General features: G+C 37.6%; 1 protein-coding gene, 1 long non-coding RNA gene and 1 pseudogene across 2 annotated transcripts; 2 read left to right on the forward strand and 1 right to left on the reverse strand.

Moving 5' to 3' along the window:
- Positions 1 to 5192: 5192 nt before the first annotated feature.
- LOC138943305 (uncharacterized) lies at positions 5193 to 7342 on the forward strand. The gene is made up of 3 exons (XR_011448451.1): positions 5193 to 5803; positions 5907 to 6038; positions 7015 to 7342. It is a non-coding gene; the product is annotated as an uncharacterized lncRNA (long non-coding RNA).
- A 1961-nt stretch (positions 7343 to 9303) lies between these two features.
- Positions 9304 to 11691, forward strand: LOC138943328 (uncharacterized). Its single transcript, XM_070314058.1, has 6 exons — positions 9304 to 9491; positions 9587 to 9874; positions 9993 to 10043; positions 10124 to 10347; positions 10433 to 10595; positions 10676 to 11691. The coding sequence occupies exons 1-6, from the start codon at positions 9410 to 9412 to the stop codon at positions 10807 to 10809; spliced, it is 942 nt and encodes a 313-aa protein (XP_070170159.1). The 5' UTR covers positions 9304 to 9409; the 3' UTR covers positions 10810 to 11691.
- Positions 11692 to 27753: 16062 nt separating this feature from the next.
- LOC138943372 (uncharacterized) lies at positions 27754 to 29395 on the reverse strand (annotated as a pseudogene).
- Positions 29396 to 72089: the final 42694 nt, after the last annotated feature.

The following is a 72089-nucleotide window of genomic DNA, read 5'->3' on the forward strand; positions in this document are numbered from 1 at the left end:
TGATGTTGCACAAGAATTTTAGACAAATCTCACTTAGTGACACGTAACTAAGACGTTCCGAACGAACAAAACTTGCGTACATAGCGATCTCAGCTTTGTGCGCAGAAAAACGTATATCCTCAATTTCCTTAATGTCGTGCAAGAATTTTCGACCAAACTCACTTACTGACACGTAACTAAGACGTTCCGAACGAACAAAACTTGCGTACATAGCGATCTCAACTTTGTGCGCAGAAAAACGTATATCCTCAATTTCCTTAATGTGGTGCAAGTATTTTCGACTAAACTCACTTACTGACACGTAACTAAGACGTTCCGAACGAACAAAACTTGCGTACATAGCGATTTTAACAATGTATGCCGTGCAGCGGTTCTTCTCAATTTCCTTGATGTTGCACAAGAATTTTAGACAAATCTCACTTAGTGACACGTAACTAAGACGTTCCGAACGAACAAAACTTGCGTACATAGCGATCTCAGCTTTGTGCGCAGAAAAACGTATATCCTCAATTTCCTTAATGTCGTGCAAGAATTTTCGACTAAACTCACTTACTGACACGTAACTAAGACGTTCCGAACGAACAAAACTTGCGTACATAGCGATCTCAACTTTGTGCGCAGAAAAACGTATATCCTCAATTTCCTTAATGTGGTGCAAGTATTTTCGACTAAACTCACTTACTGACACGTAACTAAGACGTTCCGAACGAACAAAACTTGCGTACATAGCGATTTTAACAATGTATGCCGTGCAGCGGTTCTTCTCAATTTCCTTGATGTTGCACAAGAATTTTAGACAAATCTCACTTAGTGACACGTAACTAAGACGTTCCGAACGAACAAAACTTGCGTACATAGCGATCTCAGCTTTGTGCGCAGAAAAACGTATATCCTCAATTTCCTTAATGTCGTGCAAGAATTTTCGACTAAACTCACTTACTGACACGTAACTAAGACGTTCCGAACGAACAAAACTTGCGTACATAGCGATCTCAGCTTTGTGCGCAGAAAAACGTATATCCTCAATTTCCTTAATGTGGTGCAAGTATTTTCGACTAAACTCACTTACTGACACGTAACTAAGACGTTCCGAACGAACAAAACTTGCGTACATAGCGATTTTAACAATGTATGCCGTGCAGCGGTTCTTCTCAATTTCCTTGATGTTGCACAAGAATTTTAGACAAATCTCACTTAGTGACACGTAACTAAGACGTTCCGAACGAACAAAACTTGCGTACATAGCGATATCAGCTTTGTGCGCAGAAAAACGTATATCCTCAATTTCCTTGATGTTGCACAAGAATTTTAGACAAATCTCACTTAGTGACACGTAACTAAGACGATCCGAACGAACAAAACTTGCGTACATAGCGATCTCAGCTTTGTGCGCAGAAAAACGTATATCCTCAATTTCCTTAATGTCGTGCAAGAATTTTCGACCAAACTCACTTACTGACACATAACTAAGACGTTCCGAACGAACAAAACTTGCGTACATAGCGATCTCAGCTTTGAGCGCAGAAAAACGTATATCCTCAATTTCCTTAATGTCGTGCAAGAATTTTCGACTAAACTCACTTACAGACACGTAACTAAGACGTTCCGAACGAACAAAACTTGCGTACATAGCGATCTCAGCTTTGTGCGCAGAAAAACGTATATCCTCAATTTCCTTAATGTCGTGCAAGAATTTTCGATTAAACTCACTTACTGACACGTAACTAAGACGTACCGAACGAACAAAACTTGCGTAAATAGCGATCTCAGCTTTGTGCGCAGAAAAACGTATATCCTCAATTTCCTTAATGTCGTGCAAGCATTTTCGACTAAACTCACTTACTGACACGTAACTAAGACGTTCCGAACGAACAAAACTTGCGTACATAGCGATCTCAGCTTTGTGCGCAGAAAAACGTATATCCTCAATTTCCTTAATGTCGTGCAAAAATTTTCGACTAAACTCACTTACTGACACGTAACTAAGACGTTCCGAACGAACAAAACTTGCGTACATAGCGATTTTAACAATGTATGCCGTGAAGCGGTTCTTCTCAATTTCCTTGATGTTGCACAAAAATTTTATACAAATCTCACTTAGTGACACGTAACTAAGACGTTCCGAACGAACAAAACTTGCGTACATAGCGATCTCAGCTTTGTGCGCGAAAAAACGTATATCCTCAATTTCCTTAATGTCGTGCAAGAATTTTCGACTAAACTCACTTACTGACACGTAACTAAGACGTTCCGAACGAACAAAACTTGCGTACATAGCGATTTTAACAGTGTATGCAGTGAAGCGGTTCTTCTCAATTTCCTTGATGTTGCACAAGAATTTTCGACTAAACTCACTTACTGACACGTAACTAAGACGTTCCGAACGAACAAAACTTGCGTACATAGCGAATTTAACAATGTATGCCGTGAAACGTATATCCTCAATTTCTTTAACGTTGTACAAGAATTTTCGACTAAACTCACTTATTGACACGTAACTAAGACGTTCCGAACGAACAAAACTTGCGTACATAGCGATTTCAGCTTTGTGCGCAGAAAAACGTATATCCTCAATTTCCTTAATGTCGTGCAAGAATTTTGGACTAAACTCACTTACTGACACGTAACTAAGACGTTCCGAACGAACAAAACTTGCGTACATAGCGATCTCAGCTTTGTGCGCAGAAAAACGTATATCCTCAATTTCCTTAATGTCGTGCAAGAATTTTCGACTAGACTCACTTACTGACACGTAACTAAGACGTTCCGAACGAACAAAACTTGCGTACATAGCGATCTCAGCTTTGTGCGCAGAAAGACGTATATCCTCAATTTCCTTAATGTCGTGCAAGAATTTTCGACTAGACTCACTTACTGACACGTAACTAAGACGTACCGAACGAACAAAACTTGCGTACATAGCGAATTTAACAATGTATGCCGTGAAACGTATATCCTCAATTTCTTTAACGTTGTACAAGAATTTTCGACTAAACTCACTTATTGACACGTAACTAAGACGTTCCGAACGAACAAAACTTGCGTACATAGCGATTTCAGCTTTGTGCGCAGAAAAACGTATATTCTCAATTTCCTTAATGTCGTGCAAGAATTTTCGACTAAACTCACTTACTGACACGTAACTAAGACGTTCCGAACGAACAAAACTTGCGTACATAGCGATTTTAACAGTGTATGCAGTGAAGCGGTTCTTCTCAATTTCCTTGATGTTGCACAAGAATTTTCGACTAAACTCACTTACTGACACGTAACTAAGACGTTCCGAACGAACAAAACTTGCGTACATAGCGAATTTAACAATGTATGCCGTGAAACGTATATCCTCAATTTCTTTAACGTTGTACAAGAATTTTCGACTAAACTCACTTATTGACACGTAACTAAGACGTTCCGAACGAACAAAACTTCCCAGTAAACACGCAGGGCTCATTTCCGTAACAATTATATAATATTCTATATGTATATATTACAGATCATTAAAATGAAACTATAACGTATCAGTTATATCAATAACATAATAAATCTATAATTGTTGCATAGAATTGTTATGTAATTTTGTCGTTACTTTGTTATGTAACATTTTTACAGTTTTGTGAACGTTAATGTGCATACTCTAAAAGTTTCGTAAATGCTACGTAACTCTAACGACGTAAATGTAACGTTATAATAAATACGTAACATTTATACAGTTTTGTGAACGTTAATGTGCATACTCTAAAAGTTTCGTAAATGCTACGTAACTCTAACGACGTAATTGTAACGTTATAATAAATACGTAACATTTATGTATTTTTGTGAACGTAAATGTGCATACTCTAAAAGTTTCGTAAATGCTACGTAACTCTAACGACGTAATTGTAACGTTATAATAAATACGTAACATTTATGTATTTTGGTGAAATGTAAATGTGTATACTCTAAAAGTTTTATAAATGCTACGTAACTCTAATGACATAATTGAAACGTTATGTTAAATACGTACCAATTATGTATTTTGGTGAATGTAAATGTGTACACTCTAAAAACTTCATAAATGCTACATAACTCTAACGACATAAGTGTATCGTTATGTTAAACATGTAACATTAACATTATTTTATTGATGTCAATGTATACATTTTTGTTAAAACCTTGTAAAAAGAATTCGTAAAAGGAAGAGAATTATGCAGAAACAAGAAAATGAAAGATTTTGAGAGAGGAAAGTTGCGATATATTTATTTATAATTTAAAAGCGGTAACAATATATCAATCATGCCTTTTTTAGAGAAGAACTACAACATCACAAACGCGTGCTCCGTGCACACCATATACATTTATTGTGTGTGTACCACATTTGATTTTTTTTTGTGTGTATACAGGGTGATTCAAAACAACTTTTAGTTCTTAAAATGTCGTATTCTTGAATTAATTCTAAGACGATTTTTCCTTTATCAAAATTTTATCCGAAGCTTAGTTGTTAAATTATAATATATGTACACACACACACACACACACACACACATATGTAATACACAGACACACACGCACACGATAAATGCGTGTGGCGCACGCAAAGCGCACACTTGTAATGTCTAGTAATAACAAAATTTCCATATCGTATTACACATAAAAAAATATATACCATTGTTGACATTTTTGAGTGTTCTGAAAAGATGATAAATGCATATAATATCATTGAGAAAAACGTATTTGAAACATATTTTCTTAATAGAGTTATAAATGTGGAAAATAAAATTATATATTAAAAAAAAAATTTTAAAATATGCACCAGATATCTTTTTTTGAATGATATATGTATACTATTTTTCTGTTATGTAACATTTATGAAATTTTTATAGTATACACATTTACATTTATCAAAATACATAATTGTTACGTATTTAACATAACATTTCAATTATATCATTAGAGTTACGTAACATGTATGAAACTTTTAGAGTATATACATTTACATTCACCAAAATACATAAATGTTATGTATATTTAACATAACGTGTCAATTATGTCGTTAAAATTACGTGGCATTCACGAAACTTTTAGAGTATACACATTTATGTTCACCAAATTGCATAAATGTTACATAATAGAGTAACGACAAAATGACATAACATTTCTATGTAACAATTATAGATTCATTACGTTATTGACATAACTGATACGTCATAGTTTTGTTTTGTTCATTTATAACATATAGAATATTATGTAATTATTAAGTAAATATACGTTTACTGAAATTTTTTACTTATGTTCTTTGTGCAAGACGCATAATTAGTAAATTTTTCTCTACATTATGCATCTGTGTAAGTTATGTGAACATGCCCTAGGGGGTAAGTCTGTGATTGGCTTATTGTTAGTCGTATTAAGTATACGTGCAAGCATAGACATAGTCGCTGCTACTTGCGAGCGAGAGAGAACGCAAGGAGCACGGAACAGAGTATGTCCTTTTCTACGTGTATCTTTACCCCCACTCCTTAAATAAAGGCAAACGCTCGGTCTAGATATACTATGTCTATGCGTGCAAGGCTGCGTTCGGAAACATCACTCGTGTGCACACGAGTGTCGTTCTATCTTTGTTATGTACCAAAAGTTAAACAAAGATAGAACGTCGCTCGTGTGCACACGGGTAATGTTTCCGAACGCAGCTCTAGTGCGCAATCATCGTACAAAGCATCCCAAGCTTCTGCGCGCTAGGCTTTACTTTTCAATATGGCCAAATCTACGAAAACAGTAGTTGTGCGTGTGAAAAAATTGTGTTGAAAGTGTGAACAGTATCGAGATATTGGTAAGTATGAAATAAATATTAACTTAATAATTAATGCCAACAAATGATAATTGTTGTCTTGTGGTAAAAAAGCTATGCTAAAGATTGAATTCCTCTTGTGCAGTGAACAAAAGATACATCGCGTACCACGTGAAAACTGAAAACCACGTGCGCCTAACAAAGGACAAAGGACCTCGTGCCGGCGAAAGATACACCTAGTTTTGCCTCATTATTTTTATATTTTGGCATTTTTATAGTAAGTACGATTTATTTTATGCAACATTATTTTTCCCATGTTTTTTTTACAATATTTGTTGCACGGTCATATAATGAGAAAAACAAGAAATCTCTTATTTGCACTACTTTTTGAATCAGAAGCTTGAATATTTCGAGTGTAAAGTTACATCATTTCTTAATTATAGATTTTTTATTTTTTATTGCATTGCGGCATACTAAATTCCGGTTTATAATTTTTTTATAATGATCGTAATGGTAATTCCAATGATAAATGATATCAATTATGAAATATAGCTTTTATATTGTTGAACAAGATATCTGCATTAGAAAAAACTGTAGATATATTTTTTCGAATACTTCATATATTTTGAAAGTTTATTATTGACTGTTTTCATAATAATTTTTTGCAAATGAAATAGAATCTTATAATTAATAAATATTTTCTATGCATGAGTCTTAATTTTTCAATTTGGTATTTGATCGTGAATTAATTTGATGTAAACTGATTTTTATTCAAGTATAAAATATTTAAACATGATAGCATTAATTATTACAAGTCATTACATAATGAAGTTATAGGTCTTAAAAAATTGTAAATATTATGCGTGCAATATGCTTATATAATTACTTTAATTTATAATTTATAGTTTATAATAACATGCAACGTAACAAAAAAAATTATTCGTGTTTAATTAATTACAACACTAAAATACATTACAAAAATATTTCCGTTAAAAGACATTAAAAAATTATGTAGGTTGTTTCACCATAATTGTGAGAAATCAAATTTTTTATATATAAATGAAATACTATTTAAGAAACATAGATTGCATTTTTTCTGAAATTTTCTATTAGCGTCCTTAAAATATTACATAAATTATATTTTAATTATTGAATTAGTTTGTTTCTATAAAAAACTGCAAATGTCTTAAAACATTTTTTATTTGTCAAAATATTTTTAATTCTCCATATAAGCTTCCTATATATTGTTTCAGTGAAAAAGGAAAATATAATATAAACAATAATATCAGGCAAACCCAAACCTATATTCGTATACATAATCGCAATTCATCTATTTCCTATTGCTTTATAAAATTATATTATGTCCAAATCAAAATTAAGACTAGACATTAATTCTTTAACGCCAAGGCAGCGGCGACGTATTTTCTTAAAAAAATTTCGTAATATCTGCCAAATGACTATTAATTCAAATTTGGAAATTCAAAATAATATCGTAAGTTTATCGAATGGGCCAGGTAACATCGAACAATTACCTCAGCAGCAAAATGTACTAAAAGAAATTGATATCGATTATTCCAATGTAATGAACACTCATAAGTGTATAGAAAATAATCATGATTTAGTTTCTGAACATTCGGAAATTAGTATTGATAAAAATAGTCTTCAGTTAAGTATTTCAAGTGATAAATTTTCTAAAACAGAATTTTGTAAAACAGAACTTATTAACGACATCCGATTATGGGCTATTGAAAATCGTGTCAGTCATTCTGCTATTAGTAGTTTACTGAAAATTCTAGTAAAATACGGCCATAATGTTCCGATTGATGCTCGAACTCTATTTCAAACGCCCAAACAAGTAGACATTATTGAAATGACACCAGGAAAATATTATCATGCAGGTTTAGATGATAGTTTGAAAAAATCTATTCGTAAGCATTATTGTCGAAATAATTTACCATCTCAGATAAATATTAATGTGAATATAGATGGTCTTCCTTTAACAAAATCTTCTGGGAGTCAATTTTGGCCTATTTTAGGTAGTATAGTTGCAGATATTTACACCGAACCGTTTATAATTGGTGTTTATCATGGTTTTGAAAAGCCAAAATGTTGCAATACTTTTTTGAAATATTTTAAGGATGATTGTTTAGAAATTTTCCGAACTGGCATTGTAGAATACGGCAAAAAAATAACTGTGAAATTGAACGTATTTATCTGCGATGCTCCTGCAAAATCGTTTATCAAGGGAACTAAAGGACATAATGCGTATTTTGGATGCGGTAATTGTATTCAAGAGGGAGATTACATAGAAAATCGAGTAACGTACCCAGAAATTAATGCAATGTTAAGATCAGATGAATCTTTTAAATTAAGAAAACAAGAAGAACACCATAAAATCACTTCAAATCTTGAAGATTTAAACATTGGAATGGTTACTCAATTTCCTTTAGACTACATGCATCTCGTACTATTAGGAGTAATGAAAAAATTGTTGCAGTTTTGGATTAAAGGTAAACATAATGTTCGTATGGTTGCAACTCAGATAACTCTTGCTTCAACTTCTTTATTATCTATGTCATTATTCCTACCTAAGGAATTTGCTAGAAAGCCAAGGAAATTAGATGAGGTTGATCGCTTTAAAGCCACCGAATTAAGACAATTATTATTATATACTGGGCCAATAATCTTTTTTAAAAAATTATCACGTGATAAATATGTTCATTTTTTGAGTCTGAGCATAGCAATTCGAATTTTATGTAGCAAAGAATATTGCGTACAACTGCTTGATTATGCACACAGTTTATTATTGTATTTTGTTGAAAATTATTGCACATTATATGGTCGTCAATATTTATCATATAACGTTCATAATTTAATTCATTTGTGTTATTATGTAAAATTATGGGGAGTGTTAAATAAATTTAGTGCGTTTAAGTTCGAAAATTACATGCAAAAAATTAAATCAAGAATTAGATCTTCGAGTCGGCCATTAGAACAATTAGTCAATCGTTGTAAAGAAGAAGATAATTTTAATATAACAAATGTAGAAAAGAATTATCCAATACCAAAAGTACGTATTATAAATGGCAAAAAGATAATAAAATCAATTCAATGTAAAGGTTTCTATCTAAGTACAAGAACTGCTGATAATTGTTGTCTTTTGTTAGATGGTACAACGATTTCACTTACGACAATTTATTTTAAAAATAAACAGATTTACATTATTGGCAAAAAGTATTTAAATATTAAATCATTTTTTCGCATTCCATGCAACTCTTTAAATATCGGAATTAAAAAAATTAACGAGTCACAGTATGAGTTAATTACTATTCCATTGTCTGATATTAAATTAAAATGTGTAAAACTGCCTTTATGTGACGAAGAAGCTGTGATCTTGCCTTTACTGCACCAACAAGATATATGTTTATGGCGAGTACTCATATTGATAGAATATATAATTGAAAACAATATTAAATTAATTAACAAGTTTTACTTTTTTACAGATTATTAATAATGGTAAAACATTTCGCTGTCGTAACTTTTCCAAGCGGTGGGAATAATGAAGAAGAGATCGTATCAGAAGTTCCATCTTTATGGCTTTCTTCCAATTTAACAGAATGCTGATGGCCATCGGTAAAAAATATAAACATGTTTATTGTGAAACAAACTCCACCTGTTACTAATAATCCTAAATGGACACTTTATCCTATCAAATTTCATGGATATTATGGTAATTTATATTTTACTTCAGAATTTATGTAATTATTTTTTTAATATTTTAAAAAAATAATGTAATTTGTAAATTACGGTTTTGTCCTAATCAAGATTCATTAGATGAGGCTAGACAAAGAGCAACGAATTATTCTTCAAGCGATGAAAATAATACAAATCAAATAAAGAAGTCATGCACAAAACGGTCACTAAATACAGTTTATGATAATGAATCTGAATCTGATTCTGATGACTCACGTTCAATTATACCAAATCCACCATCAATCCACAATGTCTCACAATCAGCCAAAAATATTCAATCAATCTCAAATATTTTGGATTCAACAATTATTAATAATATTGATATGGAAATTCTTGATGGAACTATAGTACCTCACAAAAGTAATTTTTATTTTAATTCTTTTATTCCATTTTTATTATCTCTATAATAAAACGGTTTTTTTTTAAATTATAGTTATTGTTTATTATGAGTAATCTAATACTTTTTTAATATTTCTAGATATGCAGGATGTATATACGTTAGTGTCAGAAATGTCAGATAAAATGGAAGGTTTTGTATTTACTTTTTATCTTATAATTTTATTAATATCTCTTTATGGCATTGTTTACTCAATATTATTAATTTTTTAGATAATTTTGAAAAAATATGTACAGCTATAACTACAATTTCATTAGACATACAAACTATAGATATTCGTTTAAAAAACATAGAAACACAACATAACCAACATAAGTCTAAAGACTCTGCCAGGGATACATCAAATATACAAAAATCTTTTCCGTTTAAGAGTATAAATGAAATAATAGCTTTTGAAAAGAATTTATCAGAAAATGCAGATGAGTACAACAAATTTGTAAGTTTAATTAAGTTATTTAAATGCAAATTTTATTTAAATAGAATAATGTAAATTATATTATTGGTATGTTTTATTTCTAAAGATGCTGTATATATCTCGCATAGGCGGAGGGTCCGCTAAAGAAAATTTAATTCGTATATATCGAACTTTATTTTCTAATGAAGTTGCCAAGGTATCATCCTGGAAAGGACTACGTAATCATTTTAAAATAAGTAGTTTAAAGTTTATATTGACGGGAATACAAGGTAAAATATATTTTTATATTTATAAATAAATTTATAAAATATGCAATTTAATTTAATGTAAAATTTTTTTAATAATTCAGCAACAATTTTGGCTCAACATCAATTCACAAACAAAGAGTTTGAAGACATCACGAAAGAATGGTTTCGCCAAGGTGGTCAAAGGCTTAGCAGACAACAAAAAGACTCTGAAGAAGCAAATCCGCAAGTTATTTAAATGTCTCAAAAGCTTATTATTTTTTCATTATAATCTTTTTTCTTATTAGTCTATGAGCTTTCGGCTTATGATCTTTTTTTTATTGGCCTAGAGTCTTAATTAACATAAGAAATATTTTTTTTAACTAATGTTTTTTTTATATTGAATGATTTTAACACTAAACCTACCACGACTGGTTAAACAATCGGTCAAAACGTTATCAAAGTTTAAAAATTTCTGCATTTGGTATAAATAAGTTGTCGGTAGATTTAGTGTTAAATACTTAAGTTTTTAAATTTTTATGTTCTAAAATCTAAAATCATAGTCTGCACTCTTTTCATTTTGAGTTCTCAACGTCATTATTTGAGTTAAATACTTCTTTTAGGAGAATTAGTAGAATTAAAGTATGCATTATGTTGATACATTTAATAGTTTATCTAACAATCTTTTTAATTACAAAAAGTATAATTGCTTTATTGTTTTTCTTTCAAATGAAAATCGAATTGCGTTTCCATTTTTGTTTAAATTAGATTTATTCTAACGGTACACACTTATATTATTAACAAATGTGTTATAATTAACGAATCATACATGAATCTCAAAGATTTTGACAAGTGTGTTTATGAAAAGTTTATGGATGTAAAAATTATAGTTTTCATGTGGGGAGAAGCCTAAAAAACTCATTTCTTATTGATGTATAGCGTTAAAACAAAAAATAATATCGCGAATACTCGAGTGTACCGTGAAGTTTAAATTTATCATATTAATTACTATTATAATAAATTTATAATTTATAATATTTCTAAATTTAATTAATTTATAATATTATTAATTGTTATTAGTGTACTATATTTTGCAACAAAATTAGGAAATTATTGTACTTCGGCGTAAAAAGGCGTAGAAAGGATGAAATTCAAATTGATATACTTTTCGAAAAAATTATCACAGAATGATATTTAAAACAAATTTTAAAGCTAGAAAACATAACTTTCCAATGCTCTAACGGAGATTTTTCTAACGATTTTTCTTATACAGATTTTATTACAAGTGGTGCTACTTTAAAATGAGCTTTGTAATTGTAGAAAAAAACTTCAACTTTAATAGGCGAGTACGTAGAGAACAATTTTTTCATCAATTGTATTAATTGTAATAAAACTTAACATTTTCTCTTTAAAATGCTTTTTTTAAACAGTTCTACGACCATATGACATTTTTTTTGCAAAAATACGTGAATTTGATTCTTTTTAATTTTGTGATTCTAATTGTTGTTTAAAAGTATATTAATTAATACAATATAAGTGCAATTTGTTATTTAAGTTTGAAATTATTATTAGCTATTAGTATATTTAAAGTTTTCTCTTAAAAAAAATATCTAAAGTTATGTAATATAATTTAAATTATCATTATAATTGTAATTTGAAACAAAAATTAATTTTATAAATATTAATAATATTTGTTAAAAGATTTATTCATAAATTTGTTACAAGATTCATTTATTTAACAATTTAGCATATGTGGAAATAAAGAGTTGTTCAAGAAATCAAGTTTTTATTGTTATATATATCCATATCTTTATATATACACGATTTTCTAAACATAAATAATATAAGTTAATTCTCTTAATTTTAATAAAAAAACAACCATTAGTAATTTTATCCAATCAATAATTTTGCGCTGTATATTCAACTATAGCAGAATAGTTTCTTCATTTTAATCATTGATAAATATATATGTATTATTAATATATATATTTATCAATGATTAGACTGAAAAAAGACTATTCTATTATAGTTACTTAATTTCATGTCTAAATTTTAGATATTTGTTATTTGTTATTATCATTTTGTTACATATTATATACAGCATAGTGTTGCTGTATATAATACGTGACATTTTGATCTAAATGTTACCTGTAAATTACATAATGGTTACTAGAACAGATAATATGTGTTCTGTAAATAATATATAAATATTACAGAACAGTGTGTACTAAATTCTATTATAATGACGTAATTTTATATCTAAATTTTATGTATCTATTACGTATTATATACAGGCATAATGTTGCTGATATTTTCATCTAAACATCATTTAAAAGTTGACATAATCGTTACCATATCTGTTCTCTCAATGTTACAGAACAGTGTTTACTATGTTCTGTTACAGTTACGTAATTTATATATATAAATTTTATGTATCTATTACGTTTTAAAAGTTGACATAATGGTTACCATATCTGTTCTGTCAATGTTATGTAAATGTTACAGAACAGTGTTTACTATGTTCTGTTATAGTTATGTAATTTCATATATAAATTTTATGTATCTATTACATTTTAATTTCATGTATCTATTATGTTTGATATACAAGAATAATGTTGCTGACATTTCCATCTAAACGTTACTTAATCGTGGACATAACGGTTACCACAACAGCGAACAGCTGTTTTGTAAATGTTCTGTAAAAGTTACAAAACAGTGTTTATTGGGTTGCGTACATAGCGATTTCAGCTTTGTGCGCAGAAAAACGTATATCCTCAATTTCCTTAATGTCGTGCAAGAATTTTCGACTAAACTCACTTACTGACACGTAACTAAGACGTTCCGAACGAACAAAACTTGCGTACATAGCGATCTCAGCTTTGTGCGCAGAAAAACGTATATCCTCAATTTCCTTAACGTCGTGCAAGAATTTTCGACTAAACTCACTTACTGACACGTAACTAAGACGTTCCGAACGAACAAAACTTGCGTACATAGCTATTTTAACAATATATGCCGTGAAGCGGTTCTTCTCAATTTCTTTGATGTTGCACAAGAATTTTAGACAAATCTCACTTAGTGACACGTAACTAAGACGTTCCGAACGAACAAAACTTGCGTACAAAGCGATCTCAGCTTTGTGCGCAGAAAAACGTATATCCTCAATTTCCTTAATGTCGTGCAAGAATTTTCGACTAAACTCACTTACTGACACGTAACTAAGACGTTCCGAACGAACAAAACTTGCGTACATAGCGATTTTAACAATGTATGCCGTGAAGCGGTTCTTCTCAATTTCCTTGATGTTGCACAACAATTTTAGACAAATCTCACTTACTGACACGTAACTAAGACGTTCCGAACGAACAAAACTTGCGTACATAGCGATCTCAACTTTGTGCGCAGAAAAACGTATATCCTCAATTTCCTTAATGTCGTGCAAGAATTTTCGACTAAACTCACTTACTGACACGTAACTAAGACGTTCCGAACGAACAAAACTTGCGTGCATAGCGATTTTAACAATGTATGCCGTGAAGCGGTTCTTCTCAATTTCCTTGATGTTGCACAAGATTTTTAGACAAATCTCACTTACTGACACGTAACTAAGACGTTCCGAACGAACAAAACTTGCGTACATAGCGATCTCAACTTTGTGCGCAGAAAAACGTATATCCTCAATTTCCTTAATGTCGTGCAAGAATTTTCGACTAAACTCACTTACTGACACGTAACTAAGACGTTCCGAACGAACAAAACTTGCGTACATAGCGATCTCAGCTTTGTGCGCAGAAAAACGTATATCCTCAATTTCCTTAATGTCGTGCAAGAATTTTCGACTAAACTCACTTACTGACACGTAACCAAGACGTTCCGAACGAACAAAACTTGCGTACATAGCGATCTCAGCTTTGTGCGCAGAAAAACGTATATCCTCAATTTCCTTAATGTCGTGCAAGAATTTTCGACTAAACTCACTTACTGACACGTAACTAAGTCGTTCCGAACGAACAAAACTTGCGTACATAGCGATCTCAGCTTTGTGCGCAGAAAAACGTATATCCTCAATTTCCTTAATGTCGTGGAAGAATTATCGACTAAACTCACTTACTGACACGTAACTAAGACGTTCCGAACGAACAAAACTTGCGTACAGAGCGATCTCAGCTTTGTGCGCAGAAAAACGTATATCCTCAATTTCCTTAATGTCGTGCAAGAGTTTTCGACTAAACTCACTTACTGACACGTAACTACGACGTTCCGAAAGAACAAAACTTGCGTACATAGCGATTTTAACAATGTATGCCGTGAAGCGGTTCTTCTCAATTTCCTTGATGTTGCAGAAGAATTTTAGACAAATCTCACTTACTGACACGTAACTAAGACGTTCCGAACGAACAAAACTTGCGTACATAGCGATTTTAACAATGTATGCCGTGAAGCGGTTCTTCTCAATTTCCTTGATGTTGCACAAAAATTTTATACAAATCTCACTTAGTGACACGTAACTAAGACGTTCCGAACGAACAAAACTTGCGTACATAGCGATCTCAGCTTTGTGCGCGAAAAAACGTATATCCTCAATTTCCTTAATGTCGTGCAAGAATTTTCGACTAAACTCACTTACTGACACGTAACTAAGACGTTCCGAACGAACAAAACTTGCGTACATAGCGATTTTAACAGTGTATGCAGTGAAGCGGTTCTTCTCAATTTCCTTGATGTTGCACAAGAATTTTCGACTAAACTCACTTACTGACACGTAACTAAGACGTTCCGAACGAACAAAACTTGCGTACATAGCGAATTTAACAATGTATGCCGTGAAACGTATATCCTCAATTTCTTTAACGTTGTACAAGAATTTTCGACTAAACTCACTTATTGACACGTAACTAAGACGTTCCGAACGAACAAAACTTGCGTACATAGCGATTTCAGCTTTGTGCGCAGAAAAACGTATATCCTCAATTTCCTTAATGTCGTGCAAGAATTTTGGACTAAACTCACTTACTGACACGTAACTAAGACGTTCCGAACGAACAAAACTTGCGTACATAGCGATCTCAGCTTTGTGCGCAGAAAAACGTATATCCTCAATTTCCTTAATGTCGTGCAAGAATTTTCGACTAGACTCACTTACTGACACGTAACTAAGACGTTCCGAACGAACAAAACTTGCGTACATAGCGATCTCAGCTTTGTGCGCAGAAAGACGTATATCCTCAATTTCCTTAATGTCGTGCAAGAATTTTCGACTAGACTCACTTACTGACACGTAACTAAGACGTACCGAACGAACAAAACTTGCGTACATAGCGAATTTAACAATGTATGCCGTGAAACGTATATCCTCAATTTCTTTAACGTTGTACAAGAATTTTCGACTAAACTCACTTATTGACACGTAACTAAGACGTTCCGAACGAACAAAACTTGCGTACATAGCGATTTCAGCTTTGTGCGCAGAAAAACGTATATCCTCAATTTCCTTAATGTCGTGCAAGAATTTTCGACTAAACTCACTTACTGACACGTAACTAAGACGTTCCGAACGAACAAAACTTGCGTACATAGCGATCTCAGCTTTGTGCGCAGAAAAACGTATATCCTCAATTTCCTTAACGTCGTGCAAGAATTTTCGACTAAACTCACTTACTGACACGTAACTAAGACGTTCCGAACGAACAAAACTTGCGTACATAGCGATTTTAACAATGTATGCCGTGAAGCGGTTCTGCTCAATTTCCTTGATGTTGCACAACAATTTTAGACAAATCTCACTTACTGACACGTAACTAAGACGTTCCGAACGAACAAAACTTGCGTACATAGCGATCTCAACTTTGTGCGCAGAAAAACGTATATCCTCAATTTCCTTAATGTCGTGCAAGAATTTTCGACTAAACTCACTTACTGACACGTAACTAAGACGTTCCGAACGAACAAAACTTGCGTGCATAGCGATTTTAACAATGTATGCCGTGAAGCGGTTCTTCTCAATTTCCTTGATGTTGCACAAGATTTTTAGACAAATCTCACTTACTGACACGTAACTAAGACGTTCCGAACGAACAAAACTTGCGTACATAGCGATCTCAACTTTGTGCGCAGAAAAACGTATATCCTCAATTTCCTTAATGTCGTGCAAGAATTTTCGACTAAACTCACTTACTGACACGTAACTAAGACGTTCCGAACGAACAAAACTTGCGTACATAGCGATCTCAGCTTTGTGCGCAGAAAAACGTATATCCTCAATTTCCTTAATGTCGTGCAAGAATTTTCGACTAAACTCACTTACTGACACGTAACCAAGACGTTCCGAACGAACAAAACTTGCGTACATAGCGATCTCAGCTTTGTGCGCAGAAAAACGTATATCCTCAATTTCCTTAATGTCGTGCAAGAATTTTCGACTAAACTCACTTACTGACACGTAACTAAGTCGTTCCGAACGAACAAAACTTGCGTACATAGCGATCTCAGCTTTGTGCGCAGAAAAACGTATATCCTCAATTTCCTTAATGTCGTGGAAGAATTATCGACTAAACTCACTTACTGACACGTAACTAAGACGTTCCGAACGAACAAAACTTGCGTACATAGCGATCTCAGCTTTGTGCGCAGAAAAACGTATATCCTCAATTTCCTTAATGTCGTGCAAGAATTTTCGACTAAACTCACTTACTGACACGTAACTAAGACGTTCCGAACGAACAAAACTTGCGTACATAGCGATCTCAGCTTTGTGCGCAGCAAAACGTATATCCTCAATTTCCTTAATGTCGTGCAAGAATTTTCGACTAAACTCACTTACTGACACGTAACTAAGACGTTCCGAACGAACAAAACTTGCGTACATAGCGATTTTAACAATGTATGCCGTGAAGCGGTACTTCTCAATTTCCTTGACGTTGCAGAAGAATTTTAGACAAATCTCACTTAGTGACACGTAACTAAGACGTTCCGAACGAACAAAACTTGCGTACAGAGCGATCTCAGCTTTGTGCACAGAAAAACGTATATCCTCAATTTCCTTAATGTCGTGCAAGAATTTTCGACTAAACTCACTTACTGACACGTAACTATGACGTTCCGAAAGAACAAAACTTGCGTACATAGCGATTTTAACAATGTATGCCGTGAAGCGGTTCTTCTCAATTTCCTTGATGTTGCACAAGAATTTTAGACAAATCTCACTTACTGACACGTAACTAAGACGTTCCGATCGAACAAAACTTGCGTACATAGCGATTTTAACAATGTATGCCGTGAAGCGGTTTTTCTCAATTTCCTTGATGTTGCACAAGAATTTTAGACAAATCTCACTTAGTGACACGTAACTAAGACGTTCCGAACGAACAAAACTTGCGTACATAGCGATCTCAGCTTTGTGCGCAGGAAAACGTATATCCTCAATTTCCTTAATGTCGTGCAAGAATTTTCGACTAAACTCACTTACTGACACGTAACTAAGACGTTCCGAACGAACAAAACTTGCGTACATAGCGATTTTAACAATGTATGCCGTGAAGCGGTTCTTCTCAATTTCCTTGATGTTGCACAAGAATTTTAGACAAATCTCACTTACTGACACGTAACTAAGACGTTCCGAACGAACAAAACTTGCGTACATAGCGATTTTAACAATGTATGCCGTGAAGCGGTTCTTCTCAATTTCCTTGATGTTGCACAAAAATTTTAGACAAATCTCACTTAGTGACACGTAACTAAGACGTTCCGAACGAACAAAACTTGCGTACATAGCGATCTCAGCTTTGTGCGCAGAAAAACGTATATCCTCAATTTCCTTAACGTCGTGCAAGAATTTTCGACTAAACTCACTTACTGACACGTAACTAAGACGTTCCGAACGAACAAAACTTGCGTACATAGCGATTTTAACAATGTATGCCGTGAAGCGGTTCTTCTCAATTTCCTTGATGTTGCACAAGAATTTTCGACTAAACTCACTTACTGACACGTAACTAAGACGTTCCGAACGAACAAAACTTGCGTACATAGCGATCTCAGCTTTGTGCGCAGAAAGACGTATATCCTCAATTTCCTTAATGTCGTGCAAGAATTTTCGACTAGACTCACTTACTGACACGTAACTAAGACGTACCGAACGAACAAAACTTGCGTACATAGCGAATTTAACAATGTATGCCGTGAAACGTATATCCTCAATTTCTTTAACGTTGTACAAGAATTTTCGACTAAACTCACTTATTGACACGTAACTAAGACGTTCCGAACGAACAAAACTTGCGTACATAGCGATTTCAGCTTTGTGCGCAGAAAAACGTATATCCTCAATTTCCTTAATGTCGTGCAAGAATTTTCGACTAAACTCACTTACTGACACGTAACTAAGACGTTCCGAACGAACAAAACTTGCGTACATAGCGATCTCAGCTTTGTGCGCAGAAAAACGTATATCCTCAATTTCCTTAATGTCGTGCAAGAATTTTCGACTAAACTCACTTACTGACACGTAACTAAGACGTTCCGAACGAACAAAACTTGCGTACATAGCGATTTTAACAATGTATGCCGTGAAGCGGTTCTTCTCAATTTCCTTGATGTTGCACAACAATTTTAGACAAATCTCACTTACTGACACGTAACCAAGACGTTCCGAACGAACAAAACTTGCGTACATAGCGATCTCAACTTTGTGCGCAGAAAAACGTATATCCTCAATTTCCTTAATGTCGTGCAAGAATTTTCGACTAAACTCACTTACTGACACGTAACTAAGACGTTCCGAATGAACAAAACTTGCGTGCATAGCGATTTTAACAATGTATGCCGCGAAGCGGTTCTTCTCAATTTCCTTGATGTTGCACAAGAATTTTAGACAAATCTCACATACTGACACGTAACTAAGACGTTCCGAACGAACACTACTTGCGTACATAGCGATCTCAGCTTTGTGCGCAGAAAAACGTATATCCTCAATTTCCTTAATGTCGTGCAAGAATTTTCGACTAAACTCACCTACTGACACGTAACTAAGACGTTCCGAACGAACAAAACTTGCGTACATAGCGATCTCAGCTTTGTGCGCAGAAAAACGTATATCCTCAATTTCCTTAATGTCGTGCAAGAATTTTCGACTAAACTCACTTACTGACACGTAACTAAGACGTTCCGAACAAACAAAACTTGCGTACATAGCGATCTCAGCTTTGTGCGCAGCAAAACGTATATCCTCAATTTCCTTAATGTCGTGCAAGAATTTTCGACTAAACTCACTTACTGACACGTAACTATGACGTTCCGAAAGAACAAAACTTGCGTACATAGCGATTTTAACAATGTATGCCGTGAAGCGGTTCTTCTCAATTTCCTTGATGTTGCACAAGAATTTTAGACAAATCTCACTTACTGACACGTAACTAAGACGTTCCGATCGAACAAAACTTGCGTACATAGCGATTTTAACAATGTATGCCGTGAAGCGGTTTTTCTCAATTTCCTTGATGTTGCACAAGAATTTTAGACAAATCTCACTTAGTGACACGTAACTAAGACGTTCCGAACGAACAAAACTTGCGTACATAGCGATCTCAGCTTTGTGCGCAGAAAAACGTATATCCTCAATTTCCTTAATGTCGTGCAAGAATTTTCGACTAAACTCACTTACTGACACGTAACTAAGACGTTCCGAACGAACAAAACTTGCGTACATAGCGATTTTAACAATGTATGCCGTGAAGCGGTTCTTCTCAATTTCCTTGATGTTGCACAAGAATTTTAGACAAATCTCACTTACTGACACGTAACTAAGACGTTCCGAACGAACAAAACTTGCGTACATAGCGATTTTAACAATGTATGCCGTGAAGCGGTTCTTCTCAATTTCCTTGATGTTGCACAAAAATTTTAGACAAATCTCACTTAGTGACACGTAACTAAGACGTTCCGAACGAACAAAACTTGCGTACATAGCGATCTCAGCTTTGTGCGCAGAAAAACGTATATCCTCAATTTCCTTAATGTCGTGCAAGAATTTTCGACTAAACTCACTTACTGACACGTAACTAAGACGTTCCGAACGAACAAAACTTGCGTACATAGCGATTTTAACAATGTATGCCGTGAAGCGGTTCTTCTCAATTTCCTTGATGTTGCACAAGAATTTTCGACTAAACTCACTTACTGACACGTAACTAAGACGTTCCGAACGAACAAAACTTGCGTACATAGCGATCTCAGCTTTGTGCGCAGAAAGACGTATATCCTCAATTTCCTTAATGTTGTGCAAGAATTTTCGACTAGACTCACTTACTGACACGTAACTAAGACGTACCGAACGAACAAAACTTGCGTACATAGCGAATTTAACAATGTATGCCGTGAAACGTATATCCTCAATTTCTTTAACGTTGTACAAGAATTTTCGACTAAACTCACTTATTGACACGTAACTAAGACGTTCCGAACGAACAAAACTTGCGTACATAGCGATTTCAGCTTTGTGCGCAGAAAAACGTATATCCTCAATTTCCTTAATGTCGTGCAAGAATTTTCGACTAAACTCACTTACTGACACGTAACTAAGACGTTCCGAACGAACAAAACTTGCGTACATAGCGATCTCAGCTTTGTGCGCAGAAAAACGTATATCCTCAATTTCCTTAATGTCGTGCAAGAATTTTTGACTAAACTCACTTACTGACACGTAACCAAGACGTTCCGAACGAACAAAACTTGCGTACATAGCGATCTCAGCTTTGTGCGCAGAAAAACGTATATCCTCAATTTCCTTAATGTCGTGGAAGAATTTTCGACTAAACTCACTTACTGACACGTAACTAAGACGTTCCGAACGAACAAAACTTGCGTACATAGCGATCTCAGCTTTGTGCGCAGAAAAACGTATATCCTCAATTTCCTTAATGTCGTGCAAGAATTTTAGACAAATCTCACTTACTGACACGTAACTAAGACGTTCCGAACGAACAAAACTTGCGTACATAGCGATCTCAGCTTTGTGCGCAGAAAACGTATATCCTCAATTTCCCTAATGTCGTGCAAGAATTTTCGACTAAACTCACTTACTGACACGTAACTAAGACGTTCCGAACGAACAAAACTTGCGTACATAGCGATTTTAACAATGTATGCCGTGAAGCGGTTTTTCTCAATTTCCTTGATGTTGCACAAGAATTTTAGACAAATCTCACTTAGTGACACGTAACTTAGACGTTCCGAACGAACAAAACTTGCGTACAAAGCGATCTCAGCTTTGTGCGCAGAAAAACGTATATCCTCAATTTCCTTAATATCGTGCAAGAATTTTCGACTAAACTCACTTACTGACACGTAACTAAGACGTTCCGAACGAACAAAACTTGCGTACATAGCGATTTTAACAATGTATGCCGTGAAGCGGTTCTTCTCAATTTCCTTGATGTTGCACAACAATTTTAGACAAATCTCACTTACTGACACGTAACCAAGACGTTCCGAACGAACAAAACTTGCGTACATAGCGATCTCAACTTTGTGCGCAGAAAAACGTATATCCTCAATTTCCTTAATGTCGTGCAAGAATTTTCGACTAAACTCACTTACTGACACGTAACTAAGACGTTCCGAATGAACAAAACTTGCGTGCATAGCGATTTTAACAATGTATGCCGTGAAGCGGTTCTTCTCAATTTCCTTGATGTTGCACAAGAATTTTAGACAAATCTCACATACTGACACGTAACTAAGACGTTCCGAACGAACACTACTTGCGTACATAGCGATCTCAGCTTTGTGCGCAGAAAAACGTATATCCTCAATTTCCTTAATGTCGTGCAAGAATTTTCGACTAAACTCACTTAGTGACACGTAACTAAGACGTTCCGAACGAACAAAACTTGCGTACATAGCGATCTCAGCTTTGTGCGCAGAAAAACGTATATCCTCAATTTCCTTAATGTCGTGCAAGAATTTTCGACTAAACTCACTTACTGACACGTAACTAAGACGTTCCGAACGAACAAAACTTGCGTACATAGCGATTTTAACAATGTATGCCGTGAAGCGGTTCTTCTCAATTTCCTTGATGTTGCACAAGAATTTTAGACAAATCTCACTTACTGACACGTAACTAAGACGTTCCGAACGAACAAAACTTGCGTACATAGCGATTTTAACAATGTATGCCGTGAAGCGGTTCTTCTCAATTTCCTTGATGTTGCACAAAACTTTTAGACAAATCTCACTTAGTGACACGTAACTAAGACGTTCCGAACGAACAAAACTTGCGTACATAGCGATCTCAGCTTTGTGCGCAGAAAAACGTATATCCTCAATTTCCTTAATGTCGTGCAAGAATTTTCGACTAAACTCACTTACTGACACGTAACTAAGACGTTCCGAACGAACAAAACTTGCGTACATAGCGATTTTAACAATGTATGCCGTGAAGCGGTTCTTCTCAATTTCCTTGATGTTGCACAAGAATTTTCGACTAAACTCACTTACTGACACGTAACTAAGACGTTCCGAACGAACAAAACTTGCGTACATAGCGATCTCAGCTTTGTGCGCAGAAAGACGTATATCCTCAATTTCCTTAATGTCGTGCAAGAATTTTCGACTAGACTCACTTACTGACACGTAACTAAGACGTACCGAACGAACAAAACTTGCGTACATAGCGAATTTAACAATGTATGCCGTGAAACGTATATCCTCAATTTCTTTAACGTTGTACAAGAATTTTCGACTAAACTCACTTATTGACACGTAACTAAGACGTTCCGAACGAAAAAAACTTGCGTACATAGCGATTTCAGCTTTGTGCGCAGAAAAACGTATATCCTCAATTTCCTTAATGTCGTGCAAGAATTTTCGACTAAACTCACTTACTGACGCGTAACTAAGTCGTTCCGAACGAACAAAACTTGCGTACATAGCGATCTCAGCTTTGTGCGCAGAAAAACGTATATCCTCAATTTCCTTAATGTCGTGCAAGAATTTTCGACTAAACTCACTTACTGACACGTAACCAAGACGTTCCGAACGAACAAAACTTGCGTACATAGCGATCTCAGCTTTGTGCGCAGAAAAACGTATATCCTCAATTTCCTTAATGTCGTGGAAGAATTTTCGACTAAACTCACTTACTGACACGTAACTAAGACGTTCCGAACGAACAAAACTTGCGTACATATCGATCTCAGCTTTGTGCGCAGAAAAACGTATATCCTCAATTTCCTTAATGTCGTGCAAGAATTTTAGACAAATCTCACTTACTGACACGTAACTAAGACGTTCCGAACGAACAAAACTTGCGTACATAGCGATCTCAGCTTTGTGCGCAGAAAACGTATATCCTCAATTTCCTTAATGTCGTGCAAGAATTTTCGACTAAACTCACTTACTGACACGTAACTAAGACGTTCCGAACGAACAAAACTTGCGTACATAGCGATTTTAACAATGTATGCCGTGAAGCGGTTTTTCTCAATTTCCTTGATGTTGCACAAGAATTTTAGACAAATCTCACTTAGTGACACGTAACTAAGACGTTCCGAACGAACAAAACTTGCGTACAAAGCGATCTCAGCTTTGTGCGCAGAAAAACGTATATCCTCAATTTCCTTAATGTCGTGCAAGAATTTTCGACTAAACTCACTTACTGACACGTAACTAAGACGTTCCGAACGAACAAAACTTGCGTACATAGCGATTTTAACAATGTATGCCGTGAAGCGGTTCTTCTCAATTTCCTTGATGTTGCACAACAATTTTAGACAAATCTCACTTACTGACACGTAACCAAGACGTTCCGAACGAACAAAACTTGCGTACATAGCGATCTCAACTTTGTGCGCAGAAAAACGTATATCCTCAATTTCCTTAATGTCGTGCAAGAATTTTCGACTAAACTCACTTACTGACACGTAACTAAGACGTTCCGAATGAACAAAACTTGCGTGCATAGCGATTTTAACAATGTATGCCGTGAAGCGGTTCTTCTCAATTTCCTTGATGTTGCACAAGAATTTTAGACAAATCTCACATACTGACACGTAACTAAGACGTTCCGAACGAACACTACTTGCGTACATAGCGATCTCAGCTTTGTGCGCAGAAAAACGTATATCCTCAATTTCCTTAATGTCGTGCAAGAATTTTCGACTAAACTCACTTAGTGACACGTAACTAAGACGTTCCGAACGAACAAAACTTGCGTACATAGCGATCTCAGCTTTGTGCGCAGAAAAACGTATATCCTCAATTTCCTTAATGTCGTGCAAGAATTTTCGACGAATCTCACTTACTGACACGTAACTAAGAGACGTTCCGAACGAACAAAACTTGCGTACATAGCGATCTCAGCTTTGTGCGCAGAAAAACGTATATCCTCAATTTCCTTAATGTCGTGCAAGAATTTTCGACTAAACTCACTTACTGACACGTAACTAAGACGTTCCGAATGAACAAAACTTGCGTACATAGCGATTTTAACAATGTATGCCGTGAAGCGGTTCTTCTCAATTTCCTTGATATTGCACAAGAATTTTAGACAAATCTCACTTAGTGACATGTAACTAAGACGTTCCGAACGAACAAAACTTGCGTACATAGCGATCTCAGCATTGTGCGCAGAAAAACGTATATCCTCAATTTCCTTAATGTCGTGCAAGAATTTTCGACTAAACTCACTTACTGACACGTAACTAAGACGTTCCGAACGAACAAAACTTGCGTACATAGCGATTTTAACAATGTATGCCGTGAAGCGGTTCTTCTCAATTTCCTTGATGTTGCACAAGATTTTTAGACAAATCTCACTTACTGACACGTAACTAAGACGTTCCGAACGAACAAAACTTGCGTACGTAGCGATCTCTACTTTGTGCGCAGAAAAACGTATATCCTCAATTTCCTTAATGTCGTGCAAGAATTTTCGACTAAACTCACTTACTGACACGTAACTATGACGTTCCGAACGAACAAAACTTGCGTAAATAGCGATCTCAGCTTTGTGCGCAGAAAAACGTATATCCTCAATTTCCTTAATGTCGTGCAAGAATTTTCGACTAAACTCACTTACTGACACGTAACTAAGACGTTCCGAACGAACAAAACTTGCGTACATAGCGATCTCAGCTTTGTGCGCAGAAAAACGTATATCCTCAATTTCCTTAATGTCGTGCAAGAATTTTCGACTAAACTCACTTACTGACACGTAACTAAGACGTTCCGAACGAACAAAACTTGCGTACATAGCGATCTCAGCTTTGTGCGCAGAAAAACGTATATCCTCAATTTCCTTAATGTCGTGCAAGAATTTTCGACTAAACTCACTTACTGACACGTAACTAAGACGTTCCGAACGAACAAAACTTGCGTACATAGCGATCTCAGCTTTGTGCGCAGAAAAACGTATATCCTCAATTTCCTTAATGTCGTGCAAGAATTTTCGACTAATCTCACTTACTGACACGTAACTAAGACGTTCCGAACGAACAAAACTTGCGTACATAGCGATCTCAGCTTTGTGCGCAGAAAAACGTATATCCTCAATTTCCTTAATGTCGTGCAAGAATTTTCGACTAAACTCACTTACTGACACGTAACTAAGACGTTCCGAACGAACAAAACTTGCGTACATAGCGATTTTAACAATGTATTGTCACGTCCCAGCGTTCGAAGTTAATAAAAAAAATTATTCTTTATTCTAAGAACATGAACATATAATACTAATTGTAGTAATAAATCTGAGTAGTATTTATTAATTATTTTTAGTGTAATTTTCCTTTATAAATGAGATATTTTATTTTCTTTTTCGGTCACCCTGCAGTTCACCGGGTCTACCGGGGACCATAAGACTAATAACCCGTCAATGGTTGTGTAGGATCTATAAGTAATGTTTCTCTTACCCTTTATGACTATATGTGTCTGAATAATAATTAATATGCTGGATTCTCTGTGTAGCTGGTCCTCCAGATTGATCACTGATAAGCGCTCTTAATTATGGTAATGACGGCTAATTCAGGATAAATTGGTAGCCGGATGTTGAAATAATTCGTAGAGTTATGTAGAGTAAAATAGCACTTTATTTTATATTTAAGTTAAGTTAAGCAATTAATATTACTAGCGTCTGCTAACGCTAGAGAAACTCGAAGTACAAGAATGGAAGTCTTATAACTGTGAATTCGGAGCTTGTCGATGCGTACACCGGATTACTATATTGAAGAGCTAGTCGTGTTAGCTGTTCGAAGTTTGGAATAGTAATGCTGGATGTCTGGCTTGCACTGAGCTCCTCCGGTCTTCGGGTGTTGGTGGGAGAGATGCTGCAGTGGGATCGCCTTTGGTAGATGGTGGGATATTCTTCCTATGCTTCGCCTAAGACTTCCCGATGTTGGAGGGAGTCCCATGGGCGGGAGCAATGGCAAGTGGAAGCGCCGCTGGTAGGGATCTCTGTGCGAGAAGGACAGCTATATCGTTCCCTCGCAACATTCCAACTTGTTTGTCCCGTTTAATCTTATCGAGCGGGCGGATAAGAATATCGATCGACGGGCCTGTCCGCATACCATGTACAGTATAAGGCTCTTATAAAACTCTTATAATATTGTAGCGAATAAAATATTTTATACTGAATATTCTTATATGCCTAATTCCTTATTGCTACTTATATGGTTAATAATAAAGTCTTATGCTACGTAGAATATGTGTATGCGCATATGCGAATATAAAGTTTTTAGAAGCTATATGAATATAAAGTTAAAACGACTATATATATATATACTTAAAATTATTGGGTTAAAACGTAATAACGTTACATTTGCATCGTTCACTTTTCGCTTGTATCTTCTAATTGAATTTAACGCTTTATTAAAAGATCTTTTGTATGCTCATATATATATATATATATATATATATATATATATATATAATATTTATTACAATTTTTAAAGCGTTTGAATCGTCTGTCTGATTGTACAATGCAAATATAAGGCTTTAGTTATTTCTATAGTTTATTCGTATGATAGTTATTTTTGCGTCACCCGCTGGCGCGTTCGAGCGTTGGCTATATACGGGGTGACTCTCGAGTATGAATACTATTTTACAAGTTAGAAGTTTGTCTTGAACGAATAATTTTCTCCGGATTTCTACTTCTTTCGCCCCTTATGGGTGAATTAACAATAAATATATTGTTTAAATAAATTTTGACGTGCGGCTGAGACGTCACACCACCCCCCTTAGTTTAAATTTCGGAGTAACGAGTTATGATGAAATTTATTCGTCCAATCTGGTACGTAGATCTCTGAACGTATATACTATAGGTATAGTAGGCGGTTCCGCGTTTTCTGCTGGCGCGTTGGGTACTGTGTTTGTGTCTGTGTGTTCCGGTGGGTTTTCGGGATTTACATTTGGTTGTGGCTGTGGCCTATTGGCCAAATACAATAATAAATGTGTGAAAGAGCTCCAAATGGCTCCGAGTAAGTGTAAGCTACAGCCATAAGCTGCATGTAGCGCATAGCCATGTATCAATGTGTCAAATACAATTTTTATTATTCTTATAATTATAAATATTTCGAATACACCAGCGGTCGCTGCGCCGAATGTGGTGAAACCGTCCCATATTTTTGTTAATGTATTATTATAAATTTTATTTAACGTCTTCATCCAATAAGTTTTGTAATGAAACCGCGTCTGATTGTATCGATTGTCCGGTAAAGCCTCGGGCGATGGTGTGTAAAACCGCGTTCTTTTCCGCGGGGAACATAATATGATCCCTTAGTTCGTCAAGGTCTTGTTGAGAGTAAATGCCACTGGTGGCTAAGGATTTTGGTGCAAGGTATTTCCAAGATAATTTTGTAAGGGGTTTAATTTCGTGTGGGGAGGTTGCCATGGATGGGGTAGGATTAAATTGGAGCCATGTCCCTTCAATGTTATATAGGATTGGGAGTAATGGATTGCAGTCCCTTATAGTACTGTGTCTAATTACTATATGGGATTTTGGTGTCATGAACAAAGAAGCATTTCTAAAGGTCACGGGTAGTTCCGTATGACAAGTGTTGGTCTTTCGCAAAGTAACTTCTATTGCTATGCATTTGATAATGTGGATCCCTTCGCCTGAAGTCACTGCCATATAGCCAGGTGACTTCATCATTCGATAGGCGAATTCGTCCGGCTGTATTGCTGCCAGAGACAAAGTATTCTGAATTACTTGTTTTTCTAACTCACATTTCTGTACAATGATGTCTCTGTATAATGACGTGATTTGGCTTCTTATATATTTTTCAACATACACAAATTTCGAATTTGCGTATGTGAACAGATCCAAATTAGTTACTGCGATTTTAGACCTTGCTTTAAAAATGTTTCCTTTTTGGGTTTCAAAGATAAATAATTTTGGATGCTCTGTTCCGTATAGAGTATAGCCGCAAATAGTGTGTCTTCGCGTCAACGTTAACGCAAAAGTAGTGTCTTGGGATTCTAAGGTAAACATAGTGGTGTTTTGGGAATTAAGGAGGCCTTGGATTTTAGTAGAGGTACCTTCATATAAGACGTCATATGCTTCAAACCCGCAAGCGGTATTGGGTATTCCTTCCCAAAAGGTGTAACCATCGTCCGAGTCTATACAGGATTCGTCAGCTAGGTCGCAAACTGTGCCCGATTTTAGCATTATTTTTCCTGCATTTAATCTAACCGGTACGTATGAATCTCTGAGGGAGATTTTTAAGGTTGCTTGTACTATTACGTCATCCCATGTGCCGTAATAATCCGAATATTGAATTCCCTTACAAGTTCCATCTACGTTCACCTTGCCGGCAAGCGTGACGCTTCTATAATACGTATGATTTGATTTTAATCCGTCGATAATTTCAGCGGTTCCTACCTTTAAAAGACCTTCTTTATGCATTTGAATGCACCTAGCGCGAGATGTTTCTTGCAAGTAACTTGCGTAACCGTTATGAACGGCTGAAATATGCGAGTGCATTCCGCAGTGAGATATGGTTCTTAAGATTTCTATCTTACATTGAGTTATGTGAGTTTGCGCGTAGTTTGACAGTTGTAGCAGCTGTATGTATGTGTTGATTGTCGCAGGTGTCGCAATGTCGATGTCGCATTCGCCTGAACGTAGTAAAGATACAGTGGTCACATTAAGGTAGGCTCCCCCGCAATCGTAGGCTATTATGGCCTTTGTGCCAGAGAACATTGCGGTAATTAGAAGCATCGGAATGTAGTAAACCTTAAAATAGAAATATTATATTTAAATATAAAATACGAGAGTAATATGGGTTGTTTGTGTTGTTTTATGTTACAAGATGTGTGTATGTGTTGTTAGAACAAAATTTCTAATATTAATACGAGACTAATATGAAAATATCTTAAAATTACTGGATCCGGGGGTCCAGGCCGCGCTTACAAAATTTCTCTTTCTTTGCATTTTCTTTCATCCCGGATCTATAAAATATGTGCCTTTACACAACTTCAACTTGTTTATATGGACTACGCGTGATTTACCACGGAAGTCTATTTTCGCGTTATTCATTGGTAGCATTTCTAAAATCTTATATGGCCCAGTATATTGATCGTCTAATTTCCCTTTCATGGGCTCTTTTAATAGATAAACTCTATCATTAACCTTGAAATTTTGAACGTTAATCCTTTTATCATAATATACTTTACTCTTTTCTTTTGACTGTACCAAGTTTTGTTTTGCTAGGCCTTCCGAATTTCTTAAAATTTTGAAAAGGTTAGTGAGATAGTCCTGATAAGGTTGTTCAGTGGCGTCTTCTGGAATTATTGTGGAAGATGGAGTTCTAGGAAGATGTCCAAAGACTAGGGAATAGGGGGTATAGTTTGTTCCTTCATGGACTGAGGTGTTATAGGCGAACATGGCAGGTTTTATGTGCTCGTCCCATTCGCTATTTTGATTGGTGTACATTTTTAAATATTCAGTTAGTACGTGATGCGAACGTTCAATTGATCCATTTGATTGCGGATGATAAGCGGTTGTACGGCATTGTTTTATTTTAAAATAATTAGCAATTGCTTTCATTAAGGAGGTAAAGAAGGTTGGAGCTTGGTCGGTTAATAGAGCTCTTGGTGCTCCGTATATGCAAACGAAATCTTTTATAAAGGCATCAGCTATTGAGAAGGAATCTGCCGTTTCCATGGGCGTGGCTATTGAATATTTCGTTAAAAGATCCTGTATTGTTAAAATATAGGAGTTATTTCGGCTTGTCATCGGCAATGGCCCTACTACGTCCATTGATACTTTATCAAAAGCAACTCCTGGAGTGTCAGTTATCATCATAGGCTGCTTTGTCTTTACCCTTGTCAATTTTTTTACTTGGCAGTCCTTGCAATTTCTTATATATTCCTGGATATCCTTTTTCATTGTAGGCCAGTGGTAATTTTGTCTAATTCGATGATAGGTTTTATTTATACCTTTGTGTCCTCCTATCTTTGTGGCATGCTTTTCATAAATAATATTCGTTCTTTCCGTTATGCCGGGGCATCTTACCAAAGATTTGCAGATTGTTATGGTTATTGATAAGTCGGAAAGAAATCTTTTTAGGCTCTTATAAATAAAAATCCATGGGATCATAAAATACAGGTCATTTTGTGCTATACTAACAGTTTTCAAATTTAGCTCGATTATGGCATCTCTCAATGATCTTAATCCTTCTATTATGTCGTTTCGTTCCGTCTGTATTTTTTCGTTATGCTTAATGGGAATATTTATTAAATGTTTTCCGTTATTTAGATTAGTTACTCTTATTCTTGCGAAAGTTAAATCTTTATATGTGGGAAGTTTATTCTCGGCCAAATAATCTTTCGCGCCTTTGTCATAAGGATGTCCTTCTAGCGTAGTGAAAATAATATGATTGTCTTTTCGGGATAGTAGTGAATCTCGCGTTTCGTTGATTCTAAAGTCGTTTTCCTCGCCTGAAGAGCGGGGTTGTGGAGAGGCAGGTATGTTATCCTCACTTTCGTCTTCAGTGTTGTCTACTGACATTTCTGAATCGCTTTGATTAAGTTCCTGCACTTGTTCATTTATGTTCTCAATGCTGGGGAATTGGAATTGAGATGGGATTCTTGTTGTTGCTGGGGGAGTTAGTAAAGCGTTTTCTTCTAATGCGTTAGAAGGGAAGGTGATGGAGGGTCTAGACTGCTGGGTAGCCGTCTGATATGAAAAAAGAGATTCATTTGAATCGTCGTCGGATTTCGTCAAAGGAAGTATAGATGCGTCAGGAATAGGTGGATTTCGAGAGAGTGCGTCCGCTACTACGTTAGTCTTTCCTGTTTTATATTGTATCTCATATTCATACTCTGATAATTTTAGTCTCCATTTCCATAAGCGGGAGCTGGGATCCTTGACTGAATGTAGCCAGACTAGCGGCTTATGGTCAGTGAGTATTGTAAATTTTCTGCCGTACAGGTAGTGCCTAAAGTATGTCACACAGTAGACCACGGCTAAACACTCTTTCTCTATGGTGGAGTATCTTCCTTCTGCCTCATTTAGAGTCCTGGAAATATATGAAATCGGTAAATCTTTTCCTATTTGTCCTTGGCTTAATACACCTCCTATTGCGTATCCGCTAGCATCGGTAGTTAGCAAAAATGGTTCTTTAAAATTTGGATATTGCAAGACAGGCTCTTTTAATAGTTCGTGTTTTAAGGAATTAAATGCGTTCTCTTGGGATGGGGTCCAAACGAAAGATTTATTCTTCTTTAGAAGATCTGTTAATGGTTTTGCTATCTTTGAGAAATTTTTAATAAATCGTCGATAATATCCTGTTAACCCAAGGAATTGTTTTATATTCTTATAGTTTCGGGGAATCGGAAAATGTTCGACAGCTTCAATTTTGCCGGGATCTGGTCGGACGCCGTCGTTTCCTATAACATGCCCTAGGTAGGCAACTTCGTGCCTTAAAAATTGGCATTTTTCAGGTTGCAACTGCAGATTTGCTTTCCTTAATCTCTGCATTAATTCTCTGACTTTTGTATAATGTTCTTCTATAGATCTGGCGTAGATAACTATGTCGTCAAGGTAGACGAATAGTTCGTTTCCTTGTAGTCCGGTAAGGACGTTATCCATCAACCGTTGAAACGTTGCGGGTGCATTTTTGAGACCGAAAGGCATCCGCTGATATTCGTAATGCCCGTATGGCGTTGAGAAGGCTGTCTTCCCCTGATCTTCGGGAGCCATTAGAATTTGATGGAATCCTTGAGCGAGATCAAATATGGAGAAATATTTTGCACTACCCAACTGGTCCAAGATTTCTACTATATTGGGCAGTGGGTATGCGTCTCCTACTGTTTTTTCGTTTAATTTACGAAAGTCTATTACCATTCTCCATTTTTTCTTTCCGTCAGCCGCAGGCTTTTTGGGTACTATCCATAGAGGAGCGTTATACGGTGATGCTGAAGGCGTTATTATTTCGTCTGCTAATAATTTAATCACTTGCCTGTCTATCTCCTCCTTGTGGACTAGCGGGTATCTATATTGCTTTACGTGGATAGAAATATTATCAGTGGTTGGGATGGTGTGTTTGACTGAGGTGGTGAAGCTTAAATTTTCCCCTGGGAGATGGAAACAGTCTCCGTATTCTTTGAGTAAGGCGTTCACATGATCTGTCTCTTCTTCGTTTAAATGCTCTGTGTTGATTAAAGATTTAAGTTGTTCGGTGCGATTAGAAGATGCTGAAAGCGCATCTTTTGTATATATGTGACTCTCGAGGTTTGAAGACATTGGAATTACGTCCGTGTTGTTCGAATAGCCTCTGAGGTTATAGACCTCATGTTCTGGTAAAGCGTCTTGAGTAGTTGCAAGATTTTTATAATTGTTTGAAACGAAAGATTTCCCCAGTTGGGAGAGCTCTTCATGGCTCCTGGATTTAGTAGAAGAAGATTTCCCATTATTGGCGAGCTCTTCGTTGCTCATAGTAGACTCCGTCAGGTCCCTGGAAGCGGGAGGCTGAGCAGAGGTAGTAGGATGTGAAAACTCCTCGGAGTTCAATAAGTTTGTAGGTGAGGATTTCCCGTTTTCGGAGAGCTCCTTTTGGCTCATAGAGTTAGAAGATGAAGATTTCCCATTATTGGCGAGCTCTTCATTGCTCTTGGAATTTGTATTTTCAAAATATAGAAGATCCTCAAATCCTATTGACCCTGGAAGCGTGTCAATAGAGTATTTGAGGCACGAAGATGCAGGCGTTGCATCTTGTGTACTAGCAAGACCTTCGTGGTCTTCAGGAACGAAAGATTTCCCATCTCTGGAGAGCTCTTCTGGGCTCATAGGATTTACAAAAATAAAAGAATTCAGCGGACCTAGGTGCTCCTCGGAGTCACCTGGTATTGAATATTCAAAGAGCGGCAAAGGGCAAACTTCTACAGTGTAATCGCGCTCAGTCAAATTATAAGCTTTCATGTGCCCCTTCCCTCGGGAATTTTTGACTAAGGCTCTGCCAAGAATCAACCCTTTTACTGGCTCATTTCGAGGAACGTAACCCTCTTTTCTTTCCGGGTTAGTAATATTAAAAGATACCGTCACGACGGTTCGTGAAGGTACTAGCACTTTTTCCTTTTTAAAGAAAGGTACTTGAATGTCTTCAAATGCCAAACAGCTTTGATTATAGTCGATGATGGCATTATTTTGATTTAGAAATTCGGCACCTATTATGCCGTCGGCAGGTATGCCGAAGTCGTCTCGAACGACGTAGAATTTCGTTCTTTTCCCCATAATTTCAAAAGTGGCTGACCCTAATGTCTGAATTGGTTTCTTTGTAATGCCTTTTAATTTTAATTTATCTTTAGTATTTATAGGGGTGCTCTTTAAAATTCCTATTTTTACGAGGTTTACGGAGGATCCCGAGTCTACCATAAAGAAACAGTAGGCTTTGAAATTTTTACAGGTTATGACGACCTTTGGTTGGTGCGCTTCTGGACCCATCGGACCTAAGTTTGCAACTCCGATAGTGGCATTGGAATCATCTGATATTACTTTAGTTGGTTGGGTAACCAGCGCCGGGTCGTTATAATTTTTTAATAAAATTTTTGAATAACTTGAGCCTTCTTCCTTTGCGTTAGAATCTTTCAAGTTTCTGTAGTGGTCGGCTCGGTCTGTACTGTAATGGGGTGCGCGGTTGCTTGGGCCGGTTCCTTGGTCGCGCTCACCGTCGGGCGGCCTTCCGCGTTTCCCGACGCCTGCATAGCATTTCTGTATGCCAGTTTCCGGCACTCTGCTACTCTATGTCCTGGAAGTTTGCAATAATTGCAAATGCCAGGGGAATTCGGTCCTGGTTGGCCCGGTATTAAGGGTCTAATCCATGGTCGCGGAGCAAAATTATTGTTAGGATTCTTCAGTATTGATTTAGGTTGTTCTGGCTCGGCGGGTCTTGGATTATTTATATCTGCACGCGTAACGGGGAATTGCCGAGGCACAAATTGCCTCTCGCGCTGTTTTTCTATTTCTAAATTTCTCGTAATTTTTACGGCCCACTCAATGGCTTCGTCTAGGGTGCCTATATTTCGGTGTTCCATTCGCGTAATTACATTGGATGGTAACCCGTTTACAAATGCTTCTAAAACTTCTCCTTCAACTTCATTATTGAATAATCGGGGGTTATGAATGCCCTGTCGCCTGTTTCCATCTAGTATTGCTGTTCTCAAATCCTTAATTCTCCCGGCGTATTTTAAAACTGACTCGTTTGGCGATTTATATGCATTAGCTAGTTCTCCGCGATACTGTGCTACGGATTTATTAGGGGCGAAAATGTTTTTCAGTTTGTCTAACAAATCTACAACGCGTGTGTACACGTTACCCTCTATAACCTGATATGCGTCCCCTTCGATTTTATTTATAATGAACTGTACTAGCTGTGGTTCTTGCACTGACGGTAGTAAATCTCGAGCACGTTCACATGCTCGGGCGAATTGGAAAATAGAAATCTTGTAACCGTTAAAAGGGGGAATGTTCGCTACTACATCTTTTATTTTTAGGGTTGGCATGATTACGGGAGGTTCTTCCTGTTCCGGCGGGTCGGCGTATTCGTCGTACGCGGACGCGGCGCGGGAAGCTTCATTCACGCGTTGTTCGAGATTGCTTACTTGTTCTGGTAATCTACGTAATTGCGATAATTCTGTTTGGATTTTCGAGAGCACTTCGAATAACGAATTCGCGTCTATTGCCTCGTTAGGGCGTTTAGCTGTTTCTTCTCGCTCTTTAAGCGACATTTTGGAATTTGATGATTTTTCGCGGTCCTCTACGTATTTTTGCCTTTTGTCGACTTCCGGGTCGACGCTTACTGTACCGTGCGATCGCGTAAATTGAGCCATAACTCGGTAAACGTAGTTTTGAAATAATTATTGGCTCTAATCGTTTTTAGCACAACAATTGCAAAAGTAGTAGTTTTAATAATGTGAAAATTTATGGTAATACGTACGGTTAACTAGCATGTAATGCTATAGTTCCTTAATCCTGTAAGAATGTAGGTTAGTATACAATAAAATAAAGACAGTGTAATAATTTAGTATAACAACAAAATTATATAGTGGTTAAGCAAAATTGTAAAAATATAATAGCAGTATAATAAAAGAAATATGTATATGTGCATGTAATACTATGATAATAAAACAAGAATGTTTTTATGGTTTTTCTCTTTTTTTCAGTTACTTTATAATTCTCGTAGCAAATTGTAAATAGAAAGCTCAAGCAAATGATAAATATAATGTCAAAGCTAATAATTGTAGTATATATATTTTGCAATAATAGAATATAAGAATATCCTGAAAATAAGACAATGCGATTATAGGGTAGAGTATAATAAAATACACAAAATAGTTTAATATGAAATCGACAATGGTATATATGTTTCTTTATTCGTTGCTGGCGCTAACGTTTGGAATTTGAGTCTGTGCGTAAAATTCGCGACGCGGGTCGTTCTCCGGAATTTCTGGATATGGCAACGGAGACTGTTCGACCGTGATCGGAATTAATTTGTAAACGAAGGTTCTTTTCTCAGTTAGCCGTTCGCGACATGGGGCACTCGAATTGTCTGTAATATTTAACTCGTCGGAACAATTCACTGCTTCTCTAAATTGAGCTCTTAGTAGGCGTCGGAGCTGGTATTTCTTTCCTGCGCGACGCGTTTTTGGCATGTCTTTTAGAAACACGAAATTAGGATAAAAAATTCAACTTTAGTTTCGTGCAGCGACTCTCTGAGTCACTTATTTTGCCCACATAACGATATCCGTCATCCTATTCCAATCTCAGTGTGCGGAATCCTGCCTCACCAAAGAGAAGGAACAAGAAAGAGCGTGCGGAATCCTGCCTCACCACTCTCCGTTTATCGTATGTACACAAAAAGCTTAAAGCAACGACGAGCGGCTTATCCGCCCAGAGCCGTCGCTCCAAGTTTGCGGCACTTCGAAGAGTCAACTTCCACTTTCACTAAAATCAATCGCTTCTCTACTGCGTGGCGTGTCTTATTGGCTTTACAAAAATATTTAAACACTGATGTCTGTGTTACATTCGCGTTCTCAACGTGCGGAATCCTGCCTCACCGGAGAGAACGCTCCTGTTACAAGTGACGAGCGGCGTATATACCAGCTACCAGGACACTGTCACAGAACCAGGTATTGTTCAAAATTCTTTCGCAGCAAGGAGCGAACTATATTTCGCTCTATACTCGCGGCGTCAGAATGTCACTATGCCTTTTTAATGCATTCAAAACACACGCAGTCGAGAACAATCACTGTTAATAAAATTGAACACGAATCGTTATGTAGTACTTGAATAAAATAATAGCGACACTGCAACTCACGAAAGATTTAAGAAAAATCTGAAAAGTATTAACCGAGACTCAAATTGAACGTTATTTCGCGCACAATTCACTTCTGAAAGAAAATGGTTAGACACAATCAATTGACAGGTAGGCTTATGCTATCCCACCGCTGCCACCAAAAATATGTCACGTCCCAGCGTTCGAAGTTAATAAAAAAAAAATTATTCTTTATTCTAAGAACGTGAACATATAATACTAATAGTAGTAATAAATCTGAGTAGTGTATGTTAATTATTTTTAGTGTAATTTTCCTTTATAAATGAGATATTTTATTTTCTTTTTCGGTCACCCTGCAGTTCACCGGGTCTACCGGGGACCATAAGACTAATAACCCGTCAATGGTTGTGTAGGATCTATAAGTAATGTTTCTCTTACCCTTTATGACTATATGTGTCTGAATAATAATTAATATGCTGGATTCTCTGTGTATCTGGTCCTCCAGATTGATCACTGATAAGCGCTCTTAATTATGGTAATGACGGCTAATTCAGGATAAATTGGTAGCCGGATGTTGAAATAATTCGTAGAGTTATGTAGACTAAAATAGCACTTTATTTTATATTTAAGTTAAGTTAAGCAATTAATATTACTAGCGTCTGCTAACGCTAGAGAAACTCGAAGTACAAGAATGGAAGTCTTATAACTGTGAATTCGGAGCTTGTCGATGCGTACACCGGATTACTATATTGAAGAGCTAGTCGTGTTAGCTGTTCGAAGTTTGGAATAGTAATGCTGGATGTCTGACTTGCACTGAGCTCCTCCGGTCTTCGGGTGTTGGTGGGAGAGATGCTGCAGTGGGATCGCCTTTGGTAGATGGTGGGATATTCTTCCTATGCTTCGCCTAAGACTTCCCGATGTTGGAGGGAGTCCCATGGGCGGGAGCAATGGCAAGTGGAAGCGCCGCTGGTAGGGATCTCTGTGCGAGAAGGACAGCTATATCGTTCCCTCGCAACATTCCAACTTGTTTGTCCCGTTTAATCTTATCGAGCGGGCGGATAAGAATATCGATCGACGGGCCTGTCCGCATACCATGTACAGTATAAGGCTCTTATAAAACTCTTATAATATTGTAGCGAATAAAATATTTTATACTGAATATTCTTATATGCCTAATTTCTTATTGCTACTTATATGGTTAATAATAAAGTCTTATGCTACGTAGAATATGTGTATGCGCATATGCGAATATAAAGTTTTTAGAAGCTATATGAATATAAAGTTAAAACGACTATATATATATATATACTTAAAATTATTGGGTTAAAACGTAATAACGTTACATTTGCATCGTTCACTTTTCGCTTGTATCTTCTAATTGAATTTAACGCTTTATTAAAAGATCTTTTGTATGCTCATATATATATATATATATATATATATATATATAATATTTATTACAATTTTTAAAGCGTTTGAATCGTCTGTCTGATTGTACAATGCAAATATAAGGCTTTAGTTATTTCTATAGTTTATTCGTATGATAGTTATTTTTGCGTCACCCGCTGGCGCGTTCGAGCGTTGGCTATATACGGGGTGACTCTCGAGTATGAATACTATTTTACAAGTTAGAAGTTTGTCTTGAACGAATAATTTTCTCCGGATTTCTACTTCTTTCGCCCCTTATGGGTGAATTAACAATAAATATATTGTTTAAATAAATTTTGACGTGCGGTTGAGACGTCACAGTATGCCGTGAAGCGGTTCTTCTCAATTTCCTTGATGTTGCACAAGAATTTTAGACAAATCTCACTTACTGACACGTAACTAAGACGTTCCGATGAACAAAACTTGCGTACATAGCGATTTTAACAATGTATGCCGTGAAGCGGTTCTTCTCAATTTCCTTGATGTTGCACAAGAATTTTAGACAAATCTCACTTACTGACACGTAACTAAGACGTTCCGAACGAACAAAACTTGCGTAAATAGCGATCTCAACTTTGTGCGCAGAAAAACGTATATCCTCAATTTCCTTAATGTCGTGCAAGAATTTTCGACTAAACTCACTTACTGACACGTAACTAAGACGTTCCGGAAGAACAAAACTAGCGTACATAGCGATTTTAACAATGTATGCCGTGAAGCGGTTCTTCTCAATTTCCTTGATGTTGCACAAGAATTTTAGACAAATCTCACTTACTGACACGTAACTAAGACGTTCCGAACGAACAAAACTTGCGTACATAGCGATTTTAACAATGTATGCCGTGAAGCGGTTCTTCTGAATTTCCTTGATGTTGCACAAGAATTTTAGACAAATCTCACTTACCGACACGTAACTAAGACGTTTCGAACGAACAAAACTTGCGTACATAGCGATCTCAGCTTTGTGCGCAGAAAAACGTATATCCTCGATTTCCTTAATGTCGTGCAAGAATTTTCGACTAAACTCACTTACTGACACGTAACTAAGACGTTCCGAACGAACAAAACTTGCGTACATAGCGATTTTAACAATGTATGCCGTGAAGCGGTTCTTCTCAATTTCCTTGATGTTGCACAAGATTTTTAGACAAATCTCACTTACTGACACGTAACTAAGACGTTCCGAACGAACAAAACTTGCGTGCATAGCGATTTTAACAATGTATGCCGTGAAGCGGTTCTTCTCAATTTCCTTGATGTTGCACAAGAATTTTAGACAAATCTCACTTACTGACACGTAACTAAGACGTTCCGAACGAACAAAACTTGCGTACATAGCGATCTCAGCTTTGTGCGCAGAAAAACGTATATCCTCAATTACCTTAATGTCGTGCAAGAATTTTCGACTAAACTCACTTACTGACACGTAACTAAGACGTTCCGAACGAACAAAACTTGCGTACATAGCCATTTTAACAATGTATGCCGTGAAGCGGTTCTTCTCAATTTCCTTGATGTTGCACAAGAATTTTAGACAAATCTCACTTACTGACACGTAACTAAGACATTCCGAACGACCAAAACTTGCGTACATAGCGATTTTAACAATGTATGCCGTGAAGCGGTTCTTCTCAATTTTCTTGATGTTGCACAAGATTTTTAGACAAATCTCACTTACTGACACGTAACTAAGACGTTCCGAACGAACAAAACTTGCGTACATAGCGATTTTAACAATGTATGCCGTGATGCGCTTCTTCTCAATTTCCTTGATGTTGCACAAGAATTTTAGACAAATCTCACTTACTGACACGTAACTAAGACGTTTCGAACGAACAAAACTTGCGTACATAGCGATCTCAGCTTTGTGCGCAGAAAAACGTATATCCTCAATTTCCTTAATGTCATGCAAGAATTTTCGACTAAACTCACTTACTGACACGTAACTAAGACGTTCCGAACGAACAAAACTTGCGTACATAGCGATCTCAGCTTTGTGCGCAGAAAAACGTATATCCTCAATTTCCTTAACGTCGTGCAAGAATTTTCGACTAAACTCACTTACTGACACGTAACTAAGACGTTCCGAACGAACAAAACTTGCGTACATAGCTATTTTAACAATATATGCCGTGAAGCGGTTCTTCTCAATTTCTTTGATGTTGCACAAGAATTTTAGACAAATCTCACTTACTGACACGTAACTAAGACGTTCCGAACGAACAAAACTTGTACATAGCGATCTCAGCTTTGTGCGCAGAAAAACGTATATCCTCAATTTCCTTAATGTCGTGCAAGAATTTACGACTAAACTCACTTACTGACACGTAACTAAGTCGTTCCGAACGAACAAAACTTGCGTACATAGCGATCTCAGCTTTGTGCGCAGAAAAACGTATATCCTCAATTTCCTTAATGTCGTGCAAGAATTTACGACTAAACTCACTTACTGACACGTAACTAAGACGTTCCGAACGAACAAAACTTGCGTACATAGCGATCTCAGCTTTGTGCGCAGAAAAACGTATATCCTCAATTTCCTTAATGTCGTGCAAGAATTTACGACTAAACTCACTTACTGACACGTAACTAAGTCGTTCCGAACGAACAAAACTTGCGTACATAGCGATCTCAGCTTTGTGCGCAGAAAAACGTATATCCTCAATTTCCTTAATGTCGTGCAAGAATTTACGACTAAACTCACTTACTGACACGTAACTAAGACGTTCCGAACGAACAAAACTTGCGTACATAGCGATCTCAGCTTTGTGCGCAGAAAAACGTATATCCTCAATTTCCTTAATGTCGTGCAAGAATTTACGATTAAACTCACTTACTGACACGTAACTAAGACGTTTCGAACGAACAAAACTTGCGTACATAGCGATCTCAGCTTTGTGCGCAGAAAAACGTATATCCTCAATTTCCTTAATGTCGTGCAAGAATTTTCGACTAAACTCACTTACTGACACGTAACTAAGACGTTCCGAACGAACAAAACTTGCGTACATAGCGATCTCAGCTTTGTGCGCAGAAAAACGTATATCCTCAATTTCCTTAATGTCGTGCAAGAATTTTCGACTAAACTCACTTACTGACACGTAACTAAGACGTTCCGAACGAACAAAACTTGCGTACATAGCGATTTTAACAATGTATGCCGTGAAGCGGTTCTTCTCAATTTCCTTGATGTTGCACAAGAATTTTAGACAAATCTCACTTACTGACACGTAACTAAGACGTTCCGAACGAACAAAATTTGCGTACAGAGCGATTTTAACAATGTATGCCGTGAAGCGGTTCTTCTCAATTTCCTTGATGTTGCACAAGAATTTTAGACAAATCTCACTTAGTGACACGTAACTAAGACGTTCCGAACGAACAAAACTTGCGTACATAGCGATTTTAACAATGTATGACGTGAAGCGGTTCTTCTCAATTTCCTTGATGTTGCACAAGAATTTTAGACAAATCTCACTTAGTGACACGTAACTAAGACGTACCGAACGAACAAAATTTGCGTACATAGCGATCTCAGCTTGGTGCCCAGAAAAACGTTTATCCTCAATTTCCTTAATGTCGTGCAAGTATTTTCGACTAAACTCACTTACTGACACGTAACTAAGACGTTCCGAACGAACAAAACTTGCGTACATAGCGATCTCAGCTTTGTGCGCAGAAAAACGTATATCCTCAATTTCCTTAATGTCGTGCAAGAATTTTCGACTAAACTCACTTACTGACACGTAACTAAGTCGTTCCGAACGAACAAAACTTGCGTACATAGCGATCTCAGCTTTGTGCGCAGAAAAACGTATATCCTCAATTTCCTTAATGTCGTGCAAGAATTTTCGACTAAACTCACTTACTGACACGTAACTAAGTCGTTCCGAACGAACAAAACTTGCGTACATAGCGATCTCAGCTTTGTGCGCAGAAAAACGTATATCCTCAATTTCCTTAATGTCGTGCAAGAATTTTCGACTAAACTCACTTACTGACACGAAACTAAGACGTTCCGAACGAACAAAACTTGCGTACATAGCGATCTCAGCTTTGTGCGCAGAAAAACGTATATCCTCAATTTCCTTAATGTCGTGCAAGAATTTTCGACTAAACTCACTTACTGACACGTAACTAAGACGTTCCGAACGAACAAAACTTGCGTACATAGCGATCTCAGCTTTGTGCGCAGAAAAACGTATATCCTCAATTTCCTTAATGTCGTGCATGAATTTTCGACTAAACTCACTTACTGACACGTAACTAAGACGTTCCGAACGAACAAAACTTGCGTACATAGCGATCTCAGCTTTGTGCGCAGAAAAACGTATATCCTCAATTTCCTTAATGTCGTGCATGAATTTTCGACTAAACTCACTTACTGACACGTAACTAAGACGTTCCGAACAAACAAAACTTGCGTACATAGCGATTTTAACAATGTATGCCGTGAAGCGGTTCTTCTCAATTTCCTTGATGTTGCACAAGAATTTTAGACAAATGTCACTTACTGACACGTAACTAAAACATTCCGAACGAACAAAACTTGCGTACATAGCGATTTTAACAATGTATGCCGTGAAGCGGTTCTTCTCAATTTCCTTGATGTTGCACAAGAATTTTCGACTAAACTCACTTACTGACACGTAACTAAGACGTTCCGAACGAACAAAACTTGCGTACATAGCGATCTCAGCTTTGTGCGCAGAAAAACGTATATCCTCTATTTCCTTAATGTCGTGCAAGAATTTTCGACTAAACTCACTTACTGACACGTAACCAAGACGTTCCGAACGAACAAAACTTGCGTACATAGCGATCTCAGCTTTGTGCGCAGAAAAACGTATATCCTCAATTTCCTTAATGTCGTGCAAGAATTTTTGACTAAACTCACTTACTGACACGTAACTAAGACGTTCCGAACGAACAAAACTTGCGTACATAGCGATTTTAACAATGTATGCCGTGAAGCGGTTCTTCTCAATTTCCTTGATGTTGCACAAGAATTTTAGACAAATCTCACTTACTGACACGTAACTAAGACGTTTCCATCGAACAAAACTTGCGTACATAGCGATCTCAGCTTTGTGCGCAGAAAAACGTATATCCTCAATTTCCTTAATGTCGTGCAAGAATTTTCGACTAAACTCACTTACTGACACGTAACTAAGACGTTCCGAACGAACAAAACTTGCGTACATAGCGATCTCAGCTTTGTGCGCAGAAAAACGTATATCCTCAATTTCCTTATTGTCGTGTAAGAATTTTCGACTAAACTCACTTACTGACACGTAACTAAGACGTTCCGAACGAACAAAATTTGCGTACATAGCGATTTTAACAATGTATGCCGTGAAGCGGTTCTTCTCAATTTCCATGATGTTGCACAAGAATTTTCGAATAAACTCACTTACTGACACGTAACTAAGACGTTTCGAACGAACAAAACTTGCGTACATAGCGATCTCAGCTTTGTGCGCAGAAAAACGTATATCCTCAATTTCCTTAATGTCGTGCAAGAATTTTCGACTAAACTCACTTACTGACACGTAACTAAGTCGTTCCGAACGAACAAAACTTGCGTACATAGCGATCTCAGCTTTGTGCGCAGAAAAACGTATATCCTCAATTTCCTTAATGTCGTGCAAGAATTTACGACTAAACTCACTTACTGACACGTAACTAAGACGTTCCGAACGAACAAAACTTGCGTACATAGCGATCTCAGCTTTGTGCGCAGAAAAACGTATATCCTCAATTTCCTTAATGTCGTGCAAGAATTTTCGACTAAACTCACTTACTGACACGTAACTAAGACGTTCCGAACGAACAAAACTTGCGTACATAGCGATTTTAACAATGTATGCCGTGAAGCGGTTCTTCTCAATTTCCTTGATGTTGCACAAGAATTTTAGACAAATCTCACTTACTGACACGTAACTAAAACATTCCGAACGAACAAAACTTGCGTACATAGCGATTTTAACAATGTATGCCGTGAAGCGGTTCTTCTCAATTTCCTTGATGTTGCACAAGAATTTTAGACAAATCTCACTTACTGACACGTAACTAAGACGTTTCCATCGAACAAAACTTGCGTACATAGCGATCTCAGCTTTGTGCGCAGAAAAACGTATATCCTCAATTTCCTTAATGTCGTGCAAGAATTTTCGACTAAACTCACTTACTGACACGTAACTAAGTCGTTCCGAACGAACAAAACTTGCGTACATAGCGATCTCAGCTTTGTGCGCAGAAAAACGTATATCCTCAATTTCCTTAATGTCGTGCAAGAATTTACGACTAAACTCACTTACTGACACGTAACTAAGACGTTTCGAACGATCAAAACTTGCGTACATAGCGATCTCAGCTTTGTGCGCAGAAAAACGTATATCCTCAATTTCCTTAATGTCGTGCACGAATTTTCGACTAAACTCACTTACTGACACGTAACTAAGAAGTTCCGAACGAACAAAATTTGCGTACATAGCGATTTTAACAATGTATGCCGTGAAGCGGTTCTTCTCAATTTCCTTGATGTTGCACAAGAATTTTCGACTAAACTCACTTACTGACACGTAACTAAGACGTTTCGAACGAACAAAACTTGCGTACATAGCGATCTCAGCTTTGTGCGCAGAAAAACGTATATCCTCAATTTCCTTAATGTCGTGCAAGAATTTACGACTAAACTCACTTACTGACACGTAACTAAGACGTTCCGAACGAACAAAATTTGCGTACATAGCGATCTCAGCATTGTGCGCAGAAAAACGTATATCCTCAATTTCCTTAATGTCGTGCAAGAATTGTCGACTAAACTCACTTACTGACACGTAACTAAGACGTTCCGAACGAACAAAACTTGCGTACATAGCGATTTTAACAATGTATGCCGTGAAGCGGTTCTTCTCAATTTCCTTGATGTTGCACAAGAATTTTAGACAAATCTCACTTACTGACACGTAACTAAGACGTTTCCATCGAACAAAACTTGCGTACATAGCAATCTCAGCTTTGTGCGCAGAAAAACGTATATCCTCAATTTCCTTAATGTCGTGCAAGAATTTTCGACTAAACTCACTTACTGACACGTAACTAAGACGTTCCGACCGAACAAAACTTGCGTACATAGCGATCTCAGCTTTGTGCGCAGAAAAACGTATATCCTCAATTTCCTTAATGTCGTGCAAGAATTTTCGACTAAACTCACTTACTGACACGTAACTAAGACGTTCCGAACGAACAAAATTTGCGTACATAGCGATTTTAACAATGTATGCCGTGAAGCGGTTCTTCTCAATTTTCATGATGTTGCACAAGAATTTTCGACTAAACTCACTTACTGACACGTAACTAAGACGTTTCGAACGAACAAAACTTGCGTACATAGCGATCTCAGCTTTGTGCGCAGAAAAACGTATATCCTCAATTTCCTTAATGTCGTGCAAGAATTTTCGACTAAACTCACTTACTGACACGTAACTAAGACGTTCCGAACGAACAAAATTTGCGTACATAGCGATTTTAACAATGTATGCCGTGAAGCGGTTCTTCTCAATTTCCTTGATGTTGCACAAGAATTTTCGACTAAACTCACTTACTGGCACGTAACTAAGACGTTTCGAACGAACAAAACTTGCGTACATAGCGATCTCAGCTTTGTGCGCTGCAAAACGTATATCCTCAATTTCCTTAATGTCGTGCAAGAATTTTCGACTAAACTCACTTACTGACACGTAACTACGACGTTCCGAACGACCAAAACTTGCGTACATAGCGACTTTAACAATGTATGCCGTGAAGCGGTTCTTCTCAATTTCCTTGATGTTGCACAAGAATTTTAGACAAATCTCACATACTGACACGTAACTAAAACGTTTCGATCGAACAAAACTTGCGTACATAGCGATCTCAGCTTTGTGCGCAGAAAAACGTAAATCCTCAATTTCCTTAATGTCATGCAAGAATTTTCGACTAAACTCACTTACTGACACGTAACTAAGACGTTCCGAACGAACAAAACTTGCGTACATAGCGATCTCAGCTTTGTGCGCAGAAAAACGTATATCCTCAATTTCCTTAATGTCGTGCAAGAATTTACGACTAAACTCACTTACTGACACGTAACTAAGACGTTTCCATCGAACAAAACTTGCGTACATAGCGATCTCAGCTTTGTGCGCAGTAAAACGTATATCCTCAATTTCCTTAATGTCGTGCAAGAATTTTCGACTAAACTCACTTACTGACACGTAACTAAGACGTTCCGAACGAACAAAACTTGCGTACATAGCGATCTCAGCTTTGTGCGCAGAAAAACGTATATCCTCAATTTCCTTGATGTTGCACAAGAATTTTCGACTAAACTCACTTACTGGCACGTAACTAAGACGTTTCGAACGAACAAAACTTGCGTACACAGCGATCTCAGCTTTGTGCGCAGAAAAACGTATATCCTCAATTTCCTTAATGTCGTGCAAGAATTTTCGACTAAACTCACTTACTGACACGTAACTAAGACGTTCCGAACGACCAAAACTTGCGTACATAGCGACATTAACAATGTATGCCGTGAAGCGGTTCTTCTCAATTTCCTTGATGTTGCACAAGAATTTTAGACAAATCTCACATACTGACACGTAACTAAAACGTTTCGATCGAACAAAACTTGCGTACATAGCGATCTCAGCTTTGTGCGCAGAAAAACGTATATCCTCAATTTCCTTAATGTCATGCAAGAATTTTCGACTAAACTCACTTACTGACACATAACTAAGACGTTCCGAACGAACAAAACTTGCGTACATAGCGATTTTAACAATGTATGCCGTGAAGCGGTTCTTCTTAATTTCTTTGATGTTGCACAAGAATTTTAGACAAATCTCACTTAGTGACACGTAACTAAGACGTACCGAACGAACAAAATTTGCGTACATAGCGATCTCAGCTTGGTGCGCAGAAAAACGTATATCCTCAATTTCCTTAATGTCGTGCAAGTATTTTCGACTAAACTCACTTACTGACACGTAACTAAGACGTTCCGAACGAACAAAACTTGCGTACATAGCGATTTTAACAATGTATGCCGTGAAGCGGTTCTTCTTAATTTCTTTGATGTTGCACAAGAATTTTGGACAAATCTCACTTACTGACACGTAACTAAGACGTTCCGAACGAACAAAACTTGCGTACATAGCGATCTCAGCTTTGTGCGCAGAAAAACGTATATCCTCAATTTCCTTAATGTCGTGCAAGAATTTTCGACTAAACTCACTTACTGACACGTAACTAAGACGTTCCGAACGAAGAAAACTTGCGTACATAGCGATCTCAGATTTGTGCGCAGAAAAACGTATATCCTCAATTTCCTTAATGTCGTGCAATAATTTTCGACTAAACTCACTTACTGACACGTAACTAAGACGTTCCGAACGAACAAAACTTGCGTACATAGCGATTTTAACAATGTATGCCGTGAAGCGGTTCTTCTCAATTTCCTTGATGTTGCACAAGAATTTTAGACATATCTCACTTACTGACACGTAACTAAGACGTTCCGAACGAACAAAACTTGCGTACATAGCGATTTTAACAATGTATGCCGTGAAGCGGTTCTTCTCAATTTCCTTGATGTTGCACAAGAATTTTAGACAAATCTCACTTACTGACACGTAACTAAGACGTTCCGAACGAACAAAACTTGCGTACATAGCGATTTTAACAATGTATGCCGTGAAGCGGTTCTTCTCAATTTCCTTGATGTAGCACAAGAATTTTAGACAAATCTAACTTAGTGACACGTGACTAAGACGTTCCGAACGAACAAAACTTGCGTACATAGCGATCTCAGCTATGTGCGCAGAAAAACGTATATCCTCAATTTCCTTAATGTCGTGCAAGAATTTTCGACTAAACTCACTTACTGACACGTAACTAAGACGTTCCGAACGAACAAAACTTGCGTACATAGCGATTTAAACGATGTATGCCGTGAAGCGGTTCTTCTCAATTTCCTTGATGTTGCACAAGAATTTTAGACATATCTCACTTACTGACACGTAACTAAGACGTTCCGAACGAACAAAACTTGCGTACATAGCGATTTTAACAATGTATGCCGTGAAGCGGTTCTTCTCAATTTCCTTGATGTTGCACAAGAATTTTAGACAAATCTCACTTACTGACACGTAACTAAGACGTTCCGAACGAACAAAACTTGCGTACATAGCGATTTTAACAATGTATGCCGTGAAGCGGTTCTTCTCAATTTCCTTGATGTAGCACAAGAATTTTAGACAAATCTAACTTAGTGACACGTGACTAAGACGTTCCGAACGAACAAAACTTGCGTACATAGCGATCTCAGCTTTGTGCGCAGAAAAACGTATATCCTCAATTTCCTTAATGTCGTGCAAGAATTTTCGACTAAACTCACTTACTGACACGTAACTAAGTCGTTCCGAACGAACAAAACTTGCGTACATAGCGATCTCAGCTTTGTGCGCAGAAAAACGTATATCCTCAATTTCCTTAATGTCGTGCAAGAATTTACGACTAAACTCACTTACTGACACGTAACTAAGACGTTCCGAACGAACAAAACTTGCGTACATAGCGATCTCAGCTTTGTGCGCAGAAAAACGTATATCCTCAATTTCCTTAATGTCGTGCAAGAATTTTCGACTAAACTCACTTACTGACACGTAACTAAGACGTTCCGAACGAACAAAACTTGCGTACATAGCGATTTTAACAATGTATGCCGTGAAGCGGTTCTTCTCAATTTCCTTGATGTTGCACAAGAATTTTAGACAAATCTCACTTACTGACACGTAACTAAAACATTCCGAACGAACAAAACTTGCGTACATAGCGATTTTAACAATGTATGCCGTGAAGCGGTTCTTCTCAATTTCCTTGATGTTGCACAAGAATTTTAGACAAATCTCACTTACTGACACGTAACTAAGACGTTTCCATCGAACAAAACTTGCGTACATAGCGATCTCAGCTTTGTGCGCAGAAAAACGTATATCCTCAATTTCCTTAATGTCGTGCAAGAATTTTCGACTAAACTCACTTACTGACACGTAACTAAGTCGTTCCGAACGAACAAAACTTGCGTACATAGCGATCTCAGCTTTGTGCGCAGAAAAACGTATATCCTCAATTTCCTTAATGTCGTGCAAGAATTTACGACTAAACTCACTTACTGACACGTAACTAAGACGTTTCGAACGATCAAAACTTGCGTACATAGCGATCTCAGCTTTGTGCGCAGAAAAACGTATATCCTCAATTTCCTTAATGTCGTGCACGAATTTTCGACTAAACTCACTTACTGACACGTAACTAAGAAGTTCCGAACGAACAAAATTTGCGTACATAGCGATTTTAACAATGTATGCCGTGAAGCGGTTCTTCTCAATTTCCTTGATGTTGCACAAGAATTTTCGACTAAACTCACTTACTGACACGTAACTAAGACGTTTCGAACGAACAAAACTTGCGTACATAGCGATCTCAGCTTTGTGCGCAGAAAAACGTATATCCTCAATTTCCTTAATGTCGTGCAAGAATTTACGACTAAACTCACTTACTGACACGTAACTAAGACGTTCCGAACGAACAAAATTTGCGTACATAGCGATCTCAGCATTGTGCGCAGAAAAACGTATATCCTCAATTTCCTTAATGTCGTGCAAGAATTGTCGACTAAACTCACTTACTGACACGTAACTAAGACGTTCCGAACGAACAAAACTTGCGTACATAGCGATTTTAACAATGTATGCCGTGAAGCGGTTCTTCTCAATTTCCTTGATGTTGCACAAGAATTTTAGACAAATCTCACTTACTGACACGTAACTAAGACGTTTCCATCGAACAAAACTTGCGTACATAGCAATCTCAGCTTTGTGCGCAGAAAAACGTATATCCTCAATTTCCTTAATGTCGTGCAAGAATTTTCGACTAAACTCACTTACTGACACGTAACTAAGACGTTCCGACCGAACAAAACTTGCGTACATAGCGATCTCAGCTTTGTGCGCAGAAAAACGTATATCCTCAATTTCCTTAATGTCGTGCAAGAATTTTCGACTAAACTCACTTACTGACACGTAACTAAGACGTTCCGAACGAACAAAATTTGCGTACATAGCGATTTTAACAATGTATGCCGTGAAGCGGTTCTTCTCAATTTTCATGATGTTGCACAAGAATTTTCGACTAAACTCACTTACTGACACGTAACTAAGACGTTTCGAACGAACAAAACTTGCGTACATAGCGATCTCAGCTTTGTGCGCAGAAAAACGTATATCCTCAATTTCCTTAATGTCGTGCAAGAATTTTCGACTAAACTCACTTACTGACACGTAACTAAGACGTTCCGAACGAACAAAATTTGCGTACATAGCGATTTTAACAATGTATGCCGTGAAGCGGTTCTTCTCAATTTCCTTGATGTTGCACAAGAATTTTCGACTAAACTCACTTACTGGCACGTAACTAAGACGTTTCGAACGAACAAAACTTGCGTACATAGCGATCTCAGCTTTGTGCGCTGCAAAACGTATATCCTCAATTTCCTTAATGTCGTGCAAGAATTTTCGACTAAACTCACTTACTGACACGTAACTACGACGTTCCGAACGACCAAAACTTGCGTACATAGCGACTTTAACAATGTATGCCGTGAAGCGGTTCTTCTCAATTTCCTTGATGTTGCACAAGAATTTTAGACAAATCTCACATACTGACACGTAACTAAAACGTTTCGATCGAACAAAACTTGCGTACATAGCGATCTCAGCTTTGTGCGCAGAAAAACGTAAATCCTCAATTTCCTTAATGTCATGCAAGAATTTTCGACTAAACTCACTTACTGACACGTAACTAAGACGTTCCGAACGAACAAAACTTGCGTACATAGCGATCTCAGCTTTGTGCGCAGAAAAACGTATATCCTCAATTTCCTTAATGTCGTGCAAGAATTTACGACTAAACTCACTTACTGACACGTAACTAAGACGTTTCCATCGAACAAAACTTGCGTACATAGCGATCTCAGCTTTGTGCGCAGTAAAACGTATATCCTCAATTTCCTTAATGTCGTGCAAGAATTTTCGACTAAACTCACTTACTGACACGTAACTAAGACGTTCCGAACGAACAAAACTTGCGTACATAGCGATCTCAGCTTTGTGCGCAGAAAAACGTATATCCTCAATTTCCTTGATGTTGCACAAGAATTTTCGACTAAACTCACTTACTGGCACGTAACTAAGACGTTTCGAACGAACAAAACTTGCGTACACAGCGATCTCAGCTTTGTGCGCAGAAAAACGTATATCCTCAATTTCCTTAATGTCGTGCAAGAATTTTCGACTAAACTCACTTACTGACACGTAACTAAGACGTTCCGAACGACCAAAACTTGCGTACATAGCGACATTAACAATGTATGCCGTGAAGCGGTTCTTCTCAATTTCCTTGATGTTGCACAAGAATTTTAGACAAATCTCACATACTGACACGTAACTAAAACGTTTCGATCGAACAAAACTTGCGTACATAGCGATCTCAGCTTTGTGCGCAGAAAAACGTATATCCTCAATTTCCTTAATGTCATGCAAGAATTTTCGACTAAACTCACTTACTGACACATAACTAAGACGTTCCGAACGAACAAAACTTGCGTACATAGCGATTTTAACAATGTATGCCGTGAAGCGGTTCTTCTTAATTTCTTTGATGTTGCACAAGAATTTTAGACAAATCTCACTTAGTGACACGTAACTAAGACGTACCGAACGAACAAAATTTGCGTACATAGCGATCTCAGCTTGGTGCGCAGAAAAACGTATATCCTCAATTTCCTTAATGTCGTGCAAGTATTTTCGACTAAACTCACTTACTGACACGTAACTAAGACGTTCCGAACGAACAAAACTTGCGTACATAGCGATTTTAACAATGTATGCCGTGAAGCGGTTCTTCTTAATTTCTTTGATGTTGCACAAGAATTTTGGACAAATCTCACTTACTGACACGTAACTAAGACGTTCCGAACGAACAAAACTTGCGTACATAGCGATCTCAGCTTTGTGCGCAGAAAAACGTATATCCTCAATTTCCTTAATGTCGTGCAAGAATTTTCGACTAAACTCACTTACTGACACGTAACTAAGACGTTCCGAACGAAGAAAACTTGCGTACATAGCGATCTCAGATTTGTGCGCAGAAAAACGTATATCCTCAATTTCCTTAATGTCGTGCAATAATTTTCGACTAAACTCACTTACTGACACGTAACTAAGACGTTCCGAACGAACAAAACTTGCGTACATAGCGATTTTAACAATGTATGCCGTGAAGCGGTTCTTCTCAATTTCCTTGATGTTGCACAAGAATTTTAGACATATCTCACTTACTGACACGTAACTAAGACGTTCCGAACGAACAAAACTTGCGTACATAGCGATTTTAACAATGTATGCCGTGAAGCGGTTCTTCTCAATTTCCTTGATGTTGCACAAGAATTTTAGACAAATCTCACTTACTGACACGTAACTAAGACGTTCCGAACGAACAAAACTTGCGTACATAGCGATTTTAACAATGTATGCCGTGAAGCGGTTCTTCTCAATTTCCTTGATGTAGCACAAGAATTTTAGACAAATCTAACTTAGTGACACGTGACTAAGACGTTCCGAACGAACAAAACTTGCGTACATAGCGATCTCAGCTATGTGCGCAGAAAAACGTATATCCTCAATTTCCTTAATGTCGTGCAAGAATTTTCGACTAAACTCACTTACTGACACGTAACTAAGACGTTCCGAACGAACAAAACTTGCGTACATAGCGATTTAAACGATGTATGCCGTGAAGCGGTTCTTCTCAATTTCCTTGATGTTGCACAAGAATTTTAGACATATCTCACTTACTGACACGTAACTAAGACGTTCCGAACGAACAAAACTTGCGTACATAGCGATTTTAACAATGTATGCCGTGAAGCGGTTCTTCTCAATTTCCTTGATGTTGCACAAGAATTTTAGACAAATCTCACTTACTGACACGTAACTAAGACGTTCCGAACGAACAAAACTTGCGTACATAGCGATTTTAACAATGTATGCCGTGAAGCGGTTCTTCTCAATTTCCTTGATGTAGCACAAGAATTTTAGACAAATCTAACTTAGTGACACGTGACTAAGACGTTCCGAACGAACAAAACTTGCGTACATAGCGATCTCAGCTATGTGCGCAGAAAAACGTATATCCTCAATTTCCTTAATGTCGTGCTAGAATTCTCGACTAAACTCACTTACTGACACGTAACTAAGACGTTCCGAACGAACAAAACTTGCGTACATAGCGATCTCAGCTTTGTGCGCAGAAAAACGTATATCCTCAATTTCCTTAATGTCGTGCAAGAATTCTCGACTAAACTCACTTACTGACACGTAACTAAGACGTTCCAAACGAACAAAACTTGCGTACATAGCGATCTCAGCTTTGTGCGCAGAAAAACGTATATCCTCAATTTCCTTAATGTCGTGCAAGAATTTTCGACTAAACTCACTTACTGACACGTAACTAAGACGTTCCGAACGAACAAAACTTGCGTACATAGCGATTTTAACAATGTATGCCGTGAAGCGGTTCTTCTCAATTTCTTTGATGTTGCACAAGAATTTTAGACAAATCTCACTTACTGACACGTAACTAAGACGTTCCGAACGAACAAAACTTGCGTACATAGCGATCTCAGCTTTGTGCGCAGCAAAACGTATATCCTCAATTTCCTTAATGTCGTGCAAGAATTCTCGACTAAACTCACTTACTGACACGTAACTAAGACGTTCCGAACGAACAAAACTTGCGTACATAGCGATCTCAGGTTGTGCGCAGAAAAACGTATATCCTCAATTTCCTTAATGTCGTGCAATAATTTTCGACTAAACTCACTTACTGACACGTAACTAAGACGTTCCGAACGAACAAAACTTGCGTACATAGCGATTTTAACAATGTATGCCGTGAAGCGGTTCTTCTCAATTTCCTTGATGTTGCACAAGAATTTTAGACATATCTCACTTACTGACACGTAACTAAGACGTTCCGAACGAACAAAACTTGCGTACATAGCGATTTTAACAATGTATGCCGTGAAGCGGTTCTTCTCAATTTCCTTGATGTTGCACAAGAATTTTAGACAAATCTCACTTACTGACACGTAACTAAGACGTTCCGAACGAACAAAACTTGCGTACATAGCGATTTTAACAATGTATGCCGTGAAGCGGTTCTTCTCAATTTCCTTGATGTAGCACAAGAATTTTAGACAAATCTAACTTAGTGACACGTGACTAAGACGTTCCGAACGAACAAAACTTGCGTACATAGCGATCTCAGCTATGTGCGCAGAAAAACGTATATCCTCAATTTCCTTAATGTCGTGCAAGAATTTTCGACTAAACTCACTTACTGACACGTAACTAAGACGTTCCGAACGAACAAAACTTGCGTACATAGCGATTTAAACGATGTATGCCGTGAAGCGGTTCTTCTCAATTTCCTTGATGTTGCACAAGAATTTTAGACGAATCTCACTTACTGATACGTAACTAAGACATTCCGAACGACCAAAACTTGCGTACATAGCGATTTTAACAATGTATGCCGTGAAGCGGTTCTTCTCAATTTCCTTGATGTTGCACAAGAATTTTATACAAATCTCACTTAGTGACACGTAACTAAGACGTTCCGAACGAACAAAACTTGCGTACATAGCGATTTTAACAATGTATGACGTGAAGCGGTTCTTCTCAATTTCCTTGATGTTGCACAAGAATTTTAGACAAATCTCACTTAGTGACACGTAACTAAGACGTACCGAACGAACAAAATTTGCGTACATAGCGATCTCAGCTTGGTGCGCAGAAAAACGTATATCCTCAATTTCCTTAATGTCGTGCAAGTATTTTCGACTAAACTCACTTACTGACACGTAACTAAGACGTTCCGAACGAACAAATATTGCGTACATAGCGATTTTAACAATGTATGCCGTGAAGCGGTTCTTCTCAATTTCCTTGATGTTGCACAAGGATTTTAGACAAATCTCACTTACTGACACGTAACTAAGACATTCCGAACGACCAAAACTTGCGTACATAGCGATTTTAACAATGTAGGCCGTGAAGCGGTTCTTCTCAATTTCCTTGATGTTGCACAAGAATTTTAGACAAATCTCACTTACTGACACGTAACTAAGACGTTCCGAACGAACAAAACTTGCGTACATAGCGATCTCAGCTTTGTGCGCAGAAAAACGTATATCCTCAATTTCCTTAATGTCGTGCAAGAATTTTCGACTAAACTCACTTACTGACACGTAACTAAGACGTTCCGAACGAACAAAACTTGCGTACATAGCGATCTCAGATTTGTGCGCAGAAAAACGTATATCCTCAATTTCCTTAATGTCGTGCAATAATTTTCGACTAAACTCACTTACTGACACGTAACTAAGACGTTCCGAACGAACAAAACTTGCGTACATAGCGATTTTAACAATGTATGCCGTGAAGCGGTTCTTCTCAATTTCCTTGATGTTGCACAAGAATTTTAGACAAATCTCACTTACTGACACGTAACTAAGACGTTCCGAACGAACAAAACTTGCGTACAGAGCGATTTTAACAATGTATGCCGTGAAGCGGTTCTTCTCAATTTCCTTGATGTTGCACAAGAATTTTAGACAAATCTCACTTAGTGACACGTCACTAATACGTTCCGAACGAACAAAACTTGCGTACATAGCGATTTTAACAATGTATGACGTGAAGCGGTTCTTCTCAATTTCCTTGATGTTGCACAAGAATTTTAGACAAATCTCACTTAGTGACACGTAACTAAGACGTACCGAACGAACAAAATTTGCGTACATAGCGATCTCAGCTTGGTGCCCAGAAAAACGTTTATCCTCAATTTCCTTAATGTCGTGCAAGTATTTTCGACTAAACTCACTTACTGACACGTAACTAAGACGTTCCGAACGAACAAAACTTGCGTACATAGCGATTTTAACAATGTATGCCGTGAAGCGGTTCTTTTCAATTTCCTTGATGTTGCACAAGGATTTTAGACAAATCTCACTTACTGACACGTAACTAAGACATTCCGAAAGAACAAAACTTGCGTACATAGCGATTTTAACAATGTAGGCCGTGAAGCAATTCTTCTCAATTTCCTTGATGTTGCACAAGAATTTTAGACAAATCTCACTTAGTGACACGTAACTAAGACGTTCCGAACAAAGAAAACTTGCGTACATAGCGATCTCAGCTTTGTGCGCAGAAAAACGTATATCCTCAATTTCCTTAATGTCGTGCAAGAATTCTCGACTAAACTCACTTACTGACACGTAACTAAGACGTTCCGAACGAACAAAACTTGCGTACATAGCGATCTCAGGTTGTGCGCAGAAAAACGTATATCCTCAATTTCCTTAATGTCGTGCAATAATTTTCGACTAAACTCACTTTCTGACACGTAACTAAGACGTTCCGAACGAACAAAACTTGCGTACATAGCGATTTTAACAATGTATGCCGTGAAGCGGTTCTTCTCAATTTCCTTGATGTTGCACAAGAATTTTAGACAAATCTCACTTACTGACACGTAACTAAGACGTTCCGAACGAACAAAACTTGCGTATATAGCGATTTTAACAATGTATGACGTGAAGCGGTTCTTCTCAATTTCCTTGATGTTGCACAAGAATTTTAGACAAATCTCACTTAGTGACACGTAACTAAGACGTACCGAACGAACAAAATTTGCGTACATAGCGATCTCAGCTTGGTGCGCAGAAAAACGTATATCCTCAATTTCCTTAATGTCGTGCAAGTATTTTCGACTAAACTCACTTACTGACACGTAACTAAGACGTTCCGAACGAACAAAACTTGCGTATATAGCGATTTTAACAATGTATGCCGTGAAGCGGTTCTTCTCAATTTCCTTGATGTTGCACAAGAATTTTAGACAAATCTTACTTAGTGACACGTAACTAAGACGTTCCGAACGAAGAAAACTTGCGTACATAGCGATCTCAGCTTTGTGCGCAGAAAAACGTATATCCTCAATTTCCTTAATGTCGTGCAAGAATTCTCGACTAAACTCACTTACTGACACGTAACTAAGACGTTCCGAACGAACAAAACTTGCGTACATAGCGATCTCAGGTTGTGCGCAGAAAAACGTATATCCTCAATTTCCTTAATGTCGTGCAATAATTTTCGACTAAACTCACTTACTGACACGTAACTAAGACGTTCCGAACGAACAAAACTTGCGTACATAGCGATTTTAACAATGTATGCCGTGAAGCGGTTCTTCTCAATTTCCTTGATGTTGCACAAGAATTTTAGACAAATCTCACTTACTGACACGTAACTAAGACGTTCCGAACGAACAAAACTTGCGTATATAGCGATTTTAACAATGTATGACGTGAAGCGGTTCTTCTCAATTTCCTTGATGTTGCACAAGAATTTTAGACAAATCTCACTTAGTGACACGTAACTAAGACGTACCGAACGTACAAAATTTGCGTACATAGCGATCTCAGCTTGGTGCGCAGAAAAACGTATATCCTCAATTTCCTTAATGTCGTGCAAGTATTTTCGACTAAACTCACTTACTGACACGTAACTAAGACGTTCCGAACGAACAAAACTTGCGTTCATAGCGATCTCAGCTTTGTGCGCAGAAAAACGTATATCCTCAATTTCCTTAATGTCGTGCAAGAATTTTCGACTAAACTCACTTACTGACACGTAACTAAGACGTTCCGAACAAACAAAACTTGCGTACATAGCGATTTTAACAATGTATGCCGTGAAGCGGTTCATCTCAATTTCTTTGATGTTGCACAAGAATTTTAGACAAATCTCACTTACTGACACGTAACTAAGACGTTCCGAACGAACAAAACTTGCGTACATAGCGATCTCAGCTTTGTGCGCAGAAAAACGTATATCTTCAATTTCCTTAATGTCGTGCAAGAATTTTCGACTAAACTCACTTACTGACACGTAACTAAGACGTTCCGAACGAACAAAACTTGCGTACATAGCGATTTTAACAATGTATGCCGTGAAGCGGTTCTTCTTAATTTCTTTGATGTTGCACAAGAATTTTAGACAAATCTCACTTAGTGACACGTAACTAAGACGTACCGAACGATCAAAATTTGCGTACATAGCGATCTCAGCTTGGTGCGCAGAAAAACGTATATCCTCAATTTCCTTAATGTCGTGCAAGTATTTTCGACTAAACTCACTTACTGACACGTAACTAAGACGTTCCGAACGAACAAAACTTGCGTACATAGCGATCTCAGCTTTGTGCGCAGAAAAACGTATATCCTCAATTTCCTTAATGTCGTGCAAGAATTTTCGACTAAACTCACTTACTGACACGTAACTAAGACGTTCCGAACGAACAAAACTTGCGTACATAGCGATTTTAACAATGTATGCCGTGAAGCGGTTCTTCTCAATTTCCTTGATGTTGCACAAGGATTTTAGACAAATCTCACTTACTGACACGTAACTAAGACATTCCGAACGAACAAAACTTGCGTACATAGCGATTTTAACAATGTAGGCCGTGAAGCGGTTCTTCTCAATTTCCTTGATGTTGCACAAGAATTTTAGACAAATCTCACTTAGTGACACGTAACTAAGACGTTCCGAACGAAGAAAACTTGCGTACATAGCGATCTCAGCTTTGTGCGCAGAAAAACGTATATCCTCAATTTCCTTAATGTCGTGCAAGAATTCTCGACTAAACTCACTTACTGACACGTAACTAAGACGTTCCGAACGAACAAAACTTGCGTACATAGCGATCTCAGCTTTGTCCGCAGAAAAACGTATATCCTCAATTTCCTTAATGTGGTGCAAGTATTTTCGACTAAACTCACTTACTGACACGTAACTAAGACGTTCCGAACGAACAAAACTTGCGTACATAGCGATCTCAGCTTTGTGCGCAGAAAAACGTATATCCTCAATTTCCTTAATGTCGTGCAAGAATTTTCGACTAAACTCACTTACTGACACGTAACTAAGACGTACCGAACGAACAAAACTTGCGTACATAGCGATCTCAGCTTTGTGCGCAGAAAAACGTATATCCTCAATTTCCTTAATGTCGTGCAAGAATTTTCGACTAAACTCACTTACTGACACGTAACTAAGACGTTCCGAACGAACAAAACTTGCGTACATAGCGATCTCAGCTTTGTGTGCAGAAAAACGTATATCCTCAATTTCCTTAATGTCGTGCAAGAATTTTCGACTAAACTCTCTTACTGACACGTAACTAAGACGTTCCGAACGAACAAAACTTGCGTACATAGCGATCTCAGCTTTGTGCGCAGAAAAACGTAAATCCTCAATTTCTTTAATGTCGTGCAAGAATTTTCGACTAAACTCACTTACTGACACGTAACTAAGACGTTCCGAACGAACAAAACTTGCGTACATAGCGATTTTAACAATGTATGCCGTGAAGCGGTTCTTCTCGATTTCCTTGATGTTGCACAAGAAGTTTAGACAAATCTCACTTAGTGACACGTAACTAAGACGTACCGAAACAACAAAACTTGCGTACATAGCGATCTCAGCTTTGTGCGCAGAAAAACGTATATCCTCAATTTCCTTAATGTCGTGCAAGAATTTTCGACTAAACTCACTTACTGACACGTAACTAAGACGTTCCGAACGAACAAAACTTGCGTACATAGCGATCTCAGCTTTGTGCGCAGAAAAACGTATATCCTCAATTTCCTTAATGTCGTGCAAGTATTTTCGACTAAACTCACTTACTGACACGTAACTAAGACGTTCCGAACGAACAAAACTTGCGTACATAGCGATTTTAACAATGTATGCCGTGAAGCGGTTCTTCTCAATTTCCTTGATGTTGCACAAGAATTTTAGACAAATCTCACTTAGTGAAACGTAACTAAGACGTTCCGAACGAACAAAACTTGCGTACATAGCGATCTCAGCTTTGTGCGCAGAAAAACGTATATCCTCAATTTCCTTAATGTCGTGCAAGAATTTTCGACTAAACTCACTTACTGACACGTAACTAAGACTTTCCGAACGAACAAAACTTGCGTACATAGCGATTTCAGCTTTGTGCGCAGAAAAACGTATATCCTCAATTTCCTTAATGTCGTGCAAGAATTTTCGACTAAACTCACTTACTGACACGTAACTAAGACGTTCCGAACGAACAAAACTTGCGTACATAGCGATCTCAGCTTTGTGCGCAGAAAAACGTATATCCTCTATTTCCTTAATGTCGTGCAAGAATATTCGACTAAACTCACTTACTGACACGTAACTAAGACGTTCCGAACGAACAAAACTTGCGTACATAGCGATCTCAGCTTTGTGCGCAGAAAAACGTATATCCTCAATTTCCTTAATGTGGTGCAAGTATTTTCGACTAAACTCACTTACTGACACGTAACTAAGACGTTCCGAACGAACAAAACTTGCGTACATAGCGATTTTAACAATGTATGCCGTGAAGCGGTTCCTCTCGATTTCCTTGATGTTGCACAAGAATTTTAGACAAATCTCACTTAGTGACACGTAACTAAGACGTACCGAACGAACAAAACTTGCGTACATAGCGATTTTAACAATGTTTGCCGTGAAGCGGTTCATCTCAATTTCCTTGATGTTGCACAAGAATTTTAGACAAATCTCACTTAGTGACACGTAACTAAGACGTTCCGAACGAACAAAACTTGCGTACATAGCGATCTCAGCTTTGTGCGCAGAAAAACGTATATCCTCAATTTCCTTAATGTCGTGCAAGAATTTTCGACTAAACTCACTTACTGACACGTAACTAAGACGTTCCGAACGAACAAAACTTGCGTACATAGCGATCTCAGCTTTGTGCGCAGAAAAACGTATATCCTCAATTTCCTTAATGTCGTGCAAGAATTTTCGACTAAACTCACTTACTGACACGTAACTAAAACGTTCCGAACAAACAAAACTTGCGTATATAGCGATCTCAGCTTTGTGCGCAGAAAAACGTATATCCTCAATTTCCTTAATGTCGTGCAAGAATTTTCGACTAAACTCACTTACTGACACGTAACTAAGACGTTCCGAACGAACAAAACTTGCGTACATAGCGATCTCAGCTTTGTGCGCAGAAAAACGTATATCCTCAATTTCCTTAATGTCGTGCAAGAATTTTCGACTAAACTCACTTACTGACACGTAACTAAGACGTTCCGAACGAACAAAACTTGCGTACATAGCGATCTCAGCTTTGTGCGCAGAAAAACGTATATCCTCCATTTCCTTAATGTCGTGCAAGAATTTTCGACTAAACTCACTTACTGACACGTAACTAAGACGTACCGAACGAACAAAACTTGTGTACATAGCGATCTCAGCTTTGTGCGCAGAAAAACGTATATCCTCAATTTCCTTAATGTGGTGCAAGTATTTTCGACTAAACTCACTTACTGACACGTAACTAAGACGTTCCGAACGAACAAAACTTGCGTACATAGCGATTTTAACAATGTATGCCGTGAAGCGGTTCTTCTCGATTTCCTTGATGTTGCACAAGAATTTTAGACAAATCTCACTTAGTGACACGTAACTAAGACGTACCGAACGAACAAAACTTGCGTACATAGCGATCTCAGCTTTGTGCGCAGAAAAACGTATATCCTCAATTTCCTTAATGTCGTGCAAGAATTTTCGACTAAACTCACTTACTGACACGTAACTAAGACGTTCCGAACGAACAAAACTTGCGTACATAGCGATCTCAGCTTTGTGCGCAGAAAAACGTATATCCTCAATTTCCTTAATGTCGTGCAAGAATTTTCGACTAAACTCACTTACTGACACGTAACTAAGACGTTCCGAACGAACAAAACTTGCGTACATAGCGATCTCAGCTTTGTGCGCAGAAAAACGTATATCCTCAATTTCCTTAATGTCGTGCAAGTATTTTCGACTAAACTCACTTACTGACACGTAACTAAGACGTTCCGAACGAACAAAACTTGCGTACATAGCGATTTTAACAATGTATGCCGTGAAGCGGTTCTTCTCAATTTCCTTGATGTTGCACAAGAATTTTAGACAAATCTCACTTAGTGACACGTAACTAAGACGTTCCGAACGAACAAAACTTGCCTACATAGCGATCTCAGCTTTGTGCGCAGAAAAACGTATATCCTCAATTTCCTTAATGTCGTGCAAGAATTTTCGACTAAACTCACTTACTGACACGTAACTAAGACGTTCCGAACGAACAAAACTTGCGTACATAGCGATCTCAGCTTTGTGCGCAGAAAAACGTATATCCTCAATTTCCTTAATGTCGTGCAAGAATTTTCGACTAAACTCACTTACTGACACGTAACTAAGACGTTCCGAACGAACAAAACTTGCGTACATAGCGATCTCAGCTTTGTGCGCAGAAAAACGTATATCCTCAATTTCCTTAATGTCGTGCAAGAATTTTCGACTAAACTCACTTACTGACACGTAACTAAGACGTTCCGAACGAACAAAACTTGCGTACATAGCGATCTCAGCTTTGTGCGCAGAAAAACGTATATCCTCAATTTCCTTAATGTCGTGCAAGAATTTTCGACTAAACTCACTTACTGACACGTAACTAAGACGTTCCGAACGAACAAAACTTGCGTACATAGCGATCTCAGCTTTGTGCGCAGAAAAACGTATATCCTCAATTTCCTTAATGTGGTGCAAGTATTTTCGACTAAACTCACTTACTGACACGTAACTAAGTCGTTCCGAACGAACAAAACTTGCGTACATAGCGATTTTAACAATGTATGCCGTGCAGCGGTTCTTCTCAATTTCCTTGACGTTGCACAAGAATTTTAGACAAATCTCACTTAGTGACACGTAACTAAGACGTTCCGAACGAACAAAACTTGCGTACATAGCGATCTCAGCTTTGTGCGCAGAAAAACGTATATCCTCAATTTCCTTAATGTCGTGCAAAAATTTTCGACTAAACTCACTTACTGACACGTAACTAAGACGTTCCGAACGAACAAAACTTGCGTACATAGCGATCTCAGCTTTGTGCGCAGAAAAACGTATATCCTCAATTTCCTTAATGTCGTGCAAGAATTTTCGACTAAACTCACTTACTGACACGTAACTAAGACGTTCCGAACGAACAAAACTTGCGTACATAGCGATCTCAGCTTTGTGCGCAGAAAAACGTATATCCTCAATTTCCTTAATGTCGTGCAAGAATTTTCGACTAAACTCACTTACTGACACGTAACTAAGACGTACCGAACGAACAAAACTTGCGTACATAGCGATCTCAGCTTTGTGCGCAGAAAAACGTATATCCTCAATTTCCTTAATGTCGTGCAAGAATTTTCGACTAAACTCACTTACTGACACGTAACTAAGACGTTCCGAACGAACAAAACTTGCGTACATAGCGATCTCAGCTTTGTGCGCAGAAAAACGTATATCCTCAATTTCCTTAATGTCGTGCAAGAATTTTCGACTAAACTCACTTACTGACACGTAACTAAGACGTACCGAACGAACAAAACTTGCGTACATAGCGATCTCAGCTTTGTGCGCAGAAAAACGTATATCCTCAATTTCCTTAATGTCGTGCAAGAATTTTCGACTAAACTCACTTACTGACACGTAACTAAGACGTTCCGAACGAACAAAACTTGCGTACATAGCGATCTCAGCTTTGTGCGCAGAAAAACGTATATCCTCAATTTCCTTAATGTCGTGCAAGTATTTTCGACTAAACTCACTTACTGACACGTAACTAAGACGTTCCGAACTAACAAAACTTGCGTACATAGCGATTTTAACAATGTATGCCGTGAAGCGGTTCTTCTCAATTTCCTTGATGTTGCACAAGAATTTTAGACAAATCTCACTTAGTGACACGTAACTAAGACGTTCCGAACGAACAAAACTTGCGTACATAGCGATCTCAGCTTTGTGCGCAAAAAAACGTATATCCTCAATTTCCTTAATGTCGTGCAAGTATTTTCGACTAAACACACTTACTGACTCGTAACTAAGACGTTCCGAACGAACAAAACTTGCGTACATAGCGATCTCAGCTTTGTGCGCAGAAAAACGTATATCCTCAATTTCCTTAATGTCGTGCAAGTATTTTCGACTAAACTCACTTACTGACACGTAACTAAGACGTTACGAACGAACAAAACTTGCGTACATAGCGATTTTAACAATGTATGCCGTGAAGCGGTTCTTCTCAATTTCCTTGACGTTGCACAAGAATTTTAGACAAATCTCACTTAGTGACACGTAACTAAGACATTCCGAACGAACAAAACTTGCGTACATAGCGATCTCAGCTTTGTGCGCAGAAAAACGTATATCCTCAATTTCCTTAATGTCGAGCAAGAATTTTCGACTAAACTCACTTACTGACACGTAACTAAGACGTTCCGAACGAACAAAACTAGCGTACATAGCGATCTCAGCTTTGTGCGCAGAAAAACGTATATCCTCAATTTCCTTAATGTCGTGCAAGAATTTTCGACTAAACTCACTTACTGACACGTAACTAAGACGTACCGAACGAACAAAACTTGCGTACATAGCGATCTCAGCTTTGTGCGCAGAAAAACGTATATCCTCAATTTCCTTAATGTCGTGCAAGAATTTTCGACTAAACTCACTTACTGACACGTAACTAAGACGTTCCGAACGAACAAAACTTGCGTACATAGCGATCTCAGCTTTGTGCGCAGAAAAACGTATATCCTCAATTTCCTTAATGTCGTGCAAGTATTTTCGACTAAACTCACTTACTGACACGTAACTAAGACGTTCCGAACTAACAAAACTTGCGTACATAGCGATTTTAACAATGTATGCCGTGAAGCGGTTCTTCTCAATTTCCTTGATGTTGCACAAGAATTTTAGACAAATCTCACTTAGTGACACGTAACTAAGACGTTCCGAACGAACAAAACTTGCGTACATAGCGATCTCAGCTTTGTGCGCAAAAAAACGTATATCCTCAATTTCCTTAATGTCGTGCAAGAATTTTCGACTAAACTCACTTACTGACACGTAACTAAGACGTTCCGAACGAACAAAACTTGCGTACATAGCGATCTCAGCTTTGTGCGCAGAAAAACGTATATCCTCAATTTCCTTAATGTCGTGCAAGTATTTTCGACTAAACACACTTACTGACACGTAACTAAGACGTTCCGAACGAACAAAACTTGCGTACATAGCGATCTCAGCTTTGTGCGCAGAAAAACGTATATCCTCAATTTCCTTAATGTCGTGCAAGTATTTTCGACTAAACTCACTTACTGACACGTAACTAAGACGTTCCGAACGAACAAAACTTGCGTACATAGCGATTCTAACAATGTATGCCGTGAAGCTGTTCTTCTCAATTTCCTTGATGTTGCACAAGAATTTTAGACAAATCTCACTTAGTGACACGTAACTAAGACGTTCCGAACGAACAAAACTTGCCTACATAGCGATCTCAGCTTTGTGCGCAGAAAAACGTATATCCTCAATTTCCTTAATATCGTGCAAGAATTTTCGACTAAACTCACTTACTGACACGTAACTAAGACGTACCGAACGAACAAAACTTGCGTACATAGCGATCTCAGCTTTGTGCGCAGAAAAACGTATATCCTCAATTTCCTTAATGTCGTGCAAGAATTTTCGAATAAACTCACTTACTGACACGTAACTAAGACGTACCGAACGAACAAAACTTGCGTACATAGCGATCTCAGCTTTGTGCGCAGAAAAACGTATATCCTCAATTTCCTTAATGTCGTGCAAGAATTTTCGACTAAACTCACTTACTGACACGTAACTAAGACGTTCCGAACGAACAAAACTTGCGAACATAGCGATCTCAGCTTTGTGCGCAGAAAAGCGTATATCCTCAATTTCCTTAATGTCGTGCAAGTATTTTCGACTAAACTCACTTACTGACACGTAACTAAGACGTTCCGAACTAACAAAACTTGCGTACATAGCGATTTTAACAATGTATGCCGTGAAGCGGTTCTTCTCAATTTCCTTGATGTTGCACAAGAATTTTAGACAAATCTCACTTAGTGACACGTAACTAAGACGTTCCGAACGAACAAAACTTGCGTACATAGCGATCTCAGCTTTGTGCGCAAAAAAACGTATATCCTCAATTTCCTTAATGTCGTGCAAGAATTTTCGACTAAACTCACTTACTGACACGTAACTAAGACGTTCCGAACGAACAAAACTTGCGTACATAGCGATCTCAGCTTTGTGCGCAGAAAAACGTATATCCTCAATTTCCTTAATGTCGGGCAAGTATTTTCGACTAAACTCACTTACTGACACGTAACTAAGACGTTCCGAACGAACAAAACTTGCGTACATAGCGATTTTAACAATGTATGCCGTGAAGCGGTTCTTCTCAATTTCCTTTATGTTGCACAAGAATTTTAGACAAATCTCACTTACTGACACGTAACTAAGACGTTCCGAACGAACAAAACTTGCGTACATAGCGATTTTAACAATGTATGCCGTGAAGCGGTTCTTCTCGATTTCCTTGATGTTGCACAAGAATTTTAGACAAATCTCACTTAGTGACACGTAACTAAGACGTACCGAACGAACAAAACTTGCGTACATAGCGATCTCAGCTTTGTACGCAGAAAAACGTATATCCTCAATTTCCTTAATGTCGTGCAAGAATTTTCGACTAAACTCACTTACTAACACGTAACTAAGACGTTCCGAACGAACAAAACTTGCGTACATAGCGATCTCAGCTTTGTGCGCAGAAAAACGTATATCCTCAATTTCCTTAATGTCGTGCAAGAATTTTCGACTAAACTCACTTACTGACACGTAACTAAGACGTTCCGAACGAACAAAACTTGCGTACATAGCGATCTCAGCTTTGTGCGCAGAAAAACGTATATCCTCAATTTCCTTAATGTCGTGCAAGTATTTTCGACTAAACTCACTTACTGACACGTAACTAAGACGTTCCGAACGAACAAAACTTGCGTACATAGCGATTTTAACAATGTATGCCGTGAAGCGGTTCTTCTCAATTTCCTTGATGTTGCACAAGAATTTTAGATAAATCTCACTTAGTGACACGTAACTAAGACGTTCCGAACGATCAAAACTTGCCTACATAGCGATCTCAGCTTTGTGCGCAGAAAAACGTATATCCTCAATTTCCTTAATGTCGTGCAAGAATTTTCGACTAAACTCACTTACTGACACGTAACTAAGACGTACCGAACGAACAAAACTTGCGTACATAGCGATCTCAGCTTTGTGCGCAGAAAAACGTATATCCTCAATTTCCTTAATGTCGTGCAAGAATTTTCGACTAAACTCACTTACTGACACGTAACTAAGACGTTCCGAACGAACAAAACTTGCGTACATAGCGATTTTAACAATGTATGCCGTGAAGCGGTTCTTCTCAATTTCCTTGATGTTGCACAAGGATTTTAGACAAATCTCACTTACTGACACGTAACTAAGACGTTCCGAACGAACAAAACTTGCGTACATAGCGATCTCAGCTTTGTGCGCAGAAAAACGTATATCCTCAATTTCCTTAATGTCGTGCAAGAATTTTCGACTAAACTCAGTTACTGTCACGTAACTACGACGTTCCGAACGAACAAAACTTGCGTACATAGCGATCTCAGCTTTGTGCGCAGAAAAACGTATATCCTCAATTTCCTTAATGTCGTGCAAGAATTTTCGACTAAACTCACTTACTGACACGTAACTAAGACGTTCCGAACGAACAAAACTTGCGTACATAGCGATTTTAACAATGTATGCCGTGAAGCGGTTCTTCTCAATTTCCTTGATGTTGCACAAGGATTTTAGACAAATCTCACTTACTGACACGTAACTAAGACGTTTCGAACGAACAAAACTTGCGTACATAGCGATCTCAGCTTTGTGCGCAGAAAAACGTATATCCTCAATTTCCTTGATGTTACACAAGGATTTTAGACAAATCTCACTTACTGACACGTAACTAAGACATTCCGAACGACCAAAACTTGCGTACATAGCGATTTAACAATGTATGCCGTGAAGCGGTTCTTCTCAATTTCCTTGATGTTGCACAAGAATTTTAGACAAATCTCACTTAGTGACACGTAACTAAGACGTTGCGAACGAACAAAACTTGCGTACATAGCGATCTCAGCTTTGTGCGCAGAAAAACGTATATCCTCAATTTCCTTAATGTCGTGCAAGAATTTTCGACTAAACTCACTTACTGACACGTAACTAAGACGTTGCGAACGAACAAAACTTGCGTACATAGCGATCTCAGCTTTGTGCGCAGAAAAACGTATATCCTCAATTTCCTTAATGTCGTGCAAGAATTTTCGACTAAACTCACTTACTGACACGTAACTAAGACGTTCCGAACGAACAAAACTTGCGTACATAGCGATTTTAACAATGTATGCCGTGAAGCGGATCTTCTCAATTTCCTTGATGTTGCACAAAGATTTTAGACAAATCTCACTTACTGACACGTAACAAAGAAATTCCGAACGACCGAAACTTGCGTACATAGCGATTTTAACAATGTATGCCGTGAAGCGGTTCTTCTCAATTTCCTTGATGTTGCACAAGAATTTTAGACAAATCTCACTTAGTGACACGTAACTAAGACGTTCCGAACGAACAAAACTTGCGTACATAGCGATCTCAGCTTTGTGCGCAGAAAAACGTATATCCTCAATTTCTTTAATGTCGTGCAAGTATTTTCGACTAAACTCACTTACTGACACGTAACTAAGACATTCCGAACGACCAAAACTTGCGTACATAGCGATTTTAACAATGTATGCCGTGAAGCGGTTCTTCTCAATTTCCTTGATGTTGCACAAGAATTTTAGACAAATCTCACTTAGTGACACGTAACTAAGACGTTGCGAACGAACAAAACTTGCGTACATAGCGATCTCAGCTTTGTGCGCAGAAAAACGTATATCCTCAATTTCCTTAATGTCGTGCAAGAATTTTCGACTAAACTCACTTACTGACACGTAACTAAGACGTTCCGAACGAACAAAACTTGCGTACATAGCGATCTCAGCTTTGTGCGCAGAAAAACGTATATCCTCAATTTCCTTAATGTGGTGCAAGTATTTTCGACTAAACTCACTTACTGACACGTAACTAAGACGTTCCGAACGAACAAAACTTGCGTACATAGCGATCTCAGCTTTGTGCGCAGAAAAACGTATATCCTCAATTTCCTTAATGTTGTGCAAGAATTTTCGACTAAACTCACTTACTGACACGTAACTAAGACGTACCGAACGAACAAAACTTGCGTACATAGCGATCTCAGCTTTGTGCGCAGAAAAACGTATATCCTCAATTTTCTTAATGTCGTGCAAGAATTTTCGACTAAACTCACTTACTGACACGTAACTAAGACGTTCCGAACGAACAAAACTTGCGTACATAGCGATTTTAACAATGTATGCCGTGAAGCGGTTCTTCTCAATTTACTTGATGTTGCACAAGGATTTTAGACAAATCTCACTTACTGACACGTAACAAAGACATTCCGAACGACCAAAACTTGCGTACATAGCGATTTTAACAATGTATGCCGTGAAGCGGTTCTTCTCCATTTCCTTGATGTTGCACAAGAATTTTAGACAAATCTCACTTAGTGACACGTAACTAAGACGTTCCGAACGAACAAAACTTGCGTACATAGCGATCTCAGCTTTGTGCGCAGAAAAACGTATATCCTCAATTTCCTTAATGTCGTGCAAGAATTTTCGACTAAACTCACTTACTGACACGTAACTAAGACGTTGCGAACGAACAAAACTTGCGTACATAGCGATCTCAGCTTTGTGCGCAGAAAAACGTATATCCTCAATTTCCTTAATGTCGTGCAAGAATTTTCGACTAAACTCACTTACTGACACGTAACTAAGACGTTCCGAACGAACAAAACTTGCGTACATAGCGATCTCAGCTTTGTGCGCAGAAAAACGTATAACCTCAATTTCCTTAATGTCGTGCAAGAATTTTCGACTAAACTCACTTACTGTCACGTAACTAAGACGTTCCGAACGAACAAAACTTGCGTACATAGCGATCTCAGCTTTGTGCGCAGAAAAACGTATATCCTCAATTTCCTTAATGTCGTGCAAGAATTTTCGACTAAACTCACTTACTGACACGTAACTAAGACGTTCCGAACGAACAAAACTTGCGTACATAGCGATTTTAACAATGTATGCCGTGAAGCGGATCTTCTCAATTTCCTTGATGTTGCACAAAGATTTTAGACAAATCTCACTTACTGACACGTAACAAAGACATTCCGAACGACCGAAACTTGCGTACATAGCGATTTTAACAATGTATGCCGTGAGACGGTTCTTCTCAATTTCCTTGATGTTGCACAAGAATTTTAGACAAATCTCACTTAGTGACACGTAACTAAGACGTTCCGAACGAACAAAACTTGCGAACATAGCGATCTCAGCTTTGTGCGCAGAAAAACGTATATCCTCAATTTCCTTAATGTCGTGCAAGAATTTTCGACTAAACTCACTTACTGACACGTAACTAAGACGTTCCGAACGAACAAAACTTGCGTACATAGCGATTTTAACAATGTATGCCGTGAAGCGGATCTTCTCAATTTCCTTGATGTTGCACAAAGATTTTAGACAAATCTCACTTACTGACACGTAACAAAGAAATTCCGAACGACCGAAACTTGCGTACATAGCGATTTTAACAATGTATGCCGTGAAGCGGTTCTTCTCAATTTCCTTGATGTTGCACAAGAATTTTAGACAAATCTCACTTAGTGACACGTAACTAAGACGTTCCGAACGAACAAAACTTGCGTACATAGCGATCTCAGCTTTGTGCGCAGAAAAACGTATAACCTCAATTTCCTTAATGTCGTGCAAGTATTTTCGACTAAACTCACTTACTGACACGTAACTAAGACATTCCGAACGACCAAAACTTGCGTACATAGCGATTTTAACAATGTATGCCGTGAAGCGGTTCTTCTCAATTTCCTTGATGTTGCACAAGAATTTTAGACAAATCTCACTTAGTGACACGTAACTAAGACGTTGCGAACGAACAAAACTTGCGTACATAGCGATCTCAGCTTTGTGCGCAGA

Source organism: Polyergus mexicanus, unplaced genomic scaffold (assembly GCF_030449975.1).
Source record: "Polyergus mexicanus isolate NDT 795.1 unplaced genomic scaffold, iyPolMexi1.0 SCAF_26, whole genome shotgun sequence".
In the NCBI taxonomy this organism is placed as follows: Eukaryota; Metazoa; Arthropoda; class Insecta; order Hymenoptera; family Formicidae; genus Polyergus; species Polyergus mexicanus.

What these genes read in the sequence shown, in the direction of transcription:
- LOC138943328 (XM_070314058.1), top strand. Translation starts at nt 9,410, where the DNA reads ATGTTTATTGTGAAACAAACTCCACCTGTTACTAATAATCCTAAATGG. An exon ending in AACTATAGTACCTCACAAAA is followed by an intron (nt 9,875 to 9,992) that starts GTAATTTTTATT and finishes TAATATTTCTAG; the next exon opens with ATATGCAGGATGTATATACG. An exon ending in TATATTGACGGGAATACAAG is followed by an intron (nt 10,596 to 10,675) that starts GTAAAATATATT and finishes TTAATAATTCAG; the next exon opens with CAACAATTTTGGCTCAACAT.